At 38.0% G+C, this 72,089-nt stretch overlaps 1 protein-coding gene across 1 annotated transcript; it reads left to right on the top strand.

Moving 5' to 3' along the window:
- The first annotated feature begins 18,505 nt into the window (after nucleotides 1-18,505).
- On the top strand, nucleotides 18,506-66,675 carry LOC108681790. Its single transcript, XM_018170866.2, has 5 exons — nucleotides 18,506-18,515; nucleotides 20,871-20,909; nucleotides 48,786-48,911; nucleotides 60,513-60,628; nucleotides 64,917-66,675. The coding sequence occupies exons 2-5, from the start codon at nucleotides 20,888-20,890 to the stop codon at nucleotides 65,286-65,288; spliced, it is 636 nt and encodes a 211-aa protein (XP_018026355.1). The 5' UTR covers nucleotides 18,506-18,515; nucleotides 20,871-20,887; the 3' UTR covers nucleotides 65,289-66,675.
- Nucleotides 66,676-72,089: the final 5,414 nt, after the last annotated feature.

Genomic DNA, 72,089 nt, shown 5'->3' with positions numbered 1-72,089 from the left:
TACTTATTCTTTTTGTTTGTTAGCATTACTTTTTTCACATGTTGTTTATATCCTGCTACTTACATAATATTTTGCTTTCACATCAATGAACATGGTACATTTTAATGTTATTGCGTATTCCGTAAACAAAATAGTATCAAAAATTTTTTTAGGAAATTAAACAATTTTTCACATGCATGCAGCTGTACTGTCTGATCACAACGTTTGTACTTATGATATACATTTCCTTAGAGAACTAATCAGAGATCAGGCATAATTTTATGCATGCCATTCTTTTATTCAGGCTATGAAAAGGTTTGATTTGAACAACTGGCTTGACCGACTAGAAGTATTCTATCACATTCATTTAAATATTATTCGTAAAAATTATAAGTTTTCTCACTTATTTTACTTCTTGTTAATTTGTGACCCATTTTTGAAAATAATTTTGTTGTTCTTAGCTGTTGATGTCGGACGCAAGAGCGCTTCCGTCTCAGTCGCGTTTTCGACTGTAATTTTCCTTTTTTGCCTCTCGGCTTTTTGTGCAGAAGCTCGGTTAAGCACCAAGAAATGTACTGCTTTCAGTTTATATAGGCGCGAAGTCCTAATGATCACCCAATTGATCTGCGACTGAAACGGCGTCCATTAATCCTCTGTGGAAGTGAGCCATTTTCTCAACGCGTAGTCAAGTCTTGAGCTTTCAGGATAATTGATGACATTTGAATCTTAATGGAGCTATGGAGAGCATTGATGCATAATATGTCTTAAGGTATTCATTTCTTTATGTGTTCGACATCAGAAAATTTGCCTGTGCAGCGTAAAGTTTCATTTCAGTTTTATAATACCAGCTCGTCAGGTTGAATACATGAAATTATTGCCGAATAAACTAAATGAAAAAGCGCTAGTGAATTGTGCTCTTTATTTGTGTTCTTCACCATCAAATTCATCATCAACCTCCATCAGAGCAATAACTCGAATATTGTTGCTAGAATAAAAAATGCAATTTTCCTGGTATGGCATGGCATTAAAATCCGATAATTGTACTTAATTCAAATTGAAAACAAATTATCACCTTATTTTGATTATAAGTACCCTCGCTGGCATACACTTTTGATTCATAAAAATGTATTACTTCATATTGCATGCTTTGTACCTCAGCACATTCTGTTGATGATGCATCCATAGTTTCTCCGTGTTTTCGACTATTATTTTCCTATCATGCTTACTCACCCTAATGTGACCTGCAAGGTGGTCGATGATGCAGTCTTGACGTAGACGTGATGCAGTCTTGACGTAGGCTTTTTAACGCATACCTGTGAACTGTCCGTGTTCGACGCTTATCTGAATGCATCGGGAAGTGAATCTGCCTGTCTGGTTTGACAAAGAAGCAGGATATTTAAAAATATACAAGATATGCAAAAGGATACTAAAGATATGCTCGTGAACTCTCCGTGTACGAGTCTTGCTTGTATATATAATACGTCGTAACGGGAATTTATTTGTCTTGTTTAAAGGATGTGTCTGTTTGCGATGCGCGATTGCTGAATCTGAGTAGTTCTTGGTGCAGCGATTCATTACATAGGCTCAGATTTAATATGAAGCGTTCTGAACTATCGGATTTCCTCTTCAGCAACATCAACCCCTGGTAGCGTCCAGTTAAGCTACTGTAAAGCTCCCTGCTTCCCCGTCAAAATTTTGAGTTCTTACGAGTATATCTTTTTGATAGAACTCATTTGCAAATCGGCCGTGGTGCTCTTCATAGGTGCTTCTGAACAGCTCTCTCTTCTTGAACGAGGTCTTTGCACTTCATTCGGTCGGAAGAAGCCTTTGTGTTTCGTCCAAAGACTTGCAGTCCTGAATTCGAGCTCCCTACAGCGCGATCTGTTTTGTCTTTATTCGAATTCGTTTTCAAAGGAATGAGGCTCAAATCCTCAACTCGAAATATATATTTTGTATCTCAATCCACCTTTAATGTTTATATTGCAAACCTTGTTATTTTTAAGGTATTTTGTCGCCTTGCATCCTTGCAACAATCGAACTGTTTCTTACGATTTATCATTTTGCAAACTGCGTTTAATCTCTTAATTTACTTGTTAGTTTCTGGAGGAATTACTCACTGAAATATCAATAAATCATCTGATTGGAGGCATGATCAGCTTAGGCAGGCGCAGTGAAGTCAAAAGTGAGCCGACACCGCGGCTGTCGATCCTTTGAACGTGGCCTGCTGTTGGCCGGTCGAGCTTGTATTGTTTCCGCTCGAAGGCGCATATGACGGCTCCTCTTTCCTTAATGAAAACCTAATATGAAAGCAGATGCAAATGTGTGGAGAGCTTCGAGCTCAATGAGTCCCTTTGAAACGCGCGCCCCCTTATGCATCTAAAAACTCCAGCTAGCGCTCTGATTTTCGTCAAGAAACAAACCCGTTTTTTGTAAGTCCAACCTGGCATGTTTGATGACGCATATTGCCCGTTTTATTCAAACTCGCGTCTCTTGAATTCTATGATCTTAGCCCTTAAGCAATGAAATGAAAAAGTATGATCTACGTAAAAGTTTCACTCGTATATTCACGCGAACCATTATTCTCCCTCACAATGATCGTTGAATCCTAAGGTGTGATTCTAGCTGCATTCATGGTATTGCTACGAAAAATTTGTGCTCCTGAATAATTGATGAGCATGCGCAGGCTTTTCGGTGCTGGAGCTAACTTATCGCCACGTCTAAAGACAAATGTCTTTTTAGACGAATTGCAAGAAACGAGAGAAGAACCACCGATCTTTGGCAATAAATTAGCCTCGGGACCAGATTTGTAAGCTGAACGATTTAAACAGATGGCGCATAAGTCGAGCCGAGATCAAGTGCCTGGAGCATTTGTAGTGAGATTTTTGAACTATCAAATGTATATCTATAATTCATCATTAAGATAATTAGGACTATGATATTTTGACGACATTGTTCGGCAACAATGGCCAATTCAGGCAAGTTTTCGGTCGTCATACAGAATCTTCCACAATTACTGCATTAAAAGTAAACATATGAATTCTTCCTTGTATGTTTCGCCTTTTTCTTGACGTCATTTCTAGCTTTATTAATTGTGATGTATAAACTTGCTTCTACCTCTTCACCGTGGACGCTTGTTCTAGTTTATACTGCAGCATTTACAGGCATAAGCTGTAGGCCTTTTCTTGCGTACACTCCATGCAAATCCATATTGATGAGACGCGTCACACTCTACCGAATCAATAGACTCGACTCTTAAGAAAACAACTCAGGGCCCCTCTACTTTGATGCCATCATGTCTCAGGTCTGCACATCCTTTTTGTTTGCGGTCTTTTTTTTTTCAAACCCAAAGCACTTCAATATTAATAGTAAATGTCGTAGACGTATATTTTGATGGTGAGCTAGCGCAGAAGTTTCGATGCAGCGATTGTTGGTTATGGTTTATTTTTTTCATTGCAAAATTACTGTCTTACTTCGAGGCTAAGATATCATTGAAATTTACATGAAGATTACAAAAAAGTTTCGTACTTGTGGAGTCGGTCGGGTAGAGTTATATGAATAATGTAATACCAAACTATCACATTGATCTTTCAGCTCCCAACTGAATAATTTGTAATTTGTATTATATATTGGTCACTTTTTTGTTTGATAAGTTTCTGTTAAAAACTCTCATTGAGAAGAAATTTGTATTAAAATTGCGACTTTGCGTCTGATATTTTAGCTGACTCCGATTATTGTAACAAAATGATATTGGTTTTTTTTTGCTCCTATGCGAATAATTAATGAATGAATGAGTAACAATGCTTATTCCATATTTGAAAAATGAAGAACAAACTGACTACCCTAAACTTCCAGTTTTTCATTATGTTTCATACCTATAAATAACTTCATAAAAATAAATTCATCATTAGCACATGATTCTTTGTAAACAGCGCATGTTCCAATCCACTTCGAAAACCCTCCTGTTTCTTGAAGTTTTCGCACCCGTTATTTATTTAATCAACGCCAATCACGGTGTTATTTTCTCGAGACGCTGACAGCGAGTCGTGCTCTCGCGCACTGCGTCCTGGTGGCTGGCAGCGAGCTGAACGTGCCGGCCGCGCGCTCTGCTAACTAGCGTGTCAACTGACGCGCCCAACCCCGCGGCCACCGATTCAGGCTCATCACAGAAAACGTATTTACGTTCCTATGTCACCTTAACTATTGTTGCCGTACGAAAACTCGCAAATTAAAGACAAGAAAAGTAATGGGTTTGAAGATTTGTGCGAGATGCAGGTGCCGGGTGCAAAAATTTTCAATTAATCCTTCCTTTGATATCTTCGTTAGATTTCACGGATAGCGTCTTGCTTAATCTTGAGGACGACCACCTCAATTTGTGCGTGTCTGTGCAGCGGCTGTGTAGTGACCCTAATAAATATCCGTAAATATTGTCACGTGGCCTAAATAAACCTCTCTGGAGGCTGCATAAGTGGCCATAAATTTCTGCTGTGCCGAGCTTATTGCCGCCGCTCCTTAGCTTAGCCTTGTCGAGCGCGCGTTCCTCGTCCAGAAGCTCGGCGAACCTTCCGCTCTCGTCGGCGGGAGGGAGGCCATCGAGAGGCGTATCGTTGCTGGGGGACCACTTCTTTATCACTATCTCAAACGGTCAGGAAAGGGTTTCAGTTGAGATACACACTTAGTATTCACATTGTATTTAGTAAAACAGATCTGTATTTCCCTAACACCGTAAGCGGCCGTACCACCCACTGTCGTGAACTGCTGAGGCAGCGCATGCAATTAAGAGCCTCGACGAACGGCCGTACCGTCCATTGATCGTTTACTGCTTACTCGTCATTCATTATCGCACGATGACGGTCTTTTCAGTGACCTAATGATGAGTTTGGGACTTCCTAGTCCCCGGTCACGCTGATGCGCCGCCTTCTAATGCGCAGTGATGAAACGATGTTCTTGAATTTCTTCTAATTGTATTCATTCCCCCATCCCCCCTACTAAACACACCGAACTTAGAAAAACGAAAGGAGTCCCAACTGTGTTTGCAACGTTGAAATAGAAATGCGATCCATAAATTTGCCTAAAGGAATGGCTTTAAAATATTCGTGTGCTCCAATTTTCCCTTCTATAACATTCACTGTCGTCTAATTTTAATCCTGATGTTATGATTCACGAACACCACTCGTATGTCTGCAACTGCCTTTTTAAACCATGCAGTGTTGGCTCTGCCAAGGCAGTATCTTCGAGTGCTTACTTACGCTCAAGTCTATATGCAGGTACGCCTGCTTATAGTGCGCTATTATCCAGCCGTTGCACGGCCATCAATTGCTGCTTACGGTCATGTTACCAACCATAAAGTCAGTCGAACTGCCGTTCACGTCTCTGTATTTGCCATAAATTGATGAGACCGCTGTAATAGACGGACACCGCGCCAGGTCTTCGTCGTGTCTTTGAAGTCTCGTGGAATATTACGGTGGAATTAAGGCTTGGGAATATTTCAGTCCTCCCTGCTTAGAGGAGAGGTGAGTGATGCCATGTTTGCGCTCTGTCAAAAAGACGGTATTCTATTACGAGGATGAGGGACTGTGAAGTGCCTGTCGTACTATCTATTTGAGATCTATTTTAACGTATACGTAAATCAGATTGTAGTATAACAACAAAATTTGTTGCTGAATTTTAAGGAGAGTTTTTCCTTCACCAAAATATTTTTGCATTGAATACATGTTGATTATTTCAAAAAGATTACACATAAGTGGATGGATCCGAAATGCTTTTTGTTTCAAATACACATTGTTTAGTATCTTTTGAATCAACATAATTAATAAAATTTCGCTCATTTTACTTCGTAACGAATGACATTTAATGAATGATAGATGAAGTGTTTTTTTTCTACAATTAATGTACGGTACTTAACTATTTACTACACATAAATTTGTTGCATCACTATCTTCAACTCGTTCGAATCGATTCATTTCAAAACATTTGAACATAAACTGCCGATGGTTCTCACTGTCACGTGGCGCAGAAACAATTACGCGCGAACGTTGGGCAAGTTACACCGTCTTTCACTCGGTTCTCGAGCGCCTCTAAGATACAAATCTATCCTTTAGAAGCATCTTAATTTCCTGGAGCAGTGCTCAGATGCGAGATACAAGCCCTCGTTCCCTCACTGAGACATGGCACCACAAGGAAAGCTCTTCTCGAAGACGCCGTCGAGACTGGCTTGGGCTTCTTCGACAGGCAATCAAGTACAATGTCGTGATTGACACAATTGCCGTAGGGGAAGTCGGGACCGCGCCTCACGTTCGACGCAGGTCCGGTCGGGGACGGAGGTCCGGTTAGGGACGGTCCTGTAAGAGGGACGTCATGTGCCGACGGTACTCGTATCAATGAAAGGGTGGCAACGGCGTGTCGCTTGATTTCTTTGATAGGCTTGTTCTCCGTAGAACGTGAATTTGAATGTACTAAAATGTGTAACTTTATTGAGAGAAAAAGTTCAAACTGAGATTTCTTTCCGTGTGATTTGATTGAACAGCTCACTGAGGTGATAGGAATAGGCTTAGTAATATTATCAATGATAAATACTTTCTGGGAGACAAATAGATAGTTTTTGTTACAATAGAATATTTTAATATTAGAAGAAATATTTTTATTTCTCTCATAATTCAGTCAATCTCCTCTTGACTGTGATTTTTTTACGTTTTCTCCCAACTCCTTCAGTCTAATGCAACCCGTGCGTCGAAAAGAAACCTCCCAGCGCTATTGCTGCTCATCATAATATTTCCATTAAAACCATTAGAAGTAGACGGGAAATTGTTCCTAAGTAGCGCAAGTCGAGATGGAAATTGCTTAGCCAGCGGACCCTTACCGTGAAATGGGAGCGTTTGAATGCAGTGCCTGGCTTAGGAAACTTCCATCCGCCGCTCCTCAGTTTCCTCGCGCTGTTCGTCGGTTCTGAAGATCATCAAAAAAATAATGCTGCATTGATTTTACATCATACTTCAGTGTACGTGTCTGGACTAACCTCATGTGGTCGAATGTCCCATTTTCCTTGAATTTAAACAAACATTAGGCAATGCTTTAGACGTTAACTTTTTTATTTTTATATTCGAAAATCATCCGTTGAAATGCAGTGTTGCGACTGAGTAATGCTTGAGAGAATATGAAAATAGCATTGAATGCATTTGTATACAAATGAATTGCGACTAACAAATAAAATTTTATCTTTGGGTTGAATTTACAATATTGATCAATAACACTCATATCTTACTTCTATTAACTTGGAAAATGGCGAGCAGGCTGCATGGAACAAATTTGATGGAACATGAATTGTATCCGCTAAAAAACGACTATAATTTAATAGTTCATATCTATGAATTTCACGTATGAATGTTCTGTTTCATTTAATTCCTGGCATACAGCTTTCAGGAAACAGTTCGAATCTCCTCTTCAGTTGTATAGAATAATTTTTTCCGTAAAGTTTCACTCAACAGACTGCTATAAAATTCAGACATTTGCTGGTCAGGTTTTGAGTTTGGAAGCCACCCCACGAGGTTATGTCCACGGCTATGGCACATTACCCACACTGTGATACTTCCTAATCGAATATCTTGGGCTTTACGCCTGTGTAATAGTTGAGCTGGCATCCCACTTACCTCAAAGTTCACTTTTGGCCCCGCACTTCAAAGCTCCTGGGTCCATGTTGATGAGCTGCAAGAATTATTCTAGATATTTGGATATCAACTGCATGTTTCTGGTGACTTTTTAAAAGCGGTTTGTAATTTTATGTTTTCATTCGTTTTGTGACTTGATATATGTCATTGTTTAATTTGGATAAAGTCTGGGATAAAAATTGGAATTATTTAGTACAAAATTGCATCCAATGCCACATACGGTAGCTTTACATATTTTTTCTAATTGTTCACGGGATGTGTATTGAGTTTTACGCAACTTGAAACATTACGCTTTTGCTTCTATGGGAAAGTTTATACCACGAAAGTTTTATAGATCAAATTTACCTCCTATTTACGTCATATGGTTCAAGTGAAGAAATAAAATTATCGTCATTATGAGAACAATTGTAAACTCAAAATAAATTGTCTCTTGATGTGCACGAGATATTTCAGAACATAAACATTTTGCAGAAGAAGAAACCGATTAATAATGAATGCATCAAGCTACTTACTTAGCATGTGTTTAACCATCTACAACAAGTATAATTCCGTAAAGAAAGAGCGGCACTCCCGAGCGTAAACCTGAGCCATCACATTGTCTTGAGTATCCTGGCCTTCCAATTAGTTTAAACCGCCTTCCCTTCACTTGCTCACCGAGAACTCCAAGTGTTTTAGGAGCAGAATTCTGCAAGGCTTGCATTAAGCAAAATTGCCGAATAACGGAACAGGAAGGCGAACTCGAACCTCGCTCTCTGTTATCGCGTTACAATTATGACTGAATTTAATAGAAATCTCATCTTGCTGCGAGCTTCTTTCGGTCCTCCGCGTTGCACTAACTGCACCGTACAAATTGAGTGTAACTGAAGTTAGATATGCATCGTGGGCTTGGCTGCACGGAAAAATGAAAATAACTGGCCTAACTAATAAAGTCGATGCCGAAGCCTGCACTCTATCGGAAACCCATACTTCGAGGGAGAGGGCTGGCATTGAGGGGAAAGTGGGGGTGTTTTAGGTCGGTGGGAGGTAGAGCGACCTGAAGATTTCTTGTTTCTAAGTCACGGCAGGGATAGAAAAACTGTTCCTGCTAATAACCGAATCATAAAGTTCGTCATCTATAGCTTATAACTTGCTTATTTTTTAGGAATGTAACGTGGGGGGAAACACGACTGTCCATCGACTGCATGTGGACGCTAGTGAATTGTTAATTCGTTGCCGTGAAACTTGCACCCTGTGTTCCTATGCAGTTAGATTTGTTAATAATTACATAAAATCTAACGTTATGATCCGCGTATTTTTTCATTCGAGCTCGTTTAAAGTTTTCCAGAACTTTGAAGTTGGCGACTCCTTCATCTACTTTAATATTGCTGGCTTGACATTCGAATATGTAACTCAGTAACTGCAGTGTGCTCCTGCACACTCCTATAAATATGTTCCAACATAGTTACTCTTCAAATTTGCCTTTAAAGTGTTGCAGATTTGCAACTGGTGATTTAAGTCGGTAATTAAATAACCAGGGTCTGGTATTTTTATCATCTGTGTAAGATGAGAAAGAACGGGTAAAGCTCTTCTATTCATATTAAAAAAATACTTATATCTAGTTTTGCAAAATATCTAGATTCATATTATTTGGAAATTCGGGGTTTTGAAGGCATAAGATACATCACATACTAGCGCAAATTTTACAGACAATTTTAACATCTTCACAATTGATTAAATTCCTTTAAATTTAACTGAAAAATTTTTAATGAAAAAATTTGCAATTGAATGACAATTAGCAATAATTGTGTGGAATTTTCAAATTTTGTAGTTTACTTGTAAAGTTTTTTTAATACCGACCTAAAAATAACCCTTGTTTTGCAAGTCGTGTTGTAATCATAAAAGTTTTGCAGCGAAGGGGAACTTTTCCTTTGGAGAATCCTTGTGTTCGATCAGAAAATTCTTGTGTGATGTTGCCCACGTCACCGACTCGAGCTTTATAAGTTTGCTGTTAGAACTTGCGCTGCACTGATTACTTAACGTATTGGAGACCAGCCTTTGATTAATGTTTTGACTTGACGATGATGGCTGCATAGAAAATTAGGTTTGGTGTTTCAATGTTGCCTTGAGATGTTTTTTTTTGTTACTTTTGTTGTGTTGCATATTACTCGGCGAGACTAAATAAAAACTAAAATTTATTTAACACGCGATCAGACTTAGATTGTCTTGGCATTTTAATGCAAACTCCCAGGCTGTTAAACACAGTTTTTAGCAAATTTCGGAAGATGTTTATACGCCATGGATATCTAACATTTTGTATAAATATACCTTTGTATGCAATCATTTGTTTATGAGCTGTGTTAGTTTGGTGTTATAAAATATTGTTTCGTTCATAATTGAAATAATTGTTCAAATAGAACAAAATTTTAATTTTTACTTTCGGCTTCAGATTGCCTTTGGTGGTTCAGTGACAAAGGATATTGGAATTGCTCTCTGACGTTTATTTCTAATTCTAATAACATTTTAAATTAAATTAGATTCAATTCTGTTGCAGAAATCTATAAATAATTAATAGTGAGCGTTTAGATCTAAAAAGTTATCATTTATCTCCACTGCATTCATAGATTCACAGACAAATGAAAAAATTATTTTTTTAAGACTGCCTCCCTACTCCTGAAGTATAACTGAGCGCACAGTTCGACAAAAGAACCGAGTCCCCGGAGAGATGTTGCGTCTTGACTTAGATTTCCCGAGTGCCTTTTGCGGACAGCGGAGTTCGCTGCTCTCTCTGTTGTTGCGCTGCTCGTTTGCACGCTTAATGAGAGCTACCTTTCATTACTAAAATGTGTCAGTGGTGTTGCATTGGTATTGCATTGGAGCAACGTATGTTAAATCAAGTATCATAATGATGTTCTTACGAATATCTCATTTTGATATCTCAGTGTTCCTATAGACAATGATTAATCATTTGTAATCAACGGTAGAAATCACAATTCACACAGATATTATTAAAGACATCACGATTTGAACGTTAGCTCCCCTTGATGCGCCCATTTCCATCCCGCTTCCCCCGTCGCCACCAATAATCGAAGTCTGAATTTCCGCTGCCTCGTCGCCAGCACGCCAAGCCTGAGGTCTCCGTCAAGATGCTTAGCGCCCTTCAGTGTACATAGCTTCGAGCTTGACATTATCATGCGACTATAATTTACGTCTTATTTACCGCCGAAATAATTTTTAATGCAAAATTTAAATGCTATACTAAACGAAAGAAACCTACTTTTGAAAACTTTGGTCAGTGAAAACAAATTGGATTTTTTGCTGCAATGTAACCATGTAATAGAAAAAGTGTGAGGATTTAAACTGCGTGGGCGCCACATGGAAGCTGCCCTCCACCTGTCGCCCAGATGGTTGCGCTTCATGCCACATTAATTGTGCTGATGGACGCCACATGGCCACATGGAAGCTGCCCTCCACCTGTTGCCCGGATGGTTGCGCTTCATGCCACATTAATTGTGCTGGTGGACGCCACATGGCCACATAGAAGTTGCCCTCCACCTGTTGCCCAGATGGTTGCGTGCTCTGCATGCCCCGTCGTCTCTATTTACTCCTCGACTCGCCAATTATCTACTTCTGCGCTATTGATTGCATTCCAACCGGTGGTTCGGCTCTAATTTTCTCCCCGCGACCTTCCTAATTGTATCAGAGGAATTATACGCGTTANACGCGTCATATCAGAGGAATTATACGCGTCATATCAGAGGAATTTTACGCGTCATATCAGAGGAATTATACGCATCATATCAGAGGAATTATACGCGTCATATCAGATAAATTATACGCATCATATCAGAGGAATTATACGCATCATATCAGATAAATTATACGCATCATATCAGAGGAATTATACGCATCATATAAGAGGAATTATACGCATCATATCAGAGGAATTATACGCATTATGTCCGGGGTTATTACATACGGGTATTGTTTAATAGCCAACGACACTTTTATATGCCTTAAGTTACTTATTTACTATTCCTTTGCTATTGAAATAATGTGAGTTACGTCAATCAATTTTGTTAAAGAGCTTGAAAACTGTAATTGGAAATAGCTGCCATTGATTTTCTCTGGTTGCTTACTCTCATACATCTCAGTCTTGGTTTAAATTATTTACGGGGTACCTGGTTTGATTTTTATTCTCCATGATATTGGTGAAATCATTAATTGTATGATCAAAAATCTTAGCACTCCCAGCCATTTTCAAAATACATCCAACATCTATTAACAACGCACTGGTAAATAGACTGATACAATCATGAACAATTATGAAGTGTGCGACAGTCCCGCGTCGCGTGACTGTCATCGCATGAGGCGAGCGCCACCGACGCTCAGTCAATCAGGACTTTTGCTGCCGCTGCTCTGCCACTCACTGCCAGCCACAACTTTTTGTACCGACTGCAGTCTGTTGCGTCATTAGGTCGATAGGCTTTTTAGGGACTTATTAACAATAAATAATTGATATGTTGATTGCATTTTAACGGATTGTGACAGTCGTACGAACAATTTGCACAGTCGATTCATCAAATATGTGGGCGTTTTCGGAGCAATATCACTGTCGTTAATAAGCTGAAAATATTTACGCTAATGTTATCAAAAATACTATTCTTGATTTATATGGTTTCTAAAATTTGTCGCTTTGCAAACAGTTATGATGAAAGCGTAGGTAAGATTCCTTTTTATTTCTATACTTCGAAGACTGCAATATCATGAATCGAGAGTATGAAGTTTTAGCATACAATTGTATAAGAACGAAGCATGAATTAGATTCTTACCTTTTTTTATTCACTCCCAATTAAGTGCTAAATCTAGTTCTACACTCCAGTTGTTACTCAGTGTCAATCCGAAGCGTGGTTGTATTATTTAGTTAAATAAGATTTGTTTGAAATAAATAACCTACTACTTCCTGTGAACGCAGCCGTTGCTGCTGCTGTATGCTCCGCTCCTACCGCATCCATCTGGCGCGCGCTCATGAAATTCAAAATTGCGCAAACTTTTCCACTAAGAAAATAATCTTATGAACCTTCTAGTCTATCCTGGGGTCGAAATTTGGCACCACAATCGAAAGTCTGCTTACTCGAGTCGTGTCGAGCTATCGGGTTTTTTAATTCACCTTATAAACTCACCTACTTTACCTTGTCGAACCTGCACATATTAGGTTTTTTTTCAAACACAGTTTGTTCTTATGTATGTATTAGCCTGTACGTGTATATATTAGCTTTTGTATTAGTTTAACGAAAAGTTTGTTTCGATGCAATGAATGACAAGAACACACTTCATTCTCACTTAATATTGTACTCTTTTTTAGCCCTTGTATTTTGATGACGTTAATCAGATGGGATTTAATTTGACCGTTTCAAATTAATTTAGCAACGAGTTATCGGTAACATAAATTTCTAATTGTTGACTTTTACGATGCCGCTTACTTATTTTATGTGCATTTTCTTAATCCGAAATCATTTTATTTCGTTTCGCTGAAGCCTCTAATTTTCAATAGTCAATTAGAAGAATTTCAATTTTCGACGGGAGCTTATCAAGAATTATGCCACAATACTCTCAAAGATAAAATTCTTGCAAATTTTGTATTGTATACTTAAAATAAACGTGTCTCGAATGGTGGGTTGTCTTCTTATAGTCGCGTGCCTTGACTAAAAAGAACCCACATGTTTTTATGTCTATATTGATCAGAAGATGGACATCAGTAAATAAATCATGAGGACTGCATATAGGATGCGGCAGGACGTTCTTCACAATTTCTGCTTGTCTTCTTGATGCAATAAGTGGGTGCACTTCTAATGTACTGACATTGATTGCAAAATTATTGTTTTTCTACTCCATTTTGTCAGAATATGATTCGAATTTACATGGCAGACATTTGTCTTCTATTGACAATGTTAGGCAGCGCTCCTGCGTGGCCTGGGACTGTTATAGGTCCGAAACACCAAGGATACCAAGGAATGTAGGACTTTACTCTGGCATGGATAAATCGTCTTGATACTGTTCAAACTTATAAATTAATAGCTGTTATTAATGTCAGGTTCTTCGGGCATATTCTTTCTCTTGATACCAGCTGAAAAACTTAGTGGAAAACTTTGAGGCGGATCTACGAGCCTACACTACTTAGGCCTATTCCCTTCTTAGGCCTGTCTGTAACATTTATGAAGCTGTTGACCTTCCAATATTTATGTAGAAAGATTTGTTGCTCCTGTGTTAAAGAATGTCACAAGACTCTGGTTGTACTACCACGATTTCCTCGTTTAACCGTATATATTACTTTCAGTCATTAGTAAGCGTATCATTTATGATTAATCTAATAAACAAGTCGAGTTTGTTGTTAATTTTGATTCTTCTAACTTTCTTTGGAACTCTTAATTTCTTCGAGGTAAATTACTGTATAACAATGCGCCACCAGAATATAGTGAAATAATAGTTGCAAACTCCGTAGACTGTTTACAAACCAGACTGGATACAAGATGATTTTGGATACATTCTACACTCCAAAATGAGTTTAAGGCAACACCTGCCTCTCATAAGGTTATTATATCTTACATGAATGAATTCTGGGCACTAATCGCTTGTGTGATTATCCCAGGGAGTCTCTGAGTGTGTGTGCTACTCTTAATTGTCGCTTACACAGTTTACACTTAGTAATCAAAAACGCTTCGTAATCAAATCAAAAATGTAGTAATATTATTTGTTGCTAAACGATTCATATTTCCCTGCATATTTATTATTTATAGCCTTAACAATGAAATTATATCGCGAGTTTTAATTAAGTTATAAAGATCAATAGCGTTTACGCAGCATATCAAAACCCATGCCATCATTATACGAAAAGATCAAGTCATCCATTAATAAACATAACGTAATTTAGAAGCTGATATATTTTTAAACCATGATAACGTATACAAGCCAAGCGTAACTTTGAAATATCAATTTTTTACTTTATAATCAACTTTACTTCAATGTGAAAATTCAAAAATGATATAACGAAACTACTCTGATGTATTTTTAAACCATGATAACTTATACAAGCCAAGCGTAACTTTTAAGTATAAATTTTGTACTTCATAATCAACTTTACTTCAATGTAAAAATTCAAAAATGATATAACGAAACGACATGTCAGGAATTTTTACTTCATAATCAACTTTACTTCAATGTGAAAATTCAAAAATGATATAACGAAACGACATGTCAGGTCGTGTCCGCAGCATCCAAGTCTCGGGCGCGGAGGGGGCGCCGCTGGCATCCTGGCCCGCCTCTCCCTTGGCTCTGCCTCTGAACAAAATGGAGATCGCAGCCCGCGGTGGGGGGCGTACGGTGCAGCGTCTATTCAGAAGCATTAATTGTGAATTTAACAGAATTTCATCATGAATTCACCAGTATTCATCATGAATTCATCAGAATATCACCATGAATTCATCAGAATTTCATCATGGATTCATCACAATTTCTAATTCTGATGAATCGATTACGATTAATGATAATTTAATCTTCACAAGAATGAATAAATATCATGGATAGAAGTTGTAATTTTACATACGTATATGGCATAGTTTAATTATTGTGGCATAGTTTAAGCTAAGTATTGTGCAAGCTAGTTTCAAATTCCAGCATAATTACGTTTGTCAAAATGAATATAATAGACGCTACTTAAAAATAGCTTGCTTCATTTTGAAGTTTTTAAAATCTTCAGAAAAATAACCTTCTTTGGGTCCGGTTTTCAAAAATTCTACATTGTTGAGCTGCGGACCGACGTATATCTTTTTTAAAGTTTTCGTTTCTAAGTTACATCCAGCCCTTACATTCAACTGCAGCCTTGTGTTGATTTCTTATTAATCTTATTTCAGTGACTAAGCGAATAATTAAATTTCGATTCTGATTTGAATTTCGGATTCTGGAATTTTTAATCTATTATGGAATTCTAAATTTTGAATTTGGATTCTGATTACCCAATATATCATTGCGTACTGTTCTTCAGCTTCGATATTGTACTTATTCAAACGATGCACTTGCATCGTTACTCGTTATTTATCGTCGATACGTTATTTTACTCATGTCACGTTATGTCAATTGTGTGAATAATTGTTAATATAAATAAAGGTCCAGTGTAATGAAGCTCAATTGTGGCTGAGATGATTCTACGAAAAATATATTTTTTCTTGCAAATGACATCACTCGACAGGCAATGCTTGACGATTACCGTGCGACTGGTATGAAGGAAACGTAAACTGACGATTCAGCCTATACATAAAATAGAAATGTTATAAAATAAAATGTGCGCATTAATTTTGTAATATATGAGATGGCTACATAGTTGTTCCATTGAATGCCTCAATATGTTCATGCAATCTAAATATAGCTTTGTCCAAATTACGAGAGTACTCGTTTAAAATAATGATAGATTTTATTATTATTCGGTCGAAAGCGCAACGCTGAGCCTCATGCAGGAACGTTTTGGTCGTTACCCCCTGCCGGGCAGCGGCCGCAGGTCGCACTGCCTGCCATCTTTACGTGGCTCGCCTTCCTCCACGCGCTTCTCTTCTCACTAATTAATGGATGGAATCGGGAGCGCAGCTCTCTGCTCAGCTGCTGCTGGTCTGCTGCGGATTTGCTGCTCTCGCAAAACTCGCCACGAGCAGGAGGGCTTCGAGAGGTCGCTGGTTTCGCCGGGCTCTCGTTGGTCGGCCGCTTGCGCTCCCGAGTGCAGGGGGCGACGCGCCGAGACTCCGCCTCCTCTTCGCGCTCTACGAGTCCCAATTGCCAGCTTTGGACTGTGGGGAGCGTCGCCCCAAAACTCCTCCTTTTGGTTCTTTTTCTAGACGCTGTAGAGTTGTGGCCCAATGGACGCCGAGGCTGAGGCACGGCGCCCCCCATTGGCCTGGGCGGAGACGAGGAGCGACCACTGCTGATGCCTCTCGAATGCTGATTTACGGTGGATCCTTAGACCAACGCACAATTTTTATTCGGTAATTACGGCCATAAATTGGTGCGGGATGACACCCCGCTGCGCCGGAGCAGCCTGGGCATCATGGCTGCCCTAGACCAAATGCCTCTCCTATTTCAGAGTTTTTCTTATTTTTTGAGCGCTCTGTAAGAGCCTTCATAATACTTACGGCAAACCTGCTTTCGGTTCTCTTGTTTGTGGCTTCTTATGACGATCGCCAAACCCGGGTTCCCTTGTAGCTGCAACGCTCAACGGCCCTCATATTTCTCGCGAAAATCCTCCTGGTTTTCCCTAGCGCACGACGGCTTGAGAGCAACGTATGACTTAACTTTGTTGACCGAGCCAAGCCTCATTCGTTCATTAAGGAGCTTTGATGCAGATTCGTTTGTCTTAAAAATGTATTTTAATTTTTTGTATAATCATTCATGTACTAGATAAAAGATGTGCTGTATAAAATAGTTGAAGATTTGTTAGCTGCCGTCATTTTCTTTAGATGTCACTATAGTTTATAGACCTTGTTATGTATATGTATAGTCTACAGGACGCACATTGAAAGAAAGTCGAGTTCACGCCGTATTCGAAAATATAAAGCTCTTCAACCCTGAATTTATTTTAAAATAATCTAATGTATTTTTTACAGCTGAATATATTAAAATCCATGTCAGATGCATAGGCAACTGCGCATAAATTTAAATTTAAAAACATTCGAGAAGTACTCTAAGCATTCTCTTTTATGTTGAATGACTTTATACATGAATGGCTTTATGAATGACATGAATGGCTTTATACATCAACTTATATGAGGTCATACTCCAATAACACGTGTCTGGTGATAAGAAGAGCGAGCGAGAATGAGGGACAGGTTGGGCCGTATGTTTACAAAGCTTGTTAGAGTTGGCGTTTGTTGACACTATACATTGGTGGTCATCTCGTCTGTTATTGCCTCTGCTCATCTCCGTGTTTGCTGACCTCTTGTGCTGCTCGTCTTCTGTGCCGTCTTATATCGTCCGTCATGGAAAATATCACATATTAATATCAAATGATCGCTGTTCGTACTGTGACATTAAGAAACCAGAATTTTATCATTTGTGGATAACTTATCAGAAGATATTTTTGGGGACTAGTTATTGTTCATACCAAGATATCCGGACGTGTTTCTGTGTAAAGGCTAATATTGTTACAGGACATTACGCACATATTGTGTACCTGCAGTCTGTTGCCCTGGTACGGTAGAGTAACACTCAGAAAAATTGGAGTGTCACTCGTCCGACTCTTTTTAATCATGGCCTCGATGTATCTTCGCGTTTATATTTGACCTTGCTTGATACTCACGTTGCCTATGGCAATGTTGCAGTTAGGCTGTTTTTGAAAATTTGTTACTTATTACTTATTCTTCTGCGCGGTTTTACATTACTACCGAGTTGCCGTCAATTTTTATCATATTTGGTTCACTTACGTTCCCATTCCAAGCTTACATGTATTCAAATTCCTTGTTTAACCCTTCTAAAAATGTGGAGACTTATAGTTTAGCACTGAGAAGGTTTAAAGTGTTTCATGTGGTATATCAAACCTGATTCTTGAAAACAAGTTATCTGCTCCATTCTCTTAAAACCAATTGAAATGAATTGATAGACATATAGAAATTGAACTGACATAGAAATTCAATTGACATAGAAAGACATAGAAATTGGCAATTGAAAGATAGACATTTTGTGCTCTAATCGTCGAGAATTAAGATGCAACTTATGAATAATTTTTAAACAAATGGAATGATTGTAAGTATTTTTAATTTTGTATATGAAATATTTATCATCTTGAACTAACACTTAATTTTTCTCTCCCTCTCTCCATATACGCGGGGCTGCGTCTCTGCTGAGCAGCTGGCTTCCAGGGTGAGATTCTCAAGCCAAGACAGATGAGTAAAGACAGACACGAGTCTGTCATAGTGAAGACTCGTGCTCGCATGAGTCTGTCATAGTGAAGACTTGTACTCGCATGAGTCTGTCATAGTGAAGACTCGTGCACGCATGAGTCTGTCATAGTGAAGACTCGTGCTCGCATGAGTCTGTCATAGTGAAGACTCGTGCACGCATGAGTCTGTCATAGTGAAGACTCGCACTTGACAACGTCTATATGAGACGTATGAGGCTAGACTCGTCACGAAACGCCGTCAATTTCGCTCATATCTGAATACGTGGGTTCACCACATCATTCCCATAAACAACATTGTTCAGATATAGGTAGATGGAGTCATGCACAAAAAATCTTTTCTTCTGTAACTGAAATACTTGTTAAGAAAGTATTTATAAAAATTGGTTGCTAGAAAGAAGTCCATTTAGGAATAGTTAATTACAAATAGTTTACACACCACCTGATTCCACGATTGAATGGAAAACCGGTGTCGCTACATAATTTGGATAATGCTTACTGTTTTAATTCGTGAGCCTCCTTGAATTTTTATACAAATAAATTTTCATTTCCTATCAACTATTTTCCGGGTAAAAATTTTTGAAATTCTTTTTAGAGACTTCTTCAATTCTTGGTCATATTCGTCACGTAGGAAATTGCGTAACCAGACCAACGTTGATAAATAATTAATTTTCATGTTTAACGATGTACGTAATTTCTGAAATACCATGATTAAATCTCCATCCTTCCTCGTTGTGTTAACTTAAATTAAATTCACATTGTTTTATTCGTGGTTAGTGATTTGATTTTCAAACAAATTGGCTTGGATTTTCAATTGAGAATAAAATCGTACAGAATGAGCGAAATTGGCGGCGTACTTCGACGTAAATTCTACGTAGCACATGATACGGAGGGTATTCCCTAACAAAATTTAGAGTCGCCCCAGCTTCTGGTAATCCAAATCAGAAGCTGCCGCGTCTGTAAATTTTCACTGGGTTGTTATACGTGCATGGTGGTCAGGTTGTTGTAGTGTGAACGTAGCATGGTTCTTATATGTGTTATTTCTGTTTAGATTTTATGTAAACTTTATCTGTGTGTAAATCGTGTACTCTATTTTTATCTTATCACTTCATTCACTCTCCCATCCCTATTTTTAGTTGTTACGAAGCCAATTCAAGTAAATTTATTTTTCTGTCTTTGACAGCAAATATATATTTTTAGAAATTAAAATCTTAACTTGAAATACCTATGCTGTATGAGCATTAGACATATTCAAATGCACTGGTTTTCTTATCCATATCATGAGTTAAAAATTTTTTTTGACGAGATTAATCAGCAGATTTATCAATAAAAAAGTCTTAAACACAAAAGAGTTTTTTTTTTCAGAGTAATTTTTCGATCAGTAATAAATAAAATTTAATGTGATATTTTTAAAAGGAAAAACTACAGTCTGTCATTTATGCTGAGTTCTAAAAATTTTTCTTGCACATTTCATTTATTTAGAACGTATCAATATCTGACGTACGTCCTAATTACTTTTTTTTTGTCATCTTGAACAGAACAATTACATCTGGGTTACGCTTCTAACTTCACTTCAGCTTTCATTTAATTCGTTCAATTGATTACAATTTGTTAGTATAATTTACAATTTGTGTAAAGCATTCGTTGTGTTTTTATTCAATTCCAGCAGGCTAACCCGGCCCCGTCATACGAAATAGTTTATAATTTCAAAACTAAAGTACTCTAAATGAAGAAAGGCCATTTCCAATCATCATTTAGTACAAAATTTCGTGTAAAATTTGAAATTGAACAAAGTTAAATTGATCAATTTCTGTGTATTTAGAAGGCAGGCTTAAAACGAGCAAATTTTGACATACATTAAATTGATACATAGAATTATCAGTTACAAATAATGCAATTTAGTAAGCGGAATGGCTCTCGTATGCGTGTTTCAGTAAAATAATTTGAATAAGAAACTAAACTTTGAATATCAAACTAAACAAATTGAAAAATTAAATATCAGCAAATTTACAGTTGATTTCAAATCTAAACTCTTGCTTTATTCTGATATTTAAACATATTTGGTAATTTATATATATTGTGACGCAATCTAATCCCCATATTTTCCACATTATTTATTTACTAGTCATCATATTCCTACTCAGTCCTGAAAAATTTTCAGCTTACTTGGATTTTCGTTAAAAATTACTTTAATTAATAATGGTTATTTATTTGTATAATTTTATTTATAAAAATAATGGTTATTTTTAGTTCTTTCTATTTTCCGCAGTACTGATGCTTTATGCCTTCGTTTAAATATATTTCGTTTCTCCTTTCAGCTGTGGTGACGAATTCGATGCCTTATCAGCCATTACATGGTGTGTTGGTTTGCATGATAACTCCTACTATATGTTCTTGATAATAAGGTATTTAGGAACGACGCATTTCCTGGTTTAATAAACATTATATTTGTAATAAATAAATCTCATGGTCTTTAAAAAGTTTCGGTCCATTTTCTTTCTGATTTTTTTCTTTATGACATGAACGTGATAAGTCGTCTCAAAAAATACCTCCTTATCAAGATTTATATTTTTTTTTAGCTGTAGAGAATCATGATCGTTGTAGAGTCTGTTTCAACGATCATGATCGTCGTCTGTTTTAACAAGTATTATCGTCAGTTTTGCGTGTTCCAAATTCATTGTGTGGCTGAAAAACATTTTGAAATTTTAGATAAAGAACCTTGATACCTGTTTCAATTGTTTATTGCTTCAATGAGTATCCACTTTCAGAAATTGTAATCTGAAAGCAAGAAGAATATCATGAAAATATATCATAATTTCATTTTCTGTTCTTTCAAATTCTTGGTCAATTTGCAATTCAAGCAAAAAATTATATAAATACTTAAATACCTGCATTTAGAAGTAGTGATTGCTTTACCTAGTCAATGTATAATTTAAATTCCCAGCAATTCATAACTTCAATTTTAATTTCAAATTCGTCTTGCTTATATCCTGAATTTTTTTTTATAAAAACGAACGTTTTGCGTCAATTTTGAAATTTTTCGACTATTAAATTATTCTGAGCACATCTGGTTCCCACAAATAACGCGAACTGATTTTAGAACTTTCTAATATATAATCCTATAGGTTTGATGCCATATATACCAGCGTGAAAACACTGTGCTGCTATCTGGCTCATGCCCGAAAACTCGAAGTACTGTTTTCATCCAAACGAAATAAAATTATGTTTTAGATCAATTTCACATCTTTAAACCGTACTCCTAATAATTTAATGGAAAATTTCCGCCAAATTCAACTTGAAACACTGCAGATCGTTATTCTAATTAACACATGGATATTTTTGTAATATTTGCTGTGCAATAAATTGATGAGTGCATTAGATAACGCATGCAATTTGTGACAGGATTCTAATTCATAAGCAAATTTATCCATCAAATCAATTAATTTATTTCCCGTAATAAATACTTTGTGTTTCAAAGAAAATGTTAACACTTTATGAAAAACTTCCGTTTAAAAACTTTTTCCCCAATTAGCACATTTTAAAACTGAATATATATAACGATTATCTGTTTTTGGAGACGCGGAAGCGATAAATCTTGTTGGACACGAAAACTGATGCTAATTCTTGTATTTGATTATCAGGAGTTAGATTTTGCTCATAAATGCACGATCATTATACATTTGTGCACGAGTACTCAGATTTAGCGCACGAATGTGGAGAGCAAGAAGGTTAGTAGCACGTTTGTTGTATAGTGCAGCTTAGCTAATGGCATGCACGAGTGTTGTGTTTAAGAGTTCTACAATTTAGTGTCATTTTTTTGGTGATTTTCAGTGTGTTTCGGATAAATTTTGCATGTTTTGCCCCATATTTATCAGAGAGAGATGTTTGTTTTGTTCAGGTCATTAGTAATTGTACGATTGATAGGTTAGGAAAAAATGTTTGAAATCTGAAAAACGCTCTCAGCGTGAATTTTTCCACTCGTGCTTTAATTTCTATTTAGCTCTTGGACTTTATTTCGATTATTTATTTATCTCCATTTCCTCAATATTTTAATCAAAGTAAAATTTTCACCGGCGATAAAGATAAATTTTATACTATATATAAGACTCTGTTTTCATTATAGGTTCAGCATCGAATACCTGCCAGTTACATTTATTGTATCATACATGACATTGACCCAAGTAATGATAAATTACTCTGCTACTTTATATGTCATCTGCATTTTAAGTTATGTATTTATAAACCGGTATCCATACCCAGATAAAGGGTACAAGCTTGATCGTGCTGATCGTTTAGGAACTTGGAAGCGATTGTCCGGCATTGTTTTATTCAAACTGGCCACCATGTGCTAGTTTATAACCCGAATGAGCCTTCAAGCAGATGTAAAACTCAATTGCTTTCATCCCCATAATTCATTGCTTGTAACGGAATATGATTTTTTGAGTTATATCGTCATTGCCTTCCGTAACACAACTTGAAACCGTTCTTGCGAATGTCTATGCCGTCCTCTGTTCGAGATTACATTACTCCAGACTCCTGAGTATGTCGAGGCTGTTACTGCCGTCCCTACACGAACTGCTTCGTATGATATTCTTGTGATAAGTGCAATATTATTTTACTTTCCGAAGCATATTTTTAGTTCATAAGCTCGATTCTACTCTCCTGGAGCACATTAAATATTCTAAAAGCTCAATAATACAAAATTTTCTGGAAAATAGATAGAGGACGCGGTGTATTCAAGCTTTAATGGTTATTTTTCTCAAGTCATGGTATCACCACATCGTTCTTTCAAGTTTGATATATGAAGAAACTTCTCATACAAGTTGTACTGTAAAATATAAGTTTCACATTCAGGTGTCAGATGATGCTTGTCGTTGAAGGGTAGCTTTTCAGGGGAGTAACTCAGACTTAAAAGCTCAATTCCATTATAATCGTTATTAATTTTTACTGTGGAAAAAATTAGCACTCAAGTAATAACTTCATTTTTCTGACGGCTTCTATTATGCGAGCTTGACTGATGCTGGCCATCAACTTATTTAGGCGTGAATACACTTTTCTAAAAGCTATTGCAAAATTCTTAGCCGCTTGATATCCCTTAATATTTTTTACCGCTAGATTACCTCAACAATAAAACTGTAAAAATTGGTTGCTTATAAGAGACTTTACGCTCTTGAAAATATCGGCGAAGCGAGGAAATTGCACATGTGCTGAATCATCCTTATTGACTTCCTTATCGATCTATTGCAAGGGTTACCGAGACAATTTTTATCTGTACTCGAATGGACCTTAGGAAGGAAGCTCGCTTGATTTTGTTGTTGGTGTTGCGTAAGTTCGTCGGCAGATACGCCATCGACAGTTCTGGCGTAGATGACGAAGCGGTGCTCTCGCTTCCTCATTTGCGGTCGCGCGCGTCATGCTGAGATAATTTTGGTCGCGTGCGTCTGCGCGCGTCGTGCGTACTGCGACGCGCAGTGCGTACTGCTAGGCGTAGTGCGCTCTGCGACGCGTAGTGCAGAGACCTGAATATGACTAAATTTTTGGTCAATTATTTGAGACGATCCGAATTAGACTGTCACGTTCGTGGCGGCTTTTTTTACTTGAGCTTTACACACCGTAGTACGGTTTCGAAATTTTTAATTTCGTTGTGTATTAGTTTTTCCCGAATTTATTGATCATTCATTATCAAAAACTTTTTGAACCATAATCACTATTTGCCACCACTCAACTACGGCACATGAATTAATATATTGTTTCAAACCTAATAACATTACAGTGTCGGCAAAAGAGGGATGAGATCTGATTAAAATTCAGAATATAAAACAGATAAATGACACGGTGTCTAAAATGAGAGAATCAGCACTTGATCGTTCTTTTTACTACATGTTATTTTGAACAGACCTAATATTTTCATATTTTGCATGAACAACCCGACTGCTCTGTCTCTCTACTGCGTTTCCTAACGCTCTGTAATCAACACGCACAGTCCATTCATTTTTACAAGTTTGTGTATTATCTCGTTCAAGAATTTTAGATGAATTTTCTCTTGTTTCGGTCATGGTATTTTCCCCTATTTATTCACTTTCTCTAAAATTATGTTTACAAATACTGTACATATCATTGATTGCATCAGCCATGCGATTTTTCTAGACAATTGCGTGTTTTTAGCGCTATTGGTTGCATGTATTCTTGCTTAGGTGGTTGCAATGAGGTTCGTTTAGAGGTTCCTTGTGTCCGGTAGCGTCGATACGACCAAGAAAGATTGCCCAATGCGGCACTCAGCATGTGGTCGCCACATGCTGACGTCGCACTGAGGGATTGCCGCTGCGTGATTAGGCGCTCTGGCCCACGACAACGACTTCTTCCGAGCAGCGGGCGGTTCACGAGGGGAAAACTCGAATTTTTTTTAGCGATGCTTAAAAAACATGAAATCTTCATGAAAAACATGCAAGAATGGTAGAATTTTTTAAAAAGAAAGTAACAAGTTGTGAATGGCATCAGATGTATAATAAATGCATTTGACTATTCCTTCAGGTATCGTAGTTTCGTTTGAAAAAACAGGAGAACTTGAATCAAGCACGATGAACATTCGCAATATATCCGTTTAGACTTCAGACGCTTCATATAGTTCAAGAACGTTAAGAACCTAATTTTTTCCCAGTCTAACCTGCAGATATTGTTCTTTAATTTAATTGGTTTTTCGAAATTGGAGGGTCAGTGGTTTATTGAAAAAAAAAGTTTAGAAGCAGAGGAGTTAATAACAGCAGTCGACTGATTTCACAATCCTACTGATAAGCACTTAAAGCCTATACAGCAACTGCCATGATGAAGAACAACCAGATAACTAAAACACTAAAAATTTTTCATAAAACACGTCTATTCAATGGGATAAAGATTATACAAATACTCAATAATAATGTGAGTGGCAGGATTCGCAACCATTCAACGTATAATTGAAAGCCTTTGATCGGTTTCCCTTTCTAAAACTTCAAATCCGTGTTAGATGTTGCTTTTGAATACGTTTAAGGTTCAATCATTGTATAAATCTTATCACATTTTCCCCAATTTACCTTACCTCATATGCATTATTCCTATCTTCCATTGTCCATATCATGCCCATCATTCGCCATTGTGCTGCGCGGATGGTGCGCCGCGAGTCCGGCCGCTATAACTGCTCGTTGCGTCCGCAATAACAGTCCGCACTTTAGGACGGCTGGCAATTTTGTGTGAAAATGTAATGTGTTGTTGAGCTTCAGTCCAATGTTTTGACGGATAACCCGGCCCTTATTGCCTGATAAAATTTACATAAATTCCTGCTTTGGCTCAACGATTGGAGCAGAACGTTTAAATTGTGGCAGTTATGCTACATTTGCACGAAGCACTCCTTGATTATCGGTCAGATGAAGGTTAATAATAAAGCTGGTCGATTATGGGGACTTGCATTTACTCACATTTTCCTAGGTTTTGACCGTTGCTAGTTCATGTCGCTAGTTCAAATAAAACTTTTCGTATAAATTTCTCAGTTCTAGCTACAATTTGGCGGCTGATGCGGGCTGTTTGACTTCGTTTTCGCAGGACATCTCCTTCGCTGGCTTTACTGTTCATTTAACACGCCATGTTCTCAAAAGAGTCGACTTCACGTTTTGATACTGTCTTTCATAAGTTATTTTTTAAGGCCTATTTTTAATTTTTGCTCAATTCAAATTAATTGTTGGGCATCGGTTTGTTAAAAAATTATTAAAAACATGCACTTTTACTACGTTATGCCAAAAAATTAAACCATTTGAAGGTGTTTAAGAAAGTAATCAAGATTGAATATTATACTGAATTCCGTCCTTTCCAGCTTTTGAGGTTATGTGACTTGAATTGGCATGACGTGTAGCTAATAAGACAAATATGAAGAGATTTTGCGGACTTATGTTCAAGTACTATTACTACATACTTGTACATATAATACTAGTTACTAGTACAATTTGGTCGCTCAGTTATGCCTATAGCGATTGCTTTCAATAACGTGGCCCGACTGACCAATTTGTGTTCATATTGAATTTAGTTTCTACGTGGACTAAAATAGGATAGAAGCGATCGAGACGGAATTTAGAAGGACCGAGAAGGACGTCTTAATAAGGCGTTCTTAGGCGATCGAGACGACACAAGAGCCAGGGAAGGTCGACATAAGAAGGTGTTATCAGGCGATCGAGACGACACACGACCCAGGGAAGGTCGAAATAAGAATGCGTTCTCAGGCGATCGAGACGACACAAGAGCCAGGGAAGGTCGACATAAGAAGGTGTTATCAGGCGATCGAGACGACACACGACCCAGGGAAGGTCGACATAAGAATGCGTTCTCAGGCGATCGAGACGACACAAGACCCAGGGAAGGTCGACATAAGAAGGTGTTATCAGGCGATCGAGACGACACACGACCCAGGGAAGGTCGACATAAGAATGTGTTCTCAGGCGATCGAGACGACATGAGAGCAGCGTGAAGAAGGCGTTCTCAGGTGTCTTCCATAATCGCCGATGACCGTCACAAATGCTCTCGCTTTGTGGAGATTATCGCTGGACACCGCCACGAGATGGATGAAGGCCTGGATTAGACCTCGATGATGGGCCGCTTGACGAATCGTGTCAATTGTGGGTGATGATGGGTCACCTATAGTGAGGATGTGGGGCGGTGTGAGTAATGATTGACCACTGATGTTGTGAATATGAAAGTTTCATTTCTGATAAAATACTTCAAATTGTTGCTGGGTGTTTTTACACGGCCTATATAATAAATTATGATGAATAATAGTGTTTATATTAATGAGTCGCTTTCAGTGACGATGACAGTCGCATAGTGAATACCCTATATTCACTATGATGTGCATTGTAGGTTATCTATATTGCGTGCGATGTGCATTGTAGTACATGAATTATGGGCCAAGTAGAGTATGAGTGACGAGGGTTATGAAATTTTCGGCATAATGTGAAGGATTAAGGGTGGTGGGGGCATGATGGGTTTGGTAGCCAATGGGTGTTGATGGCATTGTTTAATCGGTTGTGAGGCACCGGTTTGATGGAATAATGTAATGATAGGATGCCCTTATGTGATGCAGCTTGATTCACTTATTTTCTAATCTGCTCTTTTTCTTACTATTGCCTAATCCAAATATGTGTATGAATAAGTGAAAACATATAAGATTCCTACCTTTTATTGATTTTCCTAAATAATTTATTTTTTTCTCGTTTAATTCTTCTAAATTCACCATGCAGTCTTACGTTGAAGAGTTGTCAATATCAGTGGAAATAATATCTGATACTTTTATTATTTTTCACATTATTTTCTTATTCGTTTTACATAGTTTCATATTTCCTGTAGCCATGAACAAGGCAGCTTTAAACCCTAACTCTATTCAGTGATTCAGTTTTCACAAAGCCATGGCTAGCCTTTCATTTTTAAAATTTTGATTCATCATGAGCGTTGCCATAAAATTAAAATTTCGAATAACAAATTTTATTTTTTTTGACAACTGTTGCCACTCGAGTTATAATTAAATATGTGTTTCATTTTCCATAGACTTATTACGCTATAGCTAACGTGCGAAATTTTCCTTCACTCTTTTTAATAAAAAAAATCATTAAATCTAAATATCTGGTGCTTAGATATCTTGTGTTATGCCATGTTTCCGTGAGATGAATCGTAAAGTGCGTCTTCACTCCAAGCACTTGCCATACTCAATGCTTCATTCATCTTGCCCTGGCATCGCTCAATCGGTCAGCAGTTGTCGACGCAATTAGCAGCCATCTCGCTCGACTGCATTCACATCGAGTGACCATTTCTGCGAGGAGCGAGCCACTGACCAGTGGAACAATACTGACCTGTTTCACTGACCAGTGGAACATTTCAGTGAGGTGCGAGCCGCTGACCGGTAGAACAATACAAGCAATACAGCCTCTCACTTCAGGGCACAATGAAACACTGCGAAGCTGGCCACCGATATACCTTAAATCCCAGGATTCTCTTAGGAAAATAGAAATTTCTAATTATAATTGGAGTTCTGTTTTTCACAGCATCGATGAATGTGATGGTTTTATTAGCGAAAACCAGTACTGTATAGCTGAACTGATTAAAATTGAAAATATACCGCAATTTCACATCTCTTCAATGAAAATTCGCACGCAATTATTTTTTCACTTATTTTATCTCATTTAAATCGAAAAAAACACTAAGAGAGTCGAAGTCCACTGCAGGTCGCATATTTTTAGACTAACGAGTTGAATAAAATTTCGATAAAGTTCGCAAGGAGTGATCCGGGCGTTCAAATGCAGAGTTGCGTTTTACGACGCCACAAAGGGGCTCACAATGGATGGATTTAAAATACGAGTGCAGGGATTGGGTTGTGAGATATGTATTAAAATATGTCTTTCTAGGGGAGCTCCTCTCCTCCCCTTCACCTCGTCTGAATTATTTGGGGGGAAGATGGGGGGAACTGATGACCTGCATTTTATGGCTATGTTCGAGAAGCCTCAGCTTACTTTGCCATACAGTTTTTTTTTCTACTTAGTTCAGAAACGATTGAAATGTAGCTACGAGTATAAACTTCGTCAAAAATTATTTGTCGTTCCAATGAAAAGTTTATTTCTTTCATGGTGTAAATTAAGAGTTACAGGTTTTGAAATGTGTGTATTATTATTCCTATATCAGACTTACTGTAAACAAAATGTTTTAACTCCAGTTTTGGCTTTAGATGATTTAGTAATGAAAACTCAGTAATCAGTATTTCGAGTCTAACCTTTAATATGCGTTTCGGATATGAGGTTGAGATTATCAAAGAAGAAAACAAAACGTTTGACAAAAGTCGTGGATTTTTCGGCGGTGATTTTGAGAGCGAACGTTGCATGAGTGAAGACTCTCGAGGATCGTCTGGCGTCGCTCAGAAGACTCGTAAAGTCTGATGTATTCCGGCCACCAAAACACTCGCGCTATCTGCACTCAATGGCGACCAAAATTTTTTTTTGCAGTCAGCTGCGGGCGCTCAATCTAGATTTTAAAATAATCAAACGATTTTATACAATCCTTAGCTTCAAAATATATGCTGCTGAGGAATAATGGTGTCTGATGGTATGTTTATATGTGATTCACATATTAGATGTGAATGTTCTCATTATCGATGCAGCTTTCATATAGAAAAGTTGTAGGTTTCCAGAGTTTTTTATCCAGGATATTTACTCGACCTTCCAGTTAGGTCGAGTTAAGGCGATGAAGAACTCTATTAAGGCACATAGTATTTTTTACATGTAAAATTTTGTTTTGAATTCCTAAATTTTCCATAGGAGCATTAATTTTAATTTGTATATCTAAAAAAGTTTTTATGCTTTGTTATAACGTAAAACCGCATTGTCTTCGTCACTATACTCTATATCCGTTATGGTCAGCCGAGTATCGCGTGCTATGCAAACGATGTGCCGGGCGTGGGATGAAGCGATGTATGTCCAGTGATGGATCATTTCTAATATTCTGAGCTTCTCCATGAATAATGGTAAAAACAATGGACCTCAGCTTGTGGCCCCTCTTGGAGGTCGTTGGACATCTTCATGTCTTCGTGTGCCTGCAAGATAAACTGCTCTTATATTGCATGCAGCATGTGTTTATTATTGTTTTACGACGATGATTATACAGAGTAATTTAATTTCGCGTTTCTTATAGTTTTGATACATTTATCAAAAGTTTCATAAAGAAACTCCGAGTATGGTGTATTCAATAAATGTTAAAAAAATTCGAAAAATAGTCGAGTGATTCGGTTTTTCAAGTGTTTTTTTACGAACAGCTTATTCCTCATTATGGCGAAGGATTTTGCAATTTTATACATTTTCCTGTGAGTCTCGTGGACCAACTCCTGCAAGATTGTTCCACGTAGCTACGCAGAACCGCTGACGCAGTGAAAAATCGGCTTATCTTTGGGCTACGGAGCGCTGCTCTTCATTTGTCTTGTCGAGCGCGCGGCACGGCATCTTGGCAGCAGACCTGCGACCACGTGTGAAGCGCACGACGAAACCGAAATTCTAAAAACAAAATTAGACATCAATGTAGGATATAATGTCTTATCGCTCTTTGGTAGTTATTATGGTGGACATTAGTTTGCTAGAAAATATTCATAATTGTGCATTATCTTAAATGAAATACACCGGCATTTGAATCTAATTTACTATTGTTGATTGAAAGTCACATCTGCTTACTTGGTTGTCAAGCTAGTTTTCATGGTGTCAATGACCGATATTGATAGAAAAGAACTGTAACTTCTTCAAAATTTCTTCCCAGAAGAAAATACAACATTATTCTGACCGATATTGACGGAAAACAACTGCAACTTTTTCACAATTTAGTCCCAAAAGCAACATTAAAAAAGGAGGGAAAGAGAGAGATAGACCTCAGGAATACATAGCGTTCGGGAGGTGAGATTGATCACGCTGGGAGAGGATATTGTGTCGCTGCCTCTGCTTAATAGATAAACTCGCGTCCTGAGGCCTCAAGGAAGACGGCCTATCCGACTCGCTCTGCCACGCCGACGATCCTAACGTCCCCTTCCATGAAAAATATTCCGACGACCCAAACTCTTGCATAATTCTTATGGGAAAAAAGCTTTTCTTCACTGAGACAGGAGCAGGGCAAATGTTTGTACATGCAGGATTTCATGAATTAACGATTCATTTTTCATTAAATTCAAAGGTAGTTGATATATTGAATTAAAAAGTATTTTTTCTTTAACTGTAACAAGTTTATTTTTCAGTAAATCGATTTTAAATGAAGGAAGCTAATGTCTTATGTCACAAATCGTGGGACTCAACATTTAAGATATTAATTTCATTAGACTCACCTTATTTATTACTTATTTTAGTCCAGCACAAGTTGACCGGTCGTGTAAAACTCCACCGTGATTGATGTTTGACTCAGTGATTGATGACGTGATTTGCACCTCGGTAGTACTGATGCGCGCGTCCATTTTTCATTATTAGCTATTCACAATATACTATACTAACTCAACTCGATCCATAGTTACGACGAAACATCATAATTTATTTCCAGGTTTACCTCACCAAATTGCTCTGTTTTTAGAAGTTTTTTTTTACGCTCCAGCCAAATATGAAGTGTCATTCGTTTCATCGTGAAACTTTGTCACATTCTGAGCATAATTGCCTTAACGCATTGAGTTAGCACTTATTTCATGACTCTGCACCATTCAAAAAACACCCGTCATTTGCCTTGAAAAAATTCATTGCGAAAGAGCTCATCTATGTGATAAGTTCTGTTTTTGAGCCACAAATTCAATAATGATAAAGTGAGTGCGTTTGATTGTAAGTTTCCGTGAATTTCATCCTTGCATAATACATTCGACTGCGGTGCACGCGATGCTATCGGAAACTGATAGTCCGCTTCCAACTGTGAATTTTTTCGCCACTGATATCCTAGGGCTACGACCTGTAGCAGTGATACTGACGGCTGATGCATCCCTGATTCCCTAATTACAAGCCTGACTCCACTGAATTATGGTCCCACGAGAACTTGTAAAAGCTGTCGCTACATCACGTGAACTCGGGCAACCGATGAGAAAAAACGTTAGCTGGAACGATGCGTCATTTTTCGTGGCCCTCATCACGATAATAATCATCGCCAGTCATTGTAATAGCGCTGGAACATTGACTACTCGTCGCTTGTGCAACGATGAAATGAGATTTTAACGATGCGCGCGTTTTGATTTAGTTAACACTGCTGTTGAATTGATCATTTCTCAATTACCGATTTTGTGTGTAGCGCTGAGACTCACAGTTGACATTAATTTAGAGCGTGGATGATTTTCGTCGGTCGTCTAAAAACTTGCAATGTTTTGGTTGTGTTGGTACAGCTCGATTATACTGTTTCCATATCGATAAATGAATTTCATTAAGTTTTCTCATGAGAACTGTGTAAAATTCCATTTCAAGTATTTTCTTGACGCTTTTGTGTGCAACGATGGAAAAACAGTAAAATTTCATCAAATCAAGACATATACGGTATTCAATAAATACTTTGGAAGTACATATTTTACGTTCAATTTCATATTTCACTGTAAGCACTGTAAACATTTCACTGTAAGTCTACATTTGTGTTTACTCTTATTCAGCTAAATGATTTGTGTTGGAAATTCCTTCTTTTTATTGTAACTCCTGAGACCAACCCTCTCTTTGTCGTTCTTGATCAGCCCAGACTGGAGAAAGAGGAGAATATTTTCAATAAATTCTTCTCTCGGATCGTTGTACGGACAATAACAGGAGACCGGTTCTTTCGTGTTCGGTTCTAAGCGAGCTTCCCTATCAGAAGTCCAATTGCCCGTTTGATTGCTCCTTTAAAACTTGATTGCTTCCTAAATATTAAAAGTTCACGAATAATTGTCGGCAAATTTCTCTATTAAGAGAGACTGTTCCAAGTATAGTACATTACTTAACGCGTGTACTCGTACATCGTCTAAATTATTGTCAACTAATTTTGAATTTCAATTAGTGAACACAACATAGGAGAGATAACAAGCGTTGAATACGGAGGCCTACACCGTGGACCAGTTCGTAAGAACTTCTTTCTTCGCTTTTAACTTTGATTGTAATACCGCATTATCATCGCCAGAATATACTAAGGTTAGACCGGCATTGCCTGTGATTGATTATTAACAATTTAACAATTTCGTTATTCCCTATCACACCATTCCGAAAACCGATATCTTGAATCTCGTCGTACCAAATCCCGTCCTACCGAATCCAGTTTATATGTTTTGAAATGAATGAACGTTGATCAAAGAAAATCCCATGTACACATCCTGTTTCTTTATTTCTAAATTTTAGATTGCCTTAATTAAATATACAATCAGAAAAGTAAAGACCACTCATAAATTTTAGTGTCCAACTATCCTTCTAATTTTAATGTTTCAAGATTCCATCGTCAGCAATTGAAATTTATTCCCAGTTAATATCTCTACACGTTAAGCATCTTGGATAGGCACCCGATCAGCCTCTGTACATATTTTCAGCGCCAGGCTTCAAAATCAAACTTCGACAAATATATTATGAATGATGCAACGCCCACTTGAAACTATAGATGCCCAACATTAGTGATAATTTCGCTTCATCGGCAAGCTTCATTCCGTGATCATGTTGCTCCTGCAATATCTGCATCTATGGCACCTCCGAGTTGGTTGAGTAAACTAAGCTCGCGAGCCTCGTCTTGTTTTTCGTATTCAGATGTGTTGACCACCTCTGGTGTCGAAATGCTCTCTGCCTCCATTTATCTCCAGATTCCAAGCTGCGAAGGAAGGGTCAGATTCTTGCTAGTCTTAGTCGTTCTTGACGTCCGAGCGTAGCCTGCAGAGCTCCAAAAACAACTTAGAAATATGGATTCCTGGTCGCAAATATTCTACGCAGCCATCACCAATGGGTTCTTAGGGAATCCATTCCACCCTAAGGAGAGTTGGGAATGTAAACAAGTTTTTGATTTGTGTCGGTGTCTCCAGACCAAGAAGCTCCGGCGCTCCAGGTTCAGCGCTCTGATCGGGAAGATTTGTATTGTGAGGTCGGGTGTCCGCAAAGCAATGGCGACCATTTGACATTTTCTGGCCACCTCGCCTCGTTGGTGACAAACAATAGAACACTTTGGCGCTTTCATGAGCTCTGCATCAACTCGAGTTTGTTTAACAGCTTACGCGTCTTCTGGCTTACTTGAATGAGTTGAAATAGTATTTTATTAAATACCTCATGGAAATTTCATGAACCTTTCATAACTTGAAAGTGTATTTTCGTAAGCAAATTAATCTCATATGAACACTAAAGACTACCATTGATTCTAACGACAGATAAGATGTACATTACATTGTACCATTCAGATTTTGATGGAAGTAGTTTAGAAAACGCACCGCCTCCCGGTCGTTTGTTCAGATATCCCGTCGTGTCAACGTCATTGCAAAATTATTGCTAGAAATGTTTCCAATTTTTGGGTGTTTGCGTCTGCAAGGCTCCCCCCTTTGCTTAGCCATTAACCGCATTTCCAAATCAGGAGGTCCGACCAGCGGTCAAATGGGCTTTCGACCACCGTCGGACACATGACAAATCGGCCTACTTACAAAACGGCCGCTGCCCAAATGGTCCTGAAAATGCAAGAAAGTCTGTGCTTGATTTGCTTGTACCAAACCTCGTAACTAATGGGCGCAAAACGCAGCATTATTGCTCGGACTTACCAAGGCGATGTGTTGTAACTATCGCTGATTATTTACTGGAAGATATTTTTCGATCTTTCTCAGCTAAATTTCATTTTAATTACTCTATTCTTGAAACAGCATTAAAATTTGTGGGATTATGAATGGTTCTGTTAATTAGGTACGCAGAAAATTTTGAGCGCCGAGTGGGTCTGATAGTGTTTCTTTGATGAGACTGCGCTGTGGATAAAATCTGAAACTCTCCTCAATTTTCAATTTAGTTGAGACTTACTTACGAAAATTGCTTATTAATTGACGGTGAAATTTCATTCATGCATTTATCTTTGTAATAATTTAATGACCTTGTCAGAAGCTCAAGCGAGTTGTCCTTGTTTTTCAAATGATAACATCATTTTACACGAAGGTAGTAGTAAAACATCTTGGAAAAAACTCCATTCTCTCCATTAATTCTATATAGGTAGTAAATTTTTAAGCTAGTTACTTGTTTAATTGTGAGCATGACGCTGAATGCTCTTTCTTTGTAGCGACTGATATCATCTCCGTGTTTATTTATTTTATTAACAATTTATCGTCATTTATGGCTGTGGTGTTGCATGCATACTGTCGCTCTAGTCTGTGTATATTGTTATCTATTTATTCTGCAATATTTGCATCAACATATTGCCCTGTACTGTGAATGATCTGCGTCATCTAAGGTTTGTGTATTTTTAATGTCTCTTTTTAAGCATTATAAGTAAGGATTTTCTGATATGGTCTCTTGATCAGGAATGGCTCTCTCAAGCTAGGAAAAAATACTTCCCGGGCAATAAATATGTATATCACTATATTACGTAACTTCAGTTTCTTGTCTGGATTCATAATACTGGATTCATTATAACACATGCTGCCATGTTTCTTCATTAGTTCTTAGAAATCAGATATTGACCCATTTTTTCGCCTACAGGTGGATTTTCATTAAGGTAATTTCCTTGAAGTGAGCTAGAGTATAGAGGATTTATTTCCAGCGCTAAAAAGTCCAGCTTGTGCTTCTGTTGCACTGAACCCACGGAAACATCTCTTCGACTGCCTCTTCAGGTGTCTCTGGAAATTTCTCATCCAAAGACGAAAAGGAACCACTGTGATGTGGACTTGTCTTGAATCTCTGTTCTACTGGCCATTTTTCAATACTATCTCTCAATTTCCTTCAATATCTTCTGGAATTCTTAAATCTCATTAAATGGATGTGGTAAAAAGCAGTCTTCAGTATCACTAGAATGGCTTGCACTGCGTGACTGATCTGTCATGCAATAGTGGCTTCTGCTATAATTTTATTAGTGATTACTTCGAGGCCAATTCAGTTACTAAGATTGCCTCTGTTGAATATTCTTTGCATTCCATCACTTGCCAATAGCCAAATAATGAGACGTTGTTTCGCTTGTTGAATTCTTCTGATGATCGTCAGTTATTTCCATCTTCGAATTCATACAAGCTTACGGATGCATTTAGGGTAAGCATTGTAACGCAAGTATCGTCTTGTAAAGCAACCTGTAAATCGTTGCACAATTGAACATTTCCTCTGTCGCTTCTTAGCTCGGTTTGTTCTCTGCGCGGGATGCGCATAGCCAGTCGCTCCACGTACTCCATCGATTGTGAAGGCCACTCCGGGGACCCATACCAATATTTATTGAAACTTGCCTATAAATAGCCCGCTCAAATGGTCCTGTAAGATCCACCAAGATTGTTTCCGATGAGATCGTTGCGGTGCTCAGAAACGTAAACTCCGAGGCAAGATTACTCCTGCTTTCAGTCTTGAAACTAAACCAAAGCAGGGCCGGAAGACTTACTTTCTCTTTGAGAAAGCAGGTACACAAGAAGCTTTCATTTCCTGCGTGATAGCATATGTTTTTTTAGGAACGATGGAAATTTTCATATAAATGAAATTTAGGTCGGTAAAGCTGCAACGCATTAAGATTTAAATAGAAGTTTATTTAAATCGATGTGATGTACCTTGTTTGGCTTCGATTTGTGAGATTATACCTGCTCATTCCAGACGGCTTCAGTTCAATCAACGTATTGCGTTGACGCATATCGAAGTGAATTGCAAGGAGGGACTTTTTCGCACCACAAACGCTTCTGAAAAATCTCAAACAAGGATCGAGCCTTTCCATAAGATTTAAAAAACCGCAAAAATCAGCCCAGAAGTTCAAGGATCTCATCAGTTTTCTAACAAGTAACTTGTGAGGTACAATGAATGAAATTTAAGCTCCCTACATAATTCAGTCTTTTTCTTCTCGTTGACATTATTTCTTTTTCAGTTTTCAGTCGCAGAGCAACTGGAAGATATCAGGCACTTCTTTGTGGATCATTAACACTGTTGAGTCGATCTTATTGCTTTTTTAGGCCATTGGGAGGTCATAATTCACTGAGATTTGGATCTGCCGGGCGTCGGCACCATCATCATCAACAGTCTGTATCATCGACGCTCTCAGGGAGCGGGACACCGCGACTCGGTTATCGGAACACGCTCGTGGTGACAATGCTGGTTTCGGGTTCAGCTTTAGGGACACCTTCTGATAAGTGGGCAAGTTTCGGGATACTTCCTACGAAACTCGTCAACAGTATTCAGGACGTATTCCACAGAACGCACGTACCGACTGCTTCTCTGGGTTTGTGCTCCTGAATGATTTTTTTGGATTTGTGGATTCATCCTGGAAGTCGAGTTGTCACATGAAATTTTCTACACGAAGATTCAGTGTAATAGTCATTTCATAATGTTCATTGCGATTGTGTCATTAACGTCGGAACCTGCGCATAAATGTTGACAACGATCATAAGAACTAAAATCTTTGATATTTTTTTTGCCATGGTGCTTTTACTTTTTCTTCTTATGATCAAGTTCACTTCTCTTTTCCTATTCTGAGTATGCCAGAATTTTTTTAGCATCCGAGTTTTACCAAAAGGAGGTAATGACAATTTTTCCACACACCATTGCAAATTTCTTTGTCTCATATGGACGAACGGTTCTTTTGTACTTAATACCTGAACGCATCCACATTTATCGTGAAAACCGTTCTAGGTGTTTTAACAACCATATGTCATTTGCTTGGTCTCTCTTTTTCTCTCGTCCAAGGTTCCTGGAACTTTCAAAGCGTCTCGCAGTAAATTTTTTAAATATCAAGTCTATAATCCATCTTCGTGTAATTTTTCCAGCGTGCACAATGGCCTGTTCCTGCGCGTGGGCCGGCGTTCCGGTTTTCTGGACTGTCCAACTCGAGCTTGAAAGTTTTTTGGACTGTCAATAGAGAGTTGAGGTTTTCGACCAAGACTTGCCAATAACATCTTCCACTTCATTTTAAAAAATTTGGACTTCATGAGCTTATACTAAAAAAAGTGTTCGTTTTCCAATCTCTCCGAAAACCCTCAGTACTTTCTCATATGTTTAATAATCCATTTGGAAGAATTGGTAATATTTTCCCCCCATTTTCTATACGTTATATACGTGGAAAAATGAATCACATATCACTTCTTTTTTAACAGTCCCTCTAATATAGTCAATGCTGAATTCTCTAAGCTCTGTAGTCTTACCATTGAAAATTCGTTGTTTTTATTCGCATTTTCGTCACAACGTTTATCTGTCGACGTGAATTTGTCGATTTAATTCGTCCTGGTAAGTATTGATATGGTGAGGCAACAGCCGAAGAACATTGAATACGTGACCATGCAATATTTATACTATGAGCAGAACAAAAATTACACTAGTACCATTATCAGTATTCCTCGCTGACATCAGAAACATTTTAAACATATAATAAAAAAATTTGATGGAACTATTATCCAAAATAGTAAATAATAACTAAAATATGATGGGACATATACACTCTATTACACCACTGCGCAATGTAAAAGATGCTATGCAAATTTTTCATGTCACCCTGCGACATGAAATATCAACCGTTAATTCTGAAATTCATCAACGAAAGATAAAAAGTCTTGCAGTTCACCCTTGCGTCCACATAAAGTGTTTTTAGAGTAAAGTATGCCAGATTTTTTGGTTGATTTGCTTTTTTTAAGTGATTTTTTTGCTCCTCAGTAAAAATTGAAAATTTTCCGTACTCAAATGAACATGATTATAATCATAAAAGCTTTGGGATGAAGACTTTTGGATCACATTTATTCAGCTAGGACAAGATATTTTTACGTAGGATTGCAATTTTTGAGTTATTTTTGCTGGTAGAGAGAGTAGCGTGGGAAGCATTTCTCTCGTGTATCGGAGATCAATGCCTCCTCGGTAGCAAGGCTCGGGCAAAACTCGCAAACGACAGAAACGCAGCAGAGGAAAAAAAAACTTGCTGCGCAATTTTTTCTGATCCAAATGGCCCTCAAATTTCTAAACTTGTTTTGCAGGGATGATATTTATGTAATGAGTATTCATTAAAAATTAGACCAGCTTTCACATGCGCTACCTTTTGTAGCTTTTCGAAAAGTCAAATTATCTTGCCGTTGTAGAATCCAAATTTTAAAATGGCTTCTCATTATTAATTATAAAACCCTAAGAAACTGCAGGTGACGGAGAAGTGCTTCCATTCTATAAGATTGAATGAAGAGAATTACGCTCAAAATACAAATATATGTAATTGTTGAAAGCTCCTGAAAATAACTAGAATATTTGATCTGTACAAGCAAAGATCTCATTAGCCTCGTCATAAAAAACAACTTCATTTAAAAACCAATAGTTTTCCTACAAACAATACGGACTACACATGTTCTTGCTTAAAGCCTGGGACAATTTTTTAAGATTTAGTCGTTACTTTAAGATAAAGTAACGACACGACAATACAACGGTTTAAACAACACTTAAAAAACAGATTTTTTATTTCAAAAAGTGTGAATTCAGGTGCTTTTCCTAAAAATGTGAATAATCCATATAAATATTTATTCGGAACTTTTTCTTGGAAATACTAATCAACACTACTCCTATACCAAGTGTCTAGTCCGCTATACATTCATATAGAATAATATAAAGGCTGTGAACGCAAGTTATTACCCTGCCTTCAATAAAAACTGCTCATTTTATAGTAGATATTACCGTTAGTGCAGGTCTTTCTTTCATCTAAAATTTTGCATCCAAAAGTGACCATTATAGATTTTCTACCATAACCAGATTAGAGATGAACAACCGCATAATGCTTTATCCATTTTCTCTCATTCATTTGCTTGTTATATCAATTCAGTTTCACTGTCTTACTGTTTTTTCGTTCCTCATGATCTCTTAAAACACGAATTTTTTTCCCTTATTCGAATGACATTTTCCAATTCTATTTTACCCTTCTTAAAGACTTTCTTCTTTACTTTACCTTTTATTCAAAGATTTTGAGGCATAAATCTAGAAAATTTTTCCTTGGGATTATTTTTCCGCACATTTCCACAAACATATTGCTTCGAAAAATATTAGACGTTAAAAAATTGCCTTCCTCGTTGTTTGAGATTGTGATACCAGTAATACCAGTTCAACTGCGTTATTATATGAATTCATCATTACCTGTTCTATTCATCAAAACTGTTTTAATAAAAAATTTATTTTCACTAGTACTGCGCGTTAAAGCGTTGATTTCCAGTAGTTAGCACTTGTTATACAATGGAAGTTATGTACAAGTGAACCAAAGCTGTAGTCCAAATAATTGTGCTAACCAGAATTCAACGGAGAGAATTACATGTGATCACTGGACTGAGAATCTCAGTAGAGATATTCAGTATAAGGCTGACTTTTCACTACAGTCTTGACGGATGAAGCGGAAGGAAATGGTTCTGCGATGCAAATGAGAAGTGCGATATTCTGTAAGAAATTTCTGACAGAAGCTTACCGACGATATTCTTCGTGTGTCCGACGAAAGTTTAAGATCTGGTTTTATGCAGTTGAGAATGAGCTTCATTCCTTTAATTCACCATAAGGAAATTTAAAACTATGAACTGCATGTTTGAGCTCAGTAAAACTCGTTTATTTAATCTAACTCCACGTAAAAAATGTATAAAATGCTCAAATGCCTCGACTCTATGATAAAATAAGTCTTCAAGTCAAATGAACGTGTACCATTCATGTACGCGTACCAATGTCTTCGTTAGTCAAACATTTCAGGTAATGTCTTCATAACAACATATACTTTAAATAACTGCTTAAACAACTCCAACTACAATAAATACATAACTATTTGCTACACATCAACACTTCCAAACATCGACAGTGGGTTGTGAGGGGTCGATGTTAAAAAATCATTTAACAACAACAGGAAGTATGGAAAGTCCAAACTTTCGTGAAAAAATGCCTGTCCTTGGATTGCATTTAATTGAATATATCACCCGATAAAACAAGTGAAATTATGCCACAGCTGTTTCTCCCATTGTGCTACTTTCATGTAACACACTCGCCTCAAAAGTAAGCCCCAGATACATTACTTATTTTCCAGCGTCCTCCCGGAGGGCAGAAAGTGTTTAATTCTAATCTCGACGATCACTTGTTATGCAGCATCTTGAGATGTAAGCCTAAGCTATAAGCTCGCCTACTTGGCCTAGAATTCCTACAGGCAGCGTAGCTCGGAGCTGGAGGCCGGATCTGGCTACGGGAGTTTAATTATTGGAAATCCATCGAAGCAGAAGAGCGCGAGCACCGTAAGTGGAAAACGAGGCTAGCCTCTCTGGGCTACCACTGCAACATGGCTTTCGTGTCTGTGGGAATTGCAGCCAAGCCTTGAGTCTCCATTGCGTCTATTGCTTGTACTGCTTGAAATTTGGGCAGACCGCGGCATTCCCCTACCAAGCTTCAGGCCACGTAGAACAGGCCACGGCATTTGGTGTACCCGAATGCAGGTCAAAATTTTCAGTACGTGTCTAATAAAATACTTTACAGTTGTGAATTTCATTTGGTAATTATGGAAACATTTTCGTATGAAAGCCCTCGTAGCGGCAAAATCTAGTGGTCAGAGGCTAATCGATGCCATCAGATTTTTTTTGTACTATTCGTTGAGAATATGTAGCAACGGATACTATCAAAGTGTTCAAAAACATATGTTCGTGTCTTCCAGTTTGGTTTCGAGCGAAAGCATTTCTTCAGTGACTTAGGACTGCAATTAAAGAATTATGTAACTGCTGAATGTTACATTGACTTGTATTGCAGCTGCCATGTGCTGAAATAACGAGTGATGGAACTGTTGACTAGCTTCTTCTTGTATAAAGTTATCCTATAATATTCAGCATTTTTCATTTGCCATTGAGCGTGGTCTAGTTAGGGTATATCTTATAGATCGTAACAGTAATTAATAATGACACAATTCAATATGACTGAGACGGTATGTTTTTTTTTTCATTCATCAGTAAACTGACAATATTGAAAATGAAAATACACATAAACTATTATTATTTGGGCGTTTAATTCTTAATACATAACTGTTGTATTAATATACGCGAATTGTTGTTTTACTCTCTGAAGTATTTGGGCGCTTTCAAATGAAGAAAGTAGTATTTTTTCAATTATATTTTTCACAAAATGTCATGAATTACGGTAATAGAGTTAGAAGAAATCTGGATGTTTCACTGGACGTAGTAGACGGAGAAAGGACGCAGAAAAATTTTCAGTAAAATTCTCATATTGATTGTTAGAAGTCCGACTCGGAGTCGCATGACAAAATATCGAAGAGCAGAAACTTCGGACGCCAGGACCGTGCTGCCAGGCCGTGCTTCCGCGTCCGCGCCTGGCCCCGCAATGCGCGGATGCGGGATCTGAACTCCCAGAATCCGGAGATGCGCGTGCCCTCTCCTGCGCGATGCCCTGCTTCAGGGTCCACCGCCCCCCTCCTCCACGCCCGCTCTTCATCTGCACCTCTCTTCTCTGTGCTCCACTACAGCCTCTCGAATCAATAAGAAACAGTTTCTGGAATACACTACGCTGTCGTTGGTAGAACTGAGCCTATCATTTCTACTTTGGTTCCTTTTGAGCATTGATAAAATTCTATAATTGAGCTTTTTCAAACATTGGTCGAAGTAGTTCACTGTTCTGCAAAAACTTTCCCTATAGTTCAGCTGAAGAGTCCAGAATATGGCTACCTACAGGCGTGACTTCAATGCGCCAATTCTAGGTCATCTGCTAATTTTACTTCTTTTTCATACCCTTTCAGCTCGCATAGGTGCAGCTATTATTTAAAGTTGTCCAACTGGAAAGTGGTGAGTCGACGTTATGGATTATTTCTCCAACTAGTTGAAATCACCGTATACACTCGTGAGGTGAGAATCCGGGGCTGAGACTGTCCTGAAAATGAATTTTATTATATGATAGGATGAATTGTACCTTCACAAGAAATTTGTCATCGAACCACCAGAATTCTGCTAATGTCTCGCTGCACGCAACTTCGTCATAGTTTTTCATGAGTTTGAATTTAGATGGCCAGATCTATCTTACTTTGATTTCTCGTCGTGTTTGCGTCACGGAATCTACATTAAGGAACCATCCACGATCGACAATTGGACTCGTTCGAAGAATGCTGAAGGGACTCTTGATTTAACACCAGCGATAAGAGAGGCTTTGGTCGAAGATAAGCTAAGGGACATGCATTTCGCATCGTCGCGTCTCGTTGGTGGTGGCTTAACCCTCGGTATCGCTTTTTTTGAACGACTGCTCTAAATTTTGCCTAACAAGAGATGGTTTACACTTAGGATCCGTAAAGTGCAGAATGGATGCCGTAATCGATGAGTGGGCTGCACCAGAGGATGCTCTCTGCGGGCCTGGATCAATGGGACTCTGGGGGAATAATTCCCACTGGCTCTCCTCCACTCACGTTAGCTTACCTCCGAGACTTCAACGATTTTTCCCCGCTCAGCGGTGGCCTCGGAGCCTTGCTGTTCTGCAGCAGTTACTTTGTAGCAAATCTTCACGATGAGAGGACGCCTTTCCTTCAACTCCGCTTCAGTTCTTGCAAAAATTCATCACCTGCCACAGATAATTGAATACCTTCTCAGACAATAACTTCTTTGAATGCGACTGCCAAGGAAAAGAATTCAATTTCAGAGATGATGCAACGGTTCCATGAAGATATACATGGTTGAGTCAGTTTGAGTCCACTGCAGACGAGTCTCAAACATGAGCGTCTTGGATCAAAGCTTCTGCATTGCGTTACACTTTTTGTTCTATATTTATCTGAAGACTATTGAAAAATGTATACCTTTGCTATTATGATGGATAGCCTATGAAGCAATGGCGTCCTTGATTGGTGGTCATCTGAGTGCCACGGTGGAGGATAAATGCTTCGCTCTTGTTCTCCTTGCAGACTGCCAGGGCCGAAGCTCAAGGGTCGAGACCGGTAAACGCCTATCCTCTTCCTCTTCCATACCCACTTCCTTATCATCCTCAACTTTGTCTTCCAATAACAGCAAGCGACCTTCTCCTTCCCTAACTTCCTCGTCCCACCACAGTAGCAGCAACAGCAGCCCTCGCTCTCATCTTCCCCATCACCACCATCGCCACCTGTCCCACCATCACCACCTCCATTACCACCAGCCTCCCCACCACCCAGCGGCGGCTTATGCTTCCAGCTACTCCCCGTACCCAGGAGTGCATCCCCACCATGCTCCTCCAGGCGGTCTAAACCAGGGCCACTGTATGGCATCGGGCCCGGCACCACAGACCCCTCCCCACTACGGAACCAGCTATCTAGGTTCTGCTTCAAGCCATCACCACCACTTTGTTCAGCCTAGTTCTACTCCACTCTTCTCGCCCTACAATAGATAGTGAGTCCATATCTAATTCTACCGCTACCTACTGATCCATGCCGAAGCATCCCTCGCTCAACTTATTAGCTGGGCCTTCTTATTGTGTATGAGTTTATCGGTGTATACAGCAGTCCGATACCCTACTCCACTCGATGCAATGTTTCCATGCCTGCGAGTGGACTGTTGGTCTGCATGGACAAGCCCTGAATGACCTTTCCAGTTTTTATGTATACCACCAGCAAATGACTGCGTTAGGTCAAGTTATAGAAATGTGTCGAGATCGACCCGCTTACCGAGCGCTGCCCATGATCACCACACCACGCAATATTTATTCCGAACACGAACTCATTATTCCACCCTGGATGCACTGTGGTTAGTTGTGTCCTGAGTAGCGCGTTACTCAGGAGCATCTGACGGCAGTGACGTTTCAGGGCAATCATTTAGGCCACTTTTGAACACAACACAAACAACACCGGCGATCTGGGCTGCAGCGCTCTCCCTGTAATCCTACCTTCAATGTGTTTTGGCATTTGCTTTTGGTTGTTGTTTCCAAGTTTGCGATTTTGGATGACAAGTGCTGCAACCATTAATTATCGGTTCTGTCACTTGTGAATCCTACCCGTTTGGAATCTTGATTTGATATAAGCCCAAAATTTTATCGTGTTCTCTTCATGGAATACGGTATGAATTTTTCTTGTTTGAACTGCTAAAAAAAATGTTGCTTACCTAATATTCACAATACCTTGACTTAGTTGAAACCCACGTTAATATTAGTATAAAAATTAACATGCCATTAGTTTTATCCAAAGGTAAATATTTGTTTGATTTCGTTTACGTTTGTTCGCCCTCATCCTCTCTCTGCCCTGACGCATCTCGCTCATTGGTCACGAGAAAAGCGTTAGATGCCCTTCTTCAGATCAGAGGCTCATAAATAATAGAGAAAGCGTTACTTTATAGCCGAGACCAAAGACCATATCAGAAATCTATGGCTAGTCAATAATGTTTGTGAAAGGTGCAGCCAAAAGACACACGGGATACGGCATTCTTCGTCGTGTCCGTATCTGTGTCGGTTTAGAGGCATTTTTGTGTCGAACATTTCATCGCGATTGGCAATAGTGGCTGGGTGCTAAGTATAACCCATGGCATCAATGGTCTGATGCCATCAAACCATTGATGAAATAATGCATCATCGAAACACTTAATTAAAGCTTTGGTGCTGCCTTGCCATTTGTTCGATAGTATGAATGTTCTGCTGCCTGGAAATCATTATTAAACCTTTATTTTTACCATGTTTTTTCTTATGCATTATCAGATGTGCATGGTTTTAAAATGAAGACATATATTTTAATATGTCTATCTACGTGCATGCCTAAATTAAGTAATTGCATGTTTTCCACATTCCCACATGTCTCGCTTTATCCCAACTCAGCATCTTGATCCCTTTTGTAAAATTAAGTTTTCTTTTCTCTATTATTGCTGTACATTTTATTTTCTAACCCACTAACCCATGTCAGTGCTCTTTGTTTGATTGGAAATATTTCTAAAAAAATAGCTGTTGTTTTTATAAAATTTATAAAAGAAACTATGCGCTTGGACTCAATTTTTCTCTCACTTAACGAGACGGCTTGACATGACGTCATTCACGTTCTCTTGGAACTGATTATAATATTATTTAAGCATTCGTGGCTGTGCCCAAACTCGTTCAATTAAAAACACGGTTCACTTACGATCAGGACAGGGTTGTAGCCAGGTTGCAACCTGCCTTTTACGGTTACAGCTCTCAATATGGTTGCTGAAAGACTTGCAAGGCGAAGGTAGTATGCCTCGCACCGCAACCCCAAACCTTCCCTAAAGATGCACTCTGGCAGGCCAGCGTCTCCCCAACTGTTTGCGCGTGCCCCGATCCATACTCCCCGAGCTTTGGGGCTTCGATCTCCTTAAGCACCTCCCACTGACCGCCTACTCATCCCCAATGCTAGGGAACCACGCTTCGTCTTCCCCAGCTTATTTTTCTCATCAAAATCTGTAATTTAGCTCTAGACAGCGTTTTCAAGCTTTATCTTGGTCAGATTTATGAGAAAATCTTCGGTGCATCGTTTGCGCTCTATCTTCACATTTAAAAAATTCATCTTAGTCATGATTCTGATCATTGCAATACTAAAAAAAATGATTAAATTTCTTAACATAGTGTGGGAGATTAGCGAATTTTTAGTTTCGTCTTGAAATGAAACGAGATAGACTTTTTCAAATGAAAAGATCAACCCTTTCAATCATTGATTTGACTAAAATTTTCAAAAATTCATGTTTCAATAACATAACCACATAAAGCTTCTGATTTTTCGACGCTTGTGTTTCAGCTTACAATTTTTAATGATTCTCAAAATAATTAATTCTTCATCAAAAATGTGTATTTAAATAAAATCCTGAAAGAATGGGTTCTTGGAATAATATTCCGGATTTACAATCTTAAGATCAATATCGTTGCTCTTCTTGTTGCAAAAATGATCTTAGTGAAGCAATTGATCCCCAACTGACATGTTTTGAAATCGGTTTCTTCAATCCAAAATAAAAATGGAACATATCAACTACTCACAGTTGTTCTTGTAATATACCATACCAATTATATCATTTCCAGCATCTTCGACATCATTTACGTTATTATACGTTTTACGTCTTGGTTTTTATTCCTATTCTATATTTTTCGGAGAAATAACTGCAAATAATTTTATTGTATTGTATTTGATGCTTCATCAAAGCTGCCAGAAGCCTGATTCTTGCCGCAGGCAGCTCCAGCTCTCAGACTCTGATCTGATCTGGCAAGAAAAGATCACTTCTACAAACCTAGATGATCTCTAGGTTAGGAGTTAAGGTTTATTTGCTCCTTTGTTTGAAATGTGAACCGTCAAGCTCCAACCAAGGACTTGTGAATTTAGCAAATCAGAAAGCTTACTCTTTGAAGCATTTTTATTCATTTTTTTAAGCATTTTACTGCAGAAGTCACAAAATGCATTAGTAACTTTGTACTCATAGCTTATTGATACGTGAAAAGTCTCTTCGTAAATATCACTTTAAAAATATGAATATTTGTTAATTTTGTTTATTTTTGCCTTGTTTTTATTTTATTTTACGTGAAGCCGAGTCTTCCTGTTCATTGATGCTCTTTTTGCCTTTTCCAGGCTCAATCACCTGACGATTTTTTACCCAAAGTTGAGCGTGAGGTTTTTCTCAGTGTTTGGTTTAGAGGGTCTCCCTAACTAGCCGGTAAACAGTTCACTGCAGCTTCCTGATCGAAGCTTCCCTCGTATCCCTCCAACACACACGGCACTTCCCTCTGCCTTGCGGGAACATGTGATATATGCTTAAGAAGGCGCACGTTTCTCTCAACTTACGTGTGTGAAGAAAGTTATACATTGGTTAATCAATTCACTTATAAACCAAACTACTATGCTCGACCTAGTTTTTGCATTTATCCTGATTGAAAATATTCAACGCCAACATATTTCGTCCAATTGAGGACTCTATTTTCAGTACGGTAAAAATTTCTACCGGTATAAGGTCGTTATTTCCACGAATGTTGGGGAGACAAACAAACAACGATTTGTTTTCAATGTCGTTCTTTCGGCACTAACCAAACAGTCTTATTGAAGTGTTAATCTTACCTGTGCATAGTATGCATTATGAGTTTTTTGTAGGATTTTAATTTCTGCCCCTTATTCCTCAGACACGAAGGATTTTGATTTATCTTTTTGTTAATTTCTTTTGTAGTGCAGGGGCGGGATAACTCATCCATTAGATATTGTTTCTCAATTTGCTACCTCAACCATGTAAAACCGTTGATAATTTCCATTGTCGCTATAATTTCATGTATTTTATTGTCCTTCAAACCTGCATGGCTGTCCTCGCATGATGTGCACTTAGCCAAGGTTCTATGCCGGTTTTCACCAATAAGTTGTCCTACATCTTACCTGCACAATATGCCTTTGCACAATGGTATAAAAATATGCACCAAATGTATATTTTTATTCTTGTTATTTTTTATCGTATCAAAAATACTTTTTCGACTCTTTTATGACTCAAATATTTTCCATAAATTACATTATGACAACCAAATGTAAGTGTTTTTATTCGCAATGGAAATGTGTTCTAATCCTATTCTTTTTTCCTCATCTCTAGAAAAAAATATCAATTTGAGAGGTTTTATATTATAAAATAAAATTGTATACTAAATTAATAACATAATTGTACTATTGCATTTCTCAGAAATTTTGTGTTTCTTTTTCAGGTACGTGCAGCCCTTCAGAATTCGACCAATACTGCCTGCCACAAACCCACCACCCTCAGCTTGCTCCCCAGCAACAGCAGCAACAGCAGCAATGCTTCTCAGAACCTCCGACGCCGCCTAAGACAAGTACAAAAGAAATATAACTCAATACACGTGATCTTAAATGTGCTGATGGTGCTTTTCGCACACTCAGCGAGCTACCAAATATTTCTTTGAGACTCTAAGCAAATAACGAGATGAATGTAAACGAATTGAGGGCGTCTGCTCCTATGTGAAGACTGAATTGCTATGGTCTAAAATACAATTTTCGTTACAGGCTAAATGTGCTCTTATCAAATAATTGTCAAACATTTTGAATTCGAGAGACGCAAATCGAGAATTTCTTCGAATAAATCCGATTGTGTTAACGTTATTGACTCGAAATAATTTCCATGTAATTTTAATCAAATTGATCGTAATGAAATTTCTGCATAAAGTAAAGTAAATCAAGACGCGTGTATATTAACTGGGCGGTGTATCGGAAGTTTTGACTGCTGCTTGACTGTTGTTCTTATAACCACCCTCGTTTTCGTGATTCCGTTACAATTCCTTACTTGTTATAAAAAAGTTTGAGTTTGGCACCTGCATACTTACATCAACATAGCAACGTAGAGAATGTCATCATCCACTAATTTTTAACGCCTTTTACCGCGTGTTGTGTACATAAAATGATACATAAATGAATATTGTTCACATACAATTCTTAAAATCAGAAGTTTTAATGTTTTTGAATTTTTCATTTTTAATATCGCAACGACTTTTGCGAATTTTACAAATGAATCAGTTTTCCCAAGACTTTTCTTTTGCCTTCATTCGTTTACATTGTGTTTTTATTTGTTTGTGCTCTCATTTACAGGATTCATACTTTAATTTAATCCTTTGCTATTCCTAAAATTATGCAATTTGATTAGAATTTTGTCTTCGATTATAAGTTCAGCTTTATTTTATACGCAACTGTGTTATAGATATTAATTGCCTAACACATCTAATTTTTATCTTTCAATTCTATTCGGTTCAAAAAAGGGAACGTGACCTCCGCTTTAAAGACCTTAGCAATAGCTATGTTGCATGTCCTCATGAAAGTCTGACCTCATGCACCTAGTCTGCATTTGAAATTAAACTTTCAATTCGTTAAAACCATTACGATTTTCGATTTTTCAAATTATTTAAAACAATTTTGCACTTGAATGAATCTGAGTGCCATGAATCCACTTTTAATTGTCAAAGCAATCATCCCAGTCCAAGTTTGAGAGTTTTATATTTGATTAATACCTAATGATCACCCAGGCACTAGACGTGGCGCAAGTTTGGTTTCAAAAGAGAACATTTCAGTGCATGTGGGTGTGCTAGAGTTCAGTTAGTGTTGCATGCAATCTCCATAAGAGCTCCTCACGTTTAGTGATCCTGTAGATGAGAAGTTTCTTGCTAGGGTAGCTTACACTGATGCTTTCGGTGAGTAAAACTTTTTAACATGCATTAAATGTAAGTGTTTATTATATATCATTTATTTTTTTCTCGTCTCTGGTGAGTATTGAAGTAAAATTAGAAAAATAACTACTTAATCTAGGAAGACATAATTTATCTTCAGGTGGTGCAAAAATTTGTTTTTAATCTAGTCATATTTACCTAGATACATAAGTGTTTCGTAAAAGCATTGAAGAATTTTCCGACTCGTATGACTTATTGTTGACAGTCATAGAATACGTAAAACACAGCGAGAAAGATAATCGTCGAACTTTTCTAGGCACATTTGGTAAAAGCAGTGTGCTGGCGTTCCATATCTTATTTCACTTTAGCATGGCAAATTTGTATATTTTTCCAAAGTTACTCGGTTCTGGTTATTATGTTCTCAGAATTCTCAATTAAACAGAGCCCGCAAGCAATGTTATAGCAGAAAATATGACACTTCGTTCAGAACTTGACATAAAAAATTATTTTTCGAAATTGGTCCACATGAGCAAGTCGCTTCCCTAAACCACTTTTTTTTTAAAGTCGCGGCAGAATAAATCGCTCCGTGAGCCCGAACTTGATGCGATCGCCCATCCAAAGATAAAAAAGCGCGGATAATGGCCGGGCTTAAGGCTTTGTAAAGTATTTGACTCTTCTGCAGAGTTGGGGTCGCCATATTTATAAGGCACCCGAGAAATTTATCGCGTGGATATGATAATATTGCTTTATGGCTACTGCCGCTCCAGCGCAAACCGATCCACAACCCCAGGGATCGTCCATTCTAGCACACCCGGTTCACGGGAAGGCGGCTTCAAGACAGATTGAATCATGTCTATACACATTATTTAGTGAACGCATTCATTCACATCGGATCCATTCACATGTACGATTTTGTGTCGGATTCACGCATTTTTCACCACAAATTGATTCTTTCGTTGACCCATGGGTATCCGAGTATAGCGTCAATTTTGTTGAGCATTTCTGCTCAAAATATCGTCAAAATATCTTGTCACGAGTGTGTAAACGTTACCATCCTTTTTGTCTCGTATTTTTGCTCATTTGATAAGCTTTGAAGGCGCAGGTTCCTCAAGTTTTACGGCATGAGATTCGTCTAATGATTTATAACCCTACTTAAATTCTTTGAGACCTTCCTCAATTCCCCAAATCCCCGAAACGTCGAAGCGATTCCATAAAAAAATTTCTTCATTCTTTTAACTGAAGATAACGGTCAATGATTTTAAATTCCCCCATCCAACTACGAACGATGGCGAGGATTTGGCCTCGTGGTGGGGCCGCTGTGTGTTTTTATCGAAACCGTCAATTAAAATATAGCACGAGTTCGCTACGCCTCGGCGCAATATGTACTAGTCGATCCAAACGGCTAAAAATAGAAATGCTCCTGCTTCCTGTTAATTAAAACCTGCGCGAGAAAACACCCAAAAACTTGGAGTGTTTGTCACAAGCATTTCCTAGCTGATTATTATGAAGACATTTAATTTCGGGAGCTCATTTATGAGCTGCTTCCTGCGTGGTCACATCTCTCCTGCCAAAGTGCCAGTCAATCAAGCTACTCCGGTGATACCATCGCTCTCCTGTAGGAGGCTCAGCTTCTTCGTGGGTGTGACGCATGTAAACGGTCGCTAGACTGTAACAGCTATTTTATTAGAATTGTTAACGCATCGCTACTGGAAAAATATATCAGTGCGAATCTTTAAAGAATATGCCGTTCTAACAAAAGAAACTGTAGATTTTCAATTTTGCGGTCCGCTGGTTTAGCCACAATTCAGCAATGTAGCCGGCTATAATGCACTGAATTTAAGTAAATAGTTCGCAACTGGTAATTTTTAAAAATATTTCGTAACTGGTCCCTGAAGTAAAAATTTCAGGGGGTAAAAAAGCACTTGCTGCAAAAGCCTCACAGAACGCATCTGACTATAATTATTTTTTATACCGCCAGCAATGATTCCATGAGCGCTGTGAAGGACTTCGTCACAGATGCACTACAAATTTTGTTAGTCTCCCCTCGATTATCTTGTTTCGAAAAATTTCTCAAATACTTATTGAAGTTTGAAAGTAAAGTTTAAGTATATTTTATGTTTTTTTTTTAAAAGAGCATTGTTGATGGTTGTGGCAGGCCCATGTTTGCCGGAGTTTAGGCCTATCGAGGACCATCAGTCGGAAGGCTAAGCAGCTTCGTTTGACGCCTTCGCGGCTCTCATTAGGGCACTCGACCCCCGGCTAATGGGATGCACAACCAAGTCCCGCCCTGGGCCACGTAATTGTGGTCTTGTTAAGCCTAACCTGCTTACTGCTGCTGCAGCAGACTGCCAAGAAGGGAGAAATGGACGTAAATGTACGAGTTTTACTGACGGCAGTCTACGGACTGTCAAGCTTCTCATTTCCAGTTCGTTGTGCTATGTACGCAAGATTATTATTTTGACAAAGAATAAATAATTTCTGCGGTTCTAAATTTATTTAAGAAGCCGCTATTGCAATGTTATTATTTGCTTAAAGCACTATCGTTTTCTAACGACAAAGTAGGTTAATTGTCATTCAAGCTTTGTTTAAAAAGCAGTACCTACAAATATTATACCTACCCCCACTGCACAGAAAAAGCCTATCCCGATGTTCAAGTAACGTTGGTGCTCCACAGGCTGCATCTCGTTATCAGCATTTCGATTTTCATTGGCTAGAAAATCTATTTTTGGTTATGTCCGATTTTCCCATATTCCTTGACCTTCATTCCTGCTTCTGTGTCAATTGGAAAATGGAGGAGGAGACGAGATGGAAACGGGGAAGAGAAAAGGACTATCGGTTTATCGGGCTCTTAGTGATTTCTAATAACAGACTCTGCTTTAAAATAAGCCCATATTGAGTGGCCAGATGCGGTTCTACCTTTTCTTAGGAAGAAAATCATTTATATCAAATGAAGAGTTCAACCATCACTAAATACAAAAATGTTGTGGTGATATTAAGTAATATTTATGTGGCTAGCAAGTTTTAAATTATCAAGTGACTTGTTAGTTGGTAACGGGTTAACTAGTGCTGATCCATCCTCTAGGCACAAGCGTTTTCTAGTGTATTTTGTGTTTGAAATTCATTTGTGAGGTTTATTGAAAAATTTGGAATGTAGATATTTTTCTATTTTAAGAAAACAGCTGGCATTGGTTTCATCAGCTGGTTCCTATGTTTAGCGTATTGATGGTATAGGAAATCAGGTATCCAAGATTGGACGAGCGATATCGGTTTATTGGGAACCATCGAACAGTTTTATCGGGGCAACCACGTGTCCGGACGTGGCATTCCTCCGTCTGAGGTGCGGTCAATTCGCTAGTGCGGAACTCGAAGCTTTATCGTCGAGATGTGCGTATGCGAGTCTCCTGCTGTGGCTTGATTCAAAACTGTGCTCAATTAAGTGATCCCTGCACTAAGTGGAGGTGCTCGTACTATATAGAACATGTGCTCAAGCGCAGTCAGGAGGCAGGGACACTTGCTGTGCTAGTCGAGATGTAGCTATGTCATTTTCCTACTACGTGTCGGAAGAGTGGTTTTATTTTTGAAAAACTATTGTGAATGTCTTCGTGATGTGCAAATGGTTCAAACCTTTTGATACATAACTGAATTTGAGAGTCCTGGAAACAAAATGTAGATGATTGCAACCTGTAATAGTTAATTTGTTGCAACGAACTACATGCAGTCACACATTCAGAAAGTGAATTCGTTCTTTTTGCCCATTGTTCACTCTAAACATGCACGGTATTCGCCGCTATAACATCCCATCACGAGCCTGAGTAACGCATATGTAACAAAGCCATATTGTTCATATCATAGTTGTTATCCCTTTAATTAAAGTAAAAGTATCTATATTAATCTGTTTTTTGAATGTACCGCTCGAGAAATATACTTTGTGTACATTGCAAAAATTTTTCGCTTCTCGCGAGGCTGCGCGACGCCATGCCTGCTCTGCAGAGAAGACGACTGCCGCCCGCCGCTGACATTTGCTTCACTAAAAATATAGGATTGTTTTCATCGCTAATGTTTAGGTCCCACGACCTGTGACCAAACGCCGATATATTGGGTCTGTTTAATTACACATTTGAGGGCTTATAAATAAATGGGGCGTGAACGAGAAAATAATGATACGAAGGAGAGTCATATGTACATCTTTTATTATAACATTTTGGCTCGTGATTTTTGCAGAAAATAATAATCGATTGAGATTTAGTTTCAATTTGCTTCTTTTAATTCAAATCCTCCGTGTATTTTTCTAAGAAAAGTTAAATTTCTCATACTGCTAAGTAATTATTAATTCTACCATTATACTAATAGATACGCTTTTCTCCCGCGTTCTATCGAATTTGATTCAAAACATGTTTTCGCCTGGTGTTACCCTAAGTTACGTCCGATTACATCAGAAACTTCACAGAACAGCTAGGATCGTTAGCATTAAATATATTTTTTTTCGGCCCACCTATTGCAAGTCTTAATAATTCACACCGACAGCTACAAAATATCCAGAGCTTCATTCCATTAATAATCGCTGATGAAATGAATGACTTATTTCTCTTGCTGGTTCTAGTCGCCGCCAGATCATGTTTTCTCAGTATAAATAATATGAATTTCTTATGGATGGCGCTCTTTCGCCCCCCTTGTTCGGAGGCATCAGCCGCGCTGGCCATTTTTCATCAATCATATTACTGTTTAATTTGACGACAGCAGTGACATCTCAAGCACCAAACTTGTGCTCTGATTTGATGAACTTTTGACCCATAAAACACAGATCCTGCAATACTAGTCCCGTTTTTCTTGTCATCACTGAAAGGCAATATTGGGCGCCAACGCCGATATAATTGCCAAACACTACTTCATAAATTGCTATATTTATTTTCCAGCGATACCTATTCTATGACATGCATTTTATTGGCCTAGGACACGGCTCACCTCGATTATTTTCAAGCTTAGCTGATAGCATATAAGAATTGTTCATCGTTTAGATGCTTAGATTTAGATTTGAACTTAACTTAAAAATACTCTAAAATCTTATTTTCTCTAAGATCTCATGGGAGCTGGGGTTTTTACACTGGGTTTTTAAGATAGATCAAAGCTGTCCTTTGGAGAAAATGCTCTGAAATAATGAAATCTTTCATTGCCCCGGTATCTCGTTGATTTGTGATTATAAGAAAGCTTACCTCAAAGAAATTCTTTTTTTTTTCTGAGTCTCTTGGTGAGGATCAAAGTGAACTGTACGGTTCAGCTGGAACGCTGCTTCTGACATCCTATTTAGTTACAACGAGAGCCTCTATTAAGACGTAATCATATTTGGTAGCGTCTGCGGATACATACCCATAATACAAAAACGCGTTCATTCTGAATTAATTATTCCAATTGTTTTGTTGTTAAACATTTTGTATGCGAATATTTCAATATAACTAAACGGACACACTTTCGGTTCATAATTTCTTTGTAGGGAAATATATTCCAAAATTGTAATTTTCCTTGAAACCGAACTATAGAATATTTACACAATTGTTAGCATCACATAACCAAATAGAAAGCCAAATTTAATATTTTATGTCAATTGCCGATGCAATCGTCCGATTCAATTGTTAATGCCTAATTTTGTTTACTTTTGATAGCGTCCAAAATTCCGTACAAAGGGCAAATAACTAAAAAGTGCACGAACCCGTTGAAGATGTTACACGTTCTATTTTTGAATGCGCTGTCTTCTCCAGCAACGTGTGCGCGAAAAATCTTGCCATTATGTTTTATTGGACGCGTTTTCAGGGCGTCAAATGATGGAGGTGCGAACTGAAGGGCTTTTTATAAACTGTCATTTCTCACCTACCTGGAAGATTGCAAAATTCACCGATTTTTTGACGCGTACGTCGCTTTGTTTCTGCAACCCTTCGATGGTGCTCTGCTTTATATATATACTCGAGTCCTTCGTGGCCGTTCAAAGGAGGACGCTTGAATGGCAAGCCGTCAATAGTGGCAAGCGACTACTCTTGTGACGAAGCTGGCGTGGCAGAGTGACATGCTGGCGTAGCAGTGTGACGTGCTGACGTGGCAGTTTGACGTGCTGCTCTAGGTGTGACACACTGACGTGGCAGAGTGACGTGCTGACGTGGCAGTGTGACTTGCTGCACTATAGGCGTGACGCACTGACGTGGCATTGCGGCGTGCTGCTCTGGGTGTAGTGTGATGCTCTATATGGTGTGTAATATGCTCTGTATAACATGCTCCTTCGTGGGTAGCATGCTGCTGTGGGAGTAGTAAGCTTATCCGGGTGTGACATACTGCTTTGGGTTTAGCATGCTGTTCAGAATGTAGCATGCAACTCTGGGTATAGTTTTCTGCAGTGGATGCGTGACATGCTGACGCGGAGGTTTAACATGCTGGCATAATATATAATGTATAATATAAAAAATATAGTGACGATAAAGAAATAACGTTCTTGATGCGCATTTTCTTATATTGCAGCATTTATTCAACTTATTTGACGCACTGCGAAAACATTAAATAAGTTCTCTGCAGAGACTTGTACTCCAGTTAAAATCCGTTTTAAGCAGAAAAAGGTAGTATGGAGGCTTCAGTTCACTTCTATCATTCAACTTGTGCCCGACTAAGTATCAGTCGTAAATAAATTGAAATTCAAAGCCCATAAGTTTACATATTGGCTCTCACTAAAGCGTCGCGTATTTTCATGTTTTAATATTACTGTGTTCTCATATTTTAAGAAAGAATACAGTAAATTAAAGACAGAATTCCGTAGCAATATAACGTGTGAGTAACGCAATCAAGTTCCATAAGCGGCCAGTCGAAGTGTCGTTCATAGCGTCGCGTGTCGCGGTGCACTCGACGTCTCGTTCTGGCGCCTGTCAATTCCTCTCGTACAAAGGGAATAATTCGAACGCGTTAACTGAGGTACCGGTAATGAACGGTCACTACAATATATCCTATCTTATCACCTTCCCAATAATTATTAATAATGTTCTACGCTGTTATTGGGCGTTTGTACACAAGTTTGCTGGAAATTATAGCATTATTGCACGATAACTGGCTTCCTAATGTATCAGGTTTATCAATTATTTGAAAAAATTGCTTTGACTTGCGACAATGAACACAATATCCATTAGAAGCGAAAAAATATAATTTTTCCAAAACAATTTTTCGTAAAATATTCTAACAATCCTATTTATTTATTTTCTATAAATATTTCTTGCCCTATTTGAAATGACTCGTAGCAATTTCAAAAATTACAAAGCGAATTATCCATAGTAAAAACAACTACGAGCTTTGCAGGCCTCGTGCAATGAACAAAAATTTTATGACTTACAAAATTTATGGCCTATGCACACCTGAAACATGGTTGCATTAAATAAGATAAGAGTAATTTATATCGCGGCCGCAGCATATTGTGTTGCACTGCCCAAACTTTCCATCACATATCACTGAGCTCTCATCCTAGTGAACGTTGCTAGGGTCATGGCAGCCTTTGTGAAGGCTAGTCCAAGAAGTGTAATTATTGCCAAACATCTGTACGTTATTTACTGGTACGTTATTACCAAGAGATGGGCTTTTCTAAGTGGCGTGTATTGTGTGCCGAAGCTCCGACAATCGTTGCTTCTTGTGTCCTGAAGGAATTATGACAGACAACAGTAGAGAAAATCTTGAGGTATATCGCACAGGCGTTGTGGGTCCTCGTCGTTAGGACGCTCCTGTGACTGTGTCGGAAAGTGATTTGTTATTGCAATGTCTTTTCTGATGATATCGAAAATATTATTGATTACACGAGCAAGCAATATATTTATTTAGTATCAATACCGGCATTTTTCGAAGCCAGAAATTGGAGAAGAACAATAAAGTGCAACGTTATAACGTTGCACTTTATTATTACCTGTTACTATTAAATCGATTTAAATAATATTCATTGATAAGTGTTGCATCTTAAGGATTTTCTGCTGCATCAGCTCTCAGTTATGGAACCCATATAAGGCCGGTGCCTGTCTACCTTCCAATAGTTATTCCAGGAAGAAAAATTTAGATTATATTCTTTATTTTCTGTCAGAGGTTTGGTCTCTTCTTTTTAACGGATAGGTAATCATTCAAACAAATTCCTTGTGTATTAATCCATAACTACGACCTCGAAATTATTATTCTTAACGAATGCATGTTACTTTTATTATAACATAGATCTACATTGAGTACACATGTAAATCCGTTATTCAAACAGCTCCTAGCTCCAGGCAAAGCGCCTCTCGAGAGCGAATGCGCGAGTCGTTCGTTTTTTTAATCGGTCGTCAAAGGTGCCTTTATGTACTTCTTATTGGACAGATTACACCCAATAATTTTATTGATGACCAATCTAGTTATTTTATGAGGCGCTGCTTCTTTATTGATGAATTAATCGAGTTTTATGTGCTTGTGAGCGCTAGATATGCGTCTGATACGTGGCTCCTAAGAGATAGCGGTGACCCTGTGCCACGATGGTGATAAATATGACCAAAAGAAACTATAAGTAATAAGAATGTATCATTATCACAAAAAAATTTAAAACTCTTCATAATTCTATGCAAGCAATTGCTAAAAAAAACTCACAGGAGCAAGAGGTTGCAACTTGCGTGACAATTTTTTGGTTTTCGCTACGAAAGTCCGCTCTAAAGAGTGTGATTTTCCAGGGCTGAGAAGCAAAGAACTTCTGTCTTTTATACGTCGCCACAACAAAAGGGGTGGCGTGTATCACAATCACTCCGGCAATACGCCGAAGTGCGACTCAAAATTTGTTCTTCTTTGAGGTGTTGGGTGGAGGCGAGAAGATGCACTGCCGATCAGATGCGTTGGAGCAAAAATGCGCTGTTTATTTTCCCGAAGTGCTGTCAATTCAATTTTCTGGCATCAACGTGGATCGTTTTAAACTATTGAGACTAACATATTGACTAACAGAGACTAACATATAAATTGAATTGTAATGCTCGGGAACAGTTTGAATTAGATATATATAGCTATAGCTATATGTATTTAGGATTTAATTTTCTCATGAGTTAATCTCATGAGTTACTCATGAATGTAGGAATCTGAAATGTAAGTCACGCAAAGCCAGAACCTGAACTCGAGGAATGTCCATTGCATTCAAGATTGAGATTTCCTCAATCTTAATTTCAAAAGCGATGACAATAAAACTTAAGATAAACCACTCCCGGCACTAAACTTGTTCATATGTTCAATATTTGAACGTATATAATAATATACTTTATTTAATTGTAAAAAATACTAAGTCACTCAAGAATATTACATATCCAGACCTAAGCGAAAACCTCAAATAAAACCGCTATTATTTAGATTATTATGTTATTATTATTATTATTTCTACCCGAATTATTTCACGGTAGATTCACTGCAATGCACTCTTACGGAACAGAGAAAGCGACTGCTTTAATTGACAGCCCCTGGCTTGACGCTATCATTAAATCGCAAATCGGAATTTCTCTCTTTTTCTTACTAGTCTATTTCTTCCCATACCTCTTTATCAATAGCGTAATTTTTAAGTGGAATGGTTAATCATCAAGTTCATGTTTTTTGTCATTAAAATAAGGTTTACCTAATTAGGTACGGTTTGATTTGTTATTATATTTTAAATTGAATTTACATGATTGTATTGGTTTCATTTAGCTACTTGGAAATAACACTCTCCTATCACTAAACCATATTACTATGTGAAGCGGGACAAGTTTTATGCTCTAGAACAGCTTTAACTACTAGAGGGTTGTATTAAAATTACTAATTTACCAATTTTGGCTCACCAAATTTTTTTACTTTCGCGACATGCTATAAAATAATGTCCATATTGTACTAACGTTGTCCTACGTAGATTCGATCATCACTATATTTGTTTTGGTGTTATGAAAGATCAGTAATATAATTTGGTAATTAACACTGGTTTACTATTCAACTTCTCCTATCCATGGCTCGATGTTTCGCTGGTAACGCAAAGTTCATAAGATTTAATAACTCGTTGGTGCCAAGACTCCTCGTGAAGGGTCCGAATATATCGCAATGATGTAATTGCTGCATGACTCAATTTATTACTAGCCGTAACCTTTACTTGGTAAATGGTTCGATTCTTAGTATACATAATCAAGTAGTTAACAGATAATATTCTTTGTTTTGCAACTGAACCTTCATAAACAAACAAAGAGCGAGCCTTCAAATAATCACACGTATTTTTACTCGTGTTCACAGCAGCCTGCAAAAGGAAAGAGGAACACCAAAGTCCGCCCGATCAAACCCCTGCGCCCAAGAAGCCTCGGCTGGTTTTCACGGACTTGCAGCGGCGTACACTACAAGCTATTTTTAAGGTAAGACAAGTTGCTAGTGTTATATTGCATTTATGTGAGACAAGTTGCTAATGTTATATTGCATTAAGGTGAGACAAGTTGCTAGTGTTATATTGCATTAAGATGGGTAATTGCTAATGTTGTATTGCATTAAGGTGAGACAAGTTGCTAATGTTATATTGCATTAAGGTGAGACAAGTTACTAATGTTCCATTGCATTAAGGTGAGACAAGTTGCTAATGTTATATTGCATTAAGGTGAGACAAGTTGCTAATGTCTTATATTGCATTAAGGTGAGACAAGTTACTAATGTTCCATTGCATTAAGGTGAGACAAGTTGCTAATGTTATATTGCATTAAGGTGAGACAAGTTGCTAATGTCATATTGCATTTATGTGAGACAAGTTACTAATGTTACATTGCATTAAGGTGAGACAAGTGGCTAATGTTACATTGCATTAAGGTGTGACAAGTTACTAATGTTTTATTTGCATATAAGATGAGACGAAGCTTTATAATACAAATGTCAGCGTTACTGCAGTTGCGCTATACAAACTATTTTTAAGGTGAAACTAATTCCTTGTGCTTGGTTTTAGAATTCAAATGGCGGCATATTCTGCAGCGACAAAAGAAGATATTAAATATTATGAGCTAAAACGGAGCTAAAATTAACTAAACATTTTTTTTATCTCAATTACAATGTACTAATGACACTTTTTATCTAAAACCCTTCTCATGATGGTGAAAAAATGTTTCCACGAAATTCCTCCCCCATTCTCATTGGCCTAATAGCCTCAGATGAAAAACTGGACGAAAGGCCGCAAAGTTCGGCAGAATTTCTGAACTGTATTCATGAATCTCGGCTAAATAATGACGCTGCAGTGAGCAAAAACGGATGCCTTGAGCTGTCAAAAAATCACGTCTTTCAAAAGACTGGCTCGTCTTGGCTCTCCTTGCTGGGCTAGATTAATTGCCTAATACTTTCTGGGTTATTTTTTGCATCTTCGTCCTTTTGAAGATTAACATTATTATTTAAAATGTGAATATTATGCTGACTAATAATGTATAATAATCGCTTCTTTAATAGCTGATATCCAGATTTGATTTCATCCGATTTTCCTCTTCTTGTTTCATTCGATCTTCTTTTATTGTTCTCTATTATGGCAAATGTTATGCTAAATATGAACTGAAACACGAATTATTTTCAAAGTAATAAATCTGCTTTTTTGTGGTTAAAATAGTAATTAGTTACTTGATAACAATGTAAGCTTTACTATTTTACAAGGTTTACTCCATATTTTCTCGAACTCCCTATGAGAAATGACTATCTGCAATTAACTCGAGACAATCCGTCCTCGACGAAGCTTTTCTGCCTCGACATTTGACTCATGTCATTGCAAAGGAATTCGTGGGCTTCATAAGAACTAATATGCGACGTTCCTAGGAAGCTTCCATTCAAAGCGAGGCTTCGTCTGTACACAAATACCCAGAAGAATTTCATCAGCAGATGACGCAGATTTTTCTCTTCCGCCGACGAAAGCTTGATTTGACTCCCCGAAACGAACAATTTTAAAATTTTTTTTTTCTTCAAAAATTTGTGTTTCTTTTCTATTGGAGGATATTATTGTTACGTGGATTTACCAGTAAAATATATGGATTTGCGTTGATTTTTGTGGATTCTCTATAAATTGGAAAATACCAATAGAAATTTGTTTCGAGTGATATCAACACTATCACTATTTATCGTTACGATTATATTTTACCCAGACAATAAGAAAATATTAGATCTAAATTAAAATTGGATAGCTTTCTAATGATCAGATCCACTTCACAGGTACGCTGAACAGTATTTTTATTGAGTGTAAAAAATTGACTCGGGTATCTGATTGGATCCTTGAACTCGTCCCACTTAAATGCATGCTTTATGGTTCATCAGGCCGCATCTCGTGTAAATGTCTCCAGTATGGGAAAGAATTTCTTAATGGCATTTTTTATTAATAGGTTTTATCTCACTGCATTTTGTGAATAAGATATATTTTTCCCTCTTCATAAGACTATTTCAGTTAAAATTCTATCCTGAATGACGCAACCAGCCTGGAGCTGCTCTAACAGGGCCCAGCACTTGTGCTGTTGTTCAGTCGTCCTGCTGTTGTTTTCTGTGGCGTTGCTGTTAGCGCTGCTGCCGCTGCCGCTAAGATCCAAGCCTCCTATCGGATTCCAATACTGGCATCCCTGCACTTCCCTAGCCCTCCCTGCACCTCTTTCAATTCCCTGTACCTCAGGCCTTTCCCCCGCACCTCTTCTTCTTCCCCGGCACGTCCTCCTATTTCCCTTTCAATTCTTACTCTACATCAAGGCTCGTCCCGAAAATCTCATGCCTTTCCCTGCACCTTTTCTTCTTCCCCGGTACGTCCTCATGTTCCCCTTGCAATTCTTACTCTGCATCAAGTTTCCTCAGAACCTCATTCCTGTACATTGTACTCCTCCTGTCTTTCTTGCCTCATCCTGCACCTCCTCCAATACCTGATCCTTTCACACACCGCGTATTTTACCGTAGGAAATATTTTCATATCTCCTTAGGTATATCCTTAATCTTCTTCATACGACTTCAGTTCTGTAATGTTCTGTTACTTTATATTCTTCATTTATTCTTACTTTTATTTCGGGAATCCGTTATCGCTTCTCGTAGTATCCCATTATCAGATATCTGTAGAAATAATTTATTTTTCTTCTACTTTTATCACTCTATGCGTACTTCTTGCTTGCTTAAACCTGAAAGCAAACATAGGAAAGAATAACCTATTACACTGCAAATCATATGCATGCGTACTAAATATTCCTCACAATTTCCTCTACAATGGGGCGGCAAAAGACTGGTTCGGTTGGGTTCGAGTTTCCGGGCCTCAGAACAGGTTCACGTGTGGCTTTCCCTCGCTTATCAATATCATTAGCGAATAACAAGGCGGCACCACTTGACCCCTCATGAAAGTGTCACGTTTTTGCCACGGATTTTCTGAGGTGCGCGACAGCGACACATTTATCCGCTTGCTTTTTGCGGTGCGACCGCCGTCACGCCGCCATCGAACGCAGGGCTGGGCGGGAGCCGAATATTTCCGTACTTGAAAAAGTTTCGATTCCACCACTGGCGTTCCGCCGATATTTTTTTTCAGTGAATGTCGTATTCTAATCGTAATGTATAACTTTTAATTTTACCATATTCTTATTTCTATACAATTATTTACCAATTTACGTTATTACGTTATTTGAACTTTATCATCATAAAACAGAGTTGAAGAGACCTGTTGTCCTCGTCTCACGCTATTAAAGCATCTATTCATCTTAGAACTTTGAGATATTTTTCATCCAGGTAATCGCGTCTACAAATTTCCTTTCTGCCCAATTAATTTTTAGGATTTTAAGACACCACAATAAACAGAAAGGAGCTGTTGTTCCATGCGCTAGTTCAGGTTATTAAACGAAGAACTTACTCAAGTGCCTCTAGGAAGCGTTGCATTTTAAACTGTTCGAGGAAATTTGCCTTTGTCGTGTCGTGGTGTGTCCCTCATTAGGGAGTGTGACTCTTGAAAGCTCTTACTCAGCTCTTGGGCTACTCTCGACCTGCTCTTGAATAGCTCTCGGCTTTGCCTGACCGTCACTCAAGAGTCCGCTCGAGTCAGCCATAACAAACCACCACTAGAGGGCGCCGCGGTGCCTTAGCACTCTACGCCCAGGACAACGTAGCTCCTCTCCCACTGTGTTCTCATTCTCAAATTCGAAGTCAAACGTAGCGAGCTTTATAATAGTGAACTGCGTTGCGAATATTCACTGCAATTATGACGAATATTCACTTCAATATGCCAACAAAATAAATTTCAAATGATCATTTGTATTCTCTTAGTCTTTGCTAAGTTGTCCAACGATTACTAAAACCGATAAACATATTTAGATGTTGTGCAAATAATTAAGTTAAGTCCTTTTTTACTGCTGAACCGACCAACAGAAACGAATCGATAAAATTCCGACTAAATTATCCATGGTAGTCTGTGAAATTATTGCGTGATTGACTTTGCCGTCACATATTTATTGCGACGATTTTGAAAAAAAACATGTTGCTGAGTAAAGGCGTGGGAAGTCGAAACACGATAGCTCGTTGAACTATTTGTAAGATAAGCTCTCGATTCCTAAATTAATTTCCACGATTTTCGGAAAAAGAAGCAGCAGAGGAAAGCGATGGAGAGTCGTAAACGATAGCTTGCTTGATTATTTGTGATAAAACTCCCTTTTACAAATTTATTCCATTGTTTTGCAGGAAACGAAGCGGCCGAGCAAAGAGATGCAAGTGACCATCGCTCGTCAGTTGGGCCTCGAACCGTCGACGGTGGGCAACTTCTTCATGAACGCCCGTCGCCGGTCCATGGATAAGTGGAAGGATGACAACGAGATGAACAACAAAGTTATGACGATGGTATCAGTTGGTGGAGGAGGGGGAGCAACGCCCCCTGGGCTATCATCTGGAGGGATAGGCACAAACAATGGTCCACAAATGATTGCCACAATTCAGCAGTCCCCGACGACAGTGGCCACGACTGTAGTGCACATGCCGCAAATGGGGCAGATGGGTCAGGGTCAGATCCAAACTAACATGGTAAGTGGGCACTGTCTCGAAGACCAGGATTTGTGACAACCAGCCACGCAACTTGTTTACTTGACACCTCAGTAAAGCGGGTCCTTCTAGGACGCCAAGCAACGATTGTCTGCTGTCTGTAACTCCATCTAGTGAATCATACCATAATCAATTAAACAAATCAACAACTTTTTCATAATGTCCGCCGTAATCGTGAAAATAATCGTAATAAAACTCAATTAACCTAGCTTGTTTTTCAACTCATTCGCATCGATCAAAATCGTTTTAAATCATCATTGCTCTGTATTCTTCCGCATTCATCTTCCCTTTTCCTTGTGCACCTTTCTTTTTATGCCGTCATTATTCTTTTCACCTCAAGTTTTTCTTCCCTGTTCATAAGAATCTCGAAGAAACACACGGTCATCCATTCATTATTCTTGTCCGCCATTCCTTCTTTTCGGAGGGTATATACGACGACTTATCAATTTCTTATCGAAAAAGTCATTTCAAATATTCATGTCTCAGTGTGATAATAGATTTCTTACGCTGACTGTTGCTGCTGTAAATGCTAAACCTTAACTTTTGTGCTAACAAAATAAAGTATTGTTGATAAACCCTTAAGAGCCTACAAAGTCGACTTTTTCGTCGATCTTTCACAAATTAAGCGCTATGATAAGCCTTAAGAAACGTTTATCCTTTGTGACTTTTTTATTATTAAGCTAAGATGCCCAAGAGTTTCAAAAATCATTTACAGACTGGTTGCCAGCACCGCTGCCGCAACACAAATAAAAAAAAATCTGCCGCATCTTTTTAAGCGCAAACTATCTTGATATTTTCCTTTCTCTCTACCTCTCTCTCTCTCTTTCTGTCCCTATTTTCTTCCTACTTACCTTCTTCTCTCTATCAATCTATAATTTGAGTGCGGGATATGGCTGCTCTCTACGCTTACTTTTCTAATTTTCTGGTTGAATGTTGTTGCTTGCTATAATGTTTGATGCGCCTCATCGCGTCACCCCGCCTTCGCCTCATATGAACCCTTTCCCCTGTAGAATTAAGATTGAAAATGCAAGATTATCTCTATTTCGAGAGTATGATAATTCTAGTGATGTTTGTGACACAAACATTGAATTACAGAAGTAAGACAAGATTGCTTTATTGAGAAGTCAAGTTAACAATTTGCGTTGTTGTCATACGAGGTTTTCTACCAGGAACCAGTCGATATTTTTGCCCGCTTATGGAGGTTGTGCTGCAAGGGAATGGCCGGCCTCATGCACTTGGAAGTCGTACCGAGGCTATTCATAAAGTCTTGACCGTTGTTTTACATGCAGCTCTGTTTTAATATAATTTATAATCATCGTATCATAACAGACGATCTGTTGTTCAAACCGGGGATTTCTTATTTTAATAAATTTCTTGCTGATGTAAATTTTTAGACCACTATAATTATGAATTTTAAATCTCATAAAATACAATTTTAAACTCAATTATTTTTGTGAATGTACGAATTTTTTGACAGAATTTCTCAACACCTTTGCGTGTAAGATTTTTTATGTGTATGTTACGGTGATGTTGCTCCAAATTTCTCATGAAATAGACTACAAAGAATCACCAGCACGTGTAAATAAGAGTGTTCTAGAAGATCTCTGCCAGTAAAGAAAATACTGACACTAACCTTTAGTAATTTAGTTATGTCACGACAAGTATAGTTAAGTCACACATAAATTCTAAGCTGTCTTTATCATTTGTATTTCGTATCAACTTTGATTTGAAGCTTAGGGATAAAAAAAAAGACCTCGTCTCTAAGTCAGCCGTGTCGGATTAATCTGTTTAGAAAGTCTATTTGTCTTAAGTTTTTTTGGCGTTTATTGATTGTTCCAGTGTTGGCAGTTTTGAGAGAACTGATAAACCATAAGCAATTCTAAGTAGAATTCAGTACATGGAAGACCTTCGGATCTCTCGTTGTTTTTACGCTAAGGAAGACGCAGTCTAGTTAGCTATGCTAGGAAATCTCTCAGATGAAACCGTGGCTAGTCAGAAGTCGCCGGCCGAGACGCAAGTCATTACTTAAGAAATATTTATTAATAAACGAGCTAATAATCGAGCGTCGTCGGCCGCCCAGTCATTGCGAAACAACTTGTCGCATACATTCCTTAGTTTAAGTTACCTATAGCTCAATTCTGCTAATGATTTTACTGTGTTTGCGAATTCGGTTGTATTGTTTTTAGTGGACAGTGTTTTAATTTAAGCTCACTTTATTCGCAGTCATTTCTTAATTTTAGTGTTAAGTCATTTTTACCGAGCTATTTTTACTGAGGAATTTGCCTCACCCTCTTGAACTTACGATTGTTTTGTTTTTACTTAATTCCCAATCTCTTCCGTTACATTTTGTGTTTTGATAGATGCTTAGATTTCTGTGTAAATACATGGCCGCCTGTTCAGTTAACGATTTAGTGCCACGACTTCTAAGTGACGTCACAACGTGTCTGACGATAAGTGACGTCGTGGCGTCTCTGACGATGAGTACGTCGTGGCGTCTCTGACGATGAGTACGTCGTGGCGTCTCTGACGATGATTACGTCGTGGCGTCTTTGACGATGAGTACGTCGTGGCGTCTCTGACGATGAGTACGTCGTGGCGTCTCTGACGATGAGTACGTCGTGGCGTCTCCAACAATGATTTCGTGGTCCAATTAATGAGTTTTTCTTTCTTTTAACTCACATAATTAAGTCACATCTATGCTGCGTAAAATTTTACAAAACACGGATCTCATAACCAAGCATAGGTTAAGAGCAGAGATTTGTGTGGCTGTTTACTTGAGTTTTCATCAATGCCAATGTGAAATGAAACCTAACTTGTGTGCTTATGGTTAGCTTTTTATCGCAGTCACGGCGGTTAATCTTATTTTATATGTGTCTTCAAAGTCCACTCAGACTTCAAACTAGTCAAAGTTGCTCATTTTATAGTGTATTGTATCGTCAAACTTTATTTAATTTTATTTATTTATGAAGCATTTTTGTGCAAGTACAGTTTTTTATAACTTCTAAACCGTATGACTGAAGATCATACACTATTTAACCTTATCTGTTTGTCAGGACCTCCAAGATTATTGTATTCTGGTCCTCGATCGTTTCTTTGCTGAAAAAACTGTTCTCAAATTGTACTTAAATCGTTACTTTTAAGAGCCACACCATCGGTTTAGTGTTATACGAGTCGTTTGCTTTGTTTTCTTGATTATGAATGTTTTATGGTCTGATTCTGTACTTAACATAGACTTTAGATTAAGCTTAGTCACCACGGTTGCATAATTATGATCACATTCTATCCGTAATAAAATTCTGGTTAAATTAATAGATTTAGAAATTTATTGAAGATTCTCAACTAATTTGCTGGGCCATACTTTTTCTTACTACCATAATGTTCGGTTTCTTTTGCTCATCTCGACTACGAATCATACAAGGAACCCTAATCGATTCTGGTTTGTGGTTATTTTCATTTAAAATTTATTGCACGTGTTCGACAACTTTCTCACCGATTCATTTCTGACCAGCTAAAAACCTTTAGCTACTTGTAGTATACGTGATTAGTTACACAGTAACTTAGCATACGTCAGCTTGCTGACATTAAATTAACAACTGCTGCGGATCATATGACAGAATTGTAATAAGTACAACTGACTAGTCAGTCGATGATATTCTACAATATCTAAGTAATCACCTGTAAGAAATTTTTCTATAACGAAATCATATTTATCCTCATGTAGCGCTCCGCTTTCTTTTCGGATACATTTTTTTTGCTACTTGCCACGTGCTTTAAACAAGCCCCGATAGGTGCATTTTCCTCATTTCTACTTAACTTGTTCTTCAGTTCTTCCGGGAGCCCAAGGTCTCCCTAACTCAATGTGGGTGGGTGAGTTGAAACTTACAAAATATTCCTCTCTCATCGTAAATTAATTTTAAACGACGCTGCCTTACCTTTTTAATTTGTGTAATTGGAAAATACTTACGTCATCGCCATCTAGTGCCGTACCCGACAAGTTATTAGAGCCGAAATTTGACACTTTGTCACTGAACACTTAGCACTTGCATCATCGGGTATAACTGATCATCATCTTTTGGAAATGATCACACAATTTTAACAACAAAATTAATTTATTTCGAACGAGTTTCAAACGTACGGGAACTATTCTAAAGCAATGTTGTCTAAAATTCAGTTCTGAGTCATGAATTAATGAGCAAATTTCATAGTTGGGCGTAACATTCTCATCATATCTGATAGAAAAATTCCAGATCTATACATTCCTGGTATTGAAAAATACGCATTCCTTTAAGTTAAGATATTTTTGTACTTTATTTTTGATTAAGTTCGTCACTCCTCTTCATTTGTTTTTATTTTCCTTTTATTTCATGACCTATGTTCAGTCAATATCTCTAGACAGTCAACACAAATTGAAATTTTGCATCATTGGGAAAAATGTCCATCCTTGTTTGACGAATGTTTTCAATTACTAAACCTCGTGGCCAAATCGATACATTTCTTCAAACCTGTTGAACCAACTTATTATTTGCTTTTCTTTGCCAAGAAATATAGTAAATTAATATTTAAAATCCGCTTTGCAAATTATATATTTGTCAGAAAAAAGGCCTCGCGCCTCGACATTCGTTGGCTTGAAAAAAAAAAAGATTGAGTTTCAGCTTCTCGATTACTGGAAGTCCTGAGAAATAATGCAAATTTCATTTTATATGACGATATTTAACCTTTCCTACACATGGAAATACATAAATGATGATGTGGATTGTCACCAGTTTTTGCACAAAGTTTTAGAAATAAAGAGGTTTTCCCTCACAGACACATGTAAATGACATTGCAGCAGCAAAACTTTGTAAACGTTCTTCTTATAAATGAAAACCCTCAGCTCTAAGAGTTTTTGATAATAAACAATATGTACGAATAATTTACTAGGGAAAGCAAGGACTGTAATTACGAGGAATATCAGCCATAGCGGCTGTCGTTGGTATATGAATATTGCAACGGATATTTACTGAGCAAAATGCGTCTACAATCGACGATCGCAGGCGAAATATTCCCACTAAATCCTATTACGTAGTTTGATCACAAACACCACGTAGACGATGCCTTCTAGCTGTTAGACACGTGTTGCTTCTGTGCATGGAAAGCATCGCATCGAAGGTCGATCCATTGCACTCCGGAACCTCCTTCGACGAGGTAGCGATCCAAGCACAAGCTTGCTTAAAGCAACCGTGTTTCTATTTTATTTAGGAGAATTTATGTATAAATGTTACACTACGATCTGCCCCTTTCTAATATTATTACAATATGTTTATCTTCCTGTCGTTCACTGCGTGCTGTATTTTATGTTCACAAACTTAGTAGTGTACAGAATTAGAGATACGGCCTAATTGGAAATGAGATTCCTGAAATTTGAAAGCGTGGTTCTTTCTTGCGTGACAATGCGAATCGTTTAATTCGACAAAAAGTGCTCGAAAACTATTGTTTTTCCTATTGTAATAAAAATATCCAACGGCTGGCACTCACATATCAATTCATAGGATGTTTATATACATAATAGGTCTCACTAGTGTATGATATGGACACGAGAGAATGAGAGTGACCACTGCAAGTCAAGCGTGTGTTGGTATAGCCGTTATAGCATGAAATGTATAGCGAATACGGTATAGTTGTAAAGTGTATGCAAAGAATGCGACTGTAGTGTGTACATTTATGCAGAGCAAGAAGCATGTTACATTCTTAGCTATGCTTAGAATATAGCACCAGAGCACTTCGTTACTTAAAATAACCTCCAATGCCTTGAAAAGCCAAAACACAGTTTCCCAGTCAAACCGTTAAATATTTTATGACAGAAGTTCACTGCAACCGATCACATTTTAACAAAATGAAAAAGTAAACTCAAATTGTTACACACAATTCATTTACTTCTTTTGCGGGAGCAAATTTACATATTTCCCACATTACGGAAAATACGAAACATTTCAAGCTGCCACAATGATCACAATATTTCAATTTAATCACTTAGTTATTATCAGCAATAATGAAATAGATGACCGTTACGTACAGCGTTTCAGCCAATGTGTTTCCGAGAGTACAGTGAGACTGTTTATAATCGGATGCTAACAAAAATCGCGCTTTAGAATGGAATGATTTCCCTGGACTTCATAGCTCAGTTTGAGAGATTATGGAAGTCCTTTCTTTGAACTCAATTAAAGCCCCGTTATGCTTGCATTCAGATGAAAAATTCATATTTTTTTCAATCAAAGCAACCTAACATAGCAACTTTAACAGTTTAGCATTTTTTTAGCACATTTCTTACCCGATTTCAAACGCTGCAGCCAAATAAATTAACACAAAGTGAACAGCGATAGAGTCTTACAAGATGACGAACTGGCGATTTTAAGTAAATCCTAGCTGTCAGTTGCTGGATTCCCAAGCCCTCCTCATGCAACAAGCAACAGGGTCCAATCCAGGGGCGTAGTTTCTTCAAGTATGCGAGCTAAAAATATTCAGTCATGAATAGCTGATATATAATGGAAGTTTAACTTCAGGTTTCTGAAGCTAGGTGAAGAGTCGTCACTCTGAACTTCTGAAGACACTCCACGCTACAGTAGCAGTTACCCCCAACTTATCCAAGTATGCAATTGTTTTAGACAAGATGTACCATATATCATTGTCAAAAATGAATAAAGCAAAGCATCCAATCTCTCTGTTTCATTATTAAACCATTATAGCTCTTTATCAGAAAAATTTTCTGCGGGAGATGAACATTGCAGGCAACAAAAAGACAGCGTTTCAGTTGCTGACATCATTATAAAGTTTTAAACGAAA

The sequence above is a fragment of the Hyalella azteca genome, unplaced genomic scaffold, assembly GCF_000764305.2.
Source record: "Hyalella azteca isolate HAZT.00-mixed unplaced genomic scaffold, Hazt_2.0.2 contig17222, whole genome shotgun sequence".
NCBI lineage: Eukaryota > Metazoa > Arthropoda > Malacostraca > Amphipoda > Hyalellidae > Hyalella > Hyalella azteca.
This window is presented reverse-complemented; position numbering and strand designations above follow the sequence as displayed.

Bases quoted from the DNA above. Each gene is read 5' to 3' on its own strand.
- LOC108681790 (XM_018170866.2), top strand. From the start codon at position 20,888: ATGCCTTATCAGCCATTACATG. The intron at 20,910-48,785 runs GTGTGTTGGTTT...TTTCTTTTTCAG, and splicing joins GCCTTATCAGCCATTACATG to GTACGTGCAGCCCTTCAGAA. The intron at 60,629-64,916 runs GTAAGACAAGTT...ATTGTTTTGCAG, and splicing joins CACTACAAGCTATTTTTAAG to GAAACGAAGCGGCCGAGCAA.